Source organism: Pithys albifrons, chromosome 1 (genome assembly GCF_047495875.1).
Source record: "Pithys albifrons albifrons isolate INPA30051 chromosome 1, PitAlb_v1, whole genome shotgun sequence".
Taxonomy (NCBI): domain Eukaryota; kingdom Metazoa; phylum Chordata; class Aves; order Passeriformes; family Thamnophilidae; genus Pithys; species Pithys albifrons.
In genome coordinates this window covers 39,783,239-39,855,327 of record NC_092458.1, presented here as the reverse complement: position 1 = coordinate 39,855,327, position 72,089 = coordinate 39,783,239, and the positions used below count along the sequence as shown (strand labels likewise).

The 72,089-nt window shown below is 34.7% G+C and overlaps 1 long non-coding RNA gene across 1 annotated transcript; it reads left to right on the top strand.

Annotated features, from left to right (window-relative positions):
- Window positions 1–33,242: 33,242 nt before the first annotated feature.
- Window positions 33,243–46,907, top strand: LOC139679100 (uncharacterized). The gene is made up of 5 exons (XR_011699135.1): window positions 33,243–33,309; window positions 39,512–39,652; window positions 41,358–41,435; window positions 43,866–43,939; window positions 46,744–46,907. It is a non-coding gene; the product is annotated as an uncharacterized lncRNA (long non-coding RNA).
- Window positions 46,908–72,089: the final 25,182 nt, after the last annotated feature.

The following is a 72,089-nucleotide window of genomic DNA, read 5'->3' as shown; positions in this document are numbered from 1 at the left end:
TGTTAATGCTCATTATAGTTTATATCTGTTACAATTTATTTAAAATACTGAAAACAAGGGTCATTAATACTGCAGGTAACATAGATAAACACAGATAGGTTTGGGACTAAAGCAAATAATGCCCAGCTAATTAGGGCTTTTGGAAACATCAGAAACTTTTATACATTGAAGCACTAAGACTAGGCCTCTGGAAGATAAAAATGGAATGTTGCAAAGTATTAACAAAAAGTAAATTAATACGAGTTGAATAGTCTATTTACTGAGCTCATTTTATTTGAAATAATGAAACTATATATATATATATATTGCACAAATACAGATCTAATTTTAATATTTTTGATGCACTAAGTGAACGTAATTTTTTTTTCATTTTTCAAATATGTGTTGTAAGTAATATTAGTAAAACATCTAATGGACTTGATTTTGACTCTTATTTCAGAGGTAGTAGTCGAGGAGTTTGCCCATTCAGAGAAAGGTGAGAAGAGAGTAGTACTATGTTGAGTTGCACTGAGAGTTTGCATACCCCTGTGGCCTTATTAAAGTTTTGGGAATTATAAAATGAAATACAGGTGTATAGAATAAAAAGAGAACAAAAGCCCAGTGGTTTTGGAACGATAGGTTTTTCTTTCTGCAGCTTACAAGAGCATGACATTATTTGCAATAGAATGAACAGACTCTATGGCTCAGGAAAACAGAAACTTTTTGTTACAGCTGACCTAAATTTCACTACAGATACTCTGACGGAGAGAGAAAGGATATGTTAGAGTCACATTGATATGTCAATTGGACAAAAGACACATAAGGTGCTCCAAGTGCTAAACTGAATTTTGGATAGCCTAATAATAAAAGTTGAATAAAATATTTATTTACTCAACTTTTCAACAGAAAAAAAATAGCTAAGCAAATTATTAGAAAATAAATTATTTTGGGGTAGGCATTTGGAAAGATTACTACAAGAATCCTAATATATTACAAATTTATTTGACTTGGAATTCTGGCATTTCTGAGATATCTAAGAGAATAGTATCTGGGGGTGGTGGCTCGAAAATAAAACTGAAGACTGGTATGGTAGTGAGAACAAGTAAATAAATTTCTCTTGATTTCTATTCATTTATCTGAGATTATTATGAAAAATATACTTCCACTTGGAATGAACGCTTCAGATGAAAAGGGCTTATCATTTTTATTCAAAGCTATGACAGAATAGTCACAAAATATTTTGGTGTCATACCGCTGACTTACCTTAATCCTCTTTTTATTTTTTTTTTCATCCCAGAGATTTTGGTGAATTTTCATGTGTTCAGCTCATATGCTGTCTTTGATAAATTTTCAAGGCATTTTGCATCTCAGATGGACAGTACAGATAAGCTAGGAGAGTCTTCTCATTGCTTTCAGTGTGAGGTTCTCTGAAGAAAAAATGATATGAAAGCAGGAGCAAGTTAGTAGATAAATTACATGTTCCTAATGTTCCTATTCTCAACTCAAAGCTTAAAGAATGATTTTACTTGCCTGAAAACAACTCCTTCTGAAAGCTGCCACAGGCAGGTTCTGCATCTTCCATAACTCTGGATGTACTTAAATAGAGCTATTTACCCTTCAGTATTTTCACAGAATTTTCATGCCCTTTGGGTTTCGTGTCAGTTTCTTATATCATGTTGCTTCATATCTTCAAGATTAATTCTATTGTTAAAGTATAGCTCTATGGGTTTGGGGGCTTTTTGTTTGTTTGTAGGTTTTGGGGAGGGTGGGTAGAAAGTGGGGAAGGTAGCGGTTGTTTTTGTGGATTGGTTTTTTTTTTGTTGTTTTAAATTTACAAGCTTAAACTGCTTTGGGTTTCAATTTTCACTTAGGAAAAGTAATAGTTTAGTGAAGGAAATACACAGGTATCTAAACTTTCTATGCCATAGAATTTTATGATTAACTTACTAAATGTGTTTTCACTAGCAGCTTTCAACTAAAGTTACCTTAGTCCCTGTAATATTTGGTAAGGCGTTCTTTCAACTACACAAGGAATTGGAAACCTATGCTGGCCTAGATTATTTTTCTCTTGCTACTCCTATTATGCTGATCTAAACCTATATTGTATCAATCAAGTCCAACACTGATACAACAGTTAGAATAATACAACCATACCAGTTTCTTGCCTTACAATATTTAATTTTTGTCATTTAAGTAATATATTTTAGAAAATAATTCTAGATGACTGATTTTCCTTGTTCTACACACAATAAATTTTATAACATTAGATTTCATTTAAATATGATAACTCTTTAATATTTTATTGAATTAATCAATATTGTCATCTTACATATAGAGAAGCAATTAAATTATCAGGTATAATAAATTATGAAATATATTTCATAGAATCCTAACCATTAAAAAAACATTATTGTAATCATGACATATTTTGCTGTTTTTCAAAGCAAGAAAACAATACCAACTAAAGAATTAAAAACTGCATATGAAGATTTAAAAAATATCAATTAACTACACATTAGAAATAGCGCAAAATCTGAAATTCCTTGAAGTCAATGGAAACACATTAAAAATGAAACATTTCAGATACAACAGCAAAGCAAAAACAAAGGAACTATCTTATTTTATTTATTTATTTATTTTCCCACATCCAGGAAATCCGAGCTGTGCATTCTGTACCTCTGAATAAAGTGCAAATTATTGTGATGACACTGCAGAGATACAGCTAGCCTTTATTTTCTTTCTCTCACATCCTATACTGGGCAACTGTGAAAGCAGCTTCCACTCTGAAGTTATGGTGAAAAAGAAAGGAGCAGGTGCAGAGCACTCATGTCTGATCACATAGCCTTTTTTTTCTCCCTCCGAGGTAGGACTGTGAGCAAGTGCAGTCAGCTTGCCATATGGCACTCTTGTCCCAGGAGAGCAGGAGAGAATTTAGGTCCTAATTCACTGGCCTCTGAAATTACTGGTAGTCATTTCACTGATCTTGATAGGTGCATAACCGAATCTTTTAATTATGGTGCATCAGTAAGAGAGGAAATTTAAACAGCCATGATTTTTGTCTTGGCTAATGGCTAAAACAGAATGTCAGTTATATAAAAATCTAGACATCTACTCTCTGACAATTTTTAATATACTGTGCCATGCCTCAAATGGCCTCTGCAGACATACAATCGAAAGCCTCAATTAAAAGGGTAAGAGATCTTATTTTGGATTGCAGTATAACACTTTGATCATAAAATTACAGTGGTATAAACTCCATAGCTGAGAATGCAGGGCTGAAATACAGCTATGGGTAAAAGCAGTGGAGAGCAGGAACACATTCATAGTAAGCTGCAAATCTTTAAAATTGAGAACAGCTCAGGTTTCATTTTCCAATGAATCTATGCTTCTGCATATAATTCATATAATAAACATTATTTATTTAAATTATTTGTCATAATTTTATAGTTATACAAAATTTATTGTAATAGTATATATCATTATAATAATTATAAAGATATAATGATTATTTTGATCAATTTTCTTAATTCACATGCCTGAATTATGATCTCCAGCTATGCTTGTGCTTAATGTATGGTTAAGTGTAGGTTTAGGGAGACTGATCTTTCCAAACCTATTTAATTCCTAACCTGGGTGTATCTCCTTAGAATTGCATACCTATGCTGGTGAGTACAGAAAGCAGGCAAGCATAAGTGCTTCAGTAATCTACTTTAATAACTTCATCTCTAATGATGTTTCATGTATTTTAAAAACAAATTATTTAGAAATGAAGCATTAGTTATCCTCAATAAAAATATATTTCTTCTGAGTGTGTATGACATGCACCTTGCCAGACAAAAAATTCATGCTGCGGTGCCCTATTCAGCCCCACTAGAAGGAAGAGAAAAGAGCAACCCAAAACTGTGAAATTCAGCTGCGCAGGCTTTGCCCAGACTGATAACCTTCCTTTTGTATATAACATGCCAGTACTGGTAAGGCTGGGGTCTCACTACCTCCTGCCAACATTATTCTGGAAAAATAGTTCATATTGCACGTACTGTGTGTGGGTCTCTGCTTCTGGCCATCAGATCTTTTATTTTGTCAAATATTTTAATAGATTCTGTCCCTCAGGGAATCTCTATCTCATTGAAATGGTCTGCCCATTTTCTTTCTACTCAGAAAATGTGTCACATATATCTCAAACACTAAGGGGGTGGCATTTAATCTTGTTACAGTCTTTTGATGAGAATAACCTCCTCCGAAGGCTGAAATGAAGAGGAACTGCCATAGCTCTCTTCTCTTAGCACTCATTTGTATCTTTTAGTGAATTAGGCAGCCTTTTGACAAATATTTTTGTGTGTAGATGGAATTGTGAAGGGAGTATTTATGGTAGTCTATAAATAATAGCAATGCCACTAGCATATTTTTTCCTGAATTTTTGCCAATGTTTTCTCTTTGAGTTGAATGTATGCTACTTTTTCGGAATTGACCTCTTTTTAATTCTGTGTTGATTTCAGTAGCTATTGTTTCCATGAAAGCTTAGTTTCATAATGGATTTTTTCAGTGATCTGATAAATTTCATCACTTGTATTTATATGATTTTTATCTGGCATATTTTTTACTATATCTTGGAGTGTTTATGTACAAATATTTACAACTTTCAAATGACAAATTATTTTCAGATGGAACATATTTTATAAGATATAGATACACTTCAATTATATTAACTTTAAAAAAAAAACCAACAAAACAAAACAAAACACAAAACCAAACATTAAATGTTAAAAAAATGTGCCGTGATAATAAGGGTTACAGATTCATGGCCTTTGTAAAATCAGCCTTTTCTTCTCAGGTGTGTTGGTTTCTCTGCAGTGCTGCCATAGAACTCATGCATCACAACAAAAGGAACAAGGAGCAGCACAATGCCAGTGAGTAGCTCTTCCTGCTGATACTACTTTTTGGTGTCATATAGACAGTCATGAGTGATTCCATTACAACAGCAAGAAGCCTGTAAAGGCCAGGTACCTTTTATGACTCACATGTTAAATTAGGTAATAGTCAAGTTAACCACAGCAGCCTCCTGTTCAGAAAAACACATCAGCTCTTCAGTGTTTGCTGGTTTTGGAGTTCTGCCTGTGCATTCATATGTGATGCCTGCTGCTTTGTTCCTTCTGAAACTTGCTGCAGAGTAGTATGGATAATCTGTATTCAGTTTTTCTGTTTAACCTCAATATCATAGTAACAGCTATGTTTTTGTATCACAGATTCAAACCCACCAATTTGAAACATTTGGCATTCAACATGTTTATGGACAATATACAAACCTGACAATTTCCTTTTCCTTAATTTTGCAAAAGCAAACCAGAGAAAATAAGCACTTGAGATAAGCTCCATGAAAATTTTGCACTGAGGAAATAGGCTGAGTTCTTTGGAAACATAAGCATTCATGAGAAACTCTTTCCTGGGTATACAAACTCTGTTTGTTTTGTTTGTTTGTTTGGTTTTTTTTCTGATATCAGGTACATTTAGAGAAACTGAAGAAGTTTTATTGTATTAGTAGCCTTTTCATATTGAATGACAAAATCATCCTTGCAGAATGACTTGCTGTACAGTCAAATAATGTCATGATTGCCTTTTTCTGAGTCTACACCAGTTTACAAAATTTACAAAGAAACCCCAAGAATTTTTGCCAAAGGTAGCCAAGAATTTGTCTGGTAAGCCTGCTTTGCATGTATTAATTTTAAATATTTGGTAAATCCTATAAAAGTCTTGAAACACTCAGTTCAAGGCTTTTTAACTGTTCAGTTACCTCTGGGGGAAAGTATCTACCCATATTCACAGGGGGAAAAATAAAAAACCAAAACACCATAATTAAAGAATAAGAACACAGAAACATCTCATAATTTTTGCATAGGGCAATTAGCTATTTTTCTAGATCTGAAGCTCATCAGTGTATGTTTCTGACAATGTAAACATCCTTCTAGATGTATCATGATTAACTTGAAATATGGGCTAATTATAGTTGAAAAGAAAATTATTCTGTAATTGTATTAGTAATCTGGTTACAAAATGCCTACATAGAGCCTAATCAACCTAAATAATAATTAGAGACATTTTAAATGCTGTGTATGAACATCTGTGTTTATATTTGTAAGTAGGTAATGCAGCATATATATAAAAATACATATGTTTGCTACTAGATATAGAAACAGTGTAGAAGCACCATAAAACATGAATTGAAACTGTCAGCTGTTTATGTAGTAACACTGTTATGTGTTTGCCAGTTAGGAAAGCAAAAGCTTTCAACAAAATGAAAATTCAGATCACTGTGCTCCTTTCACTATTTCCACTAGATGATTTTATATCATTCAGTGAAATTTTTCTCTGTACACAACTCAAGACAACAAATGCAAATCTTTCCTTCAACAGTATCAGAAATCCTTACACAGGATTTAATATTTTTTAATATATAGTTCAATTTCAAATGGTATAGAAAAAAAATTGTCCTGCAATTGGTCTCATGGCCAAGGTGCAAGATATCAAAATACATAATTTTTAACATTGTTATTGAATATAAAAAGTTGTATAGAAATTATAATGTACAATTCAATACTTCCTGGTAAGCCCAAGAGGTATTATTATTGCTAAATTCTTTATTGAGTTGGAAAGAAGAGAGGAGTGACTGTAAAGCACACAATTATATATTGATATCCATTTGAGCATTTAAATTCTGTTAAGGCACTGAAGCAGATCTTCTGCTTTGCTATACTTTCTGTGCATTAGGCCATTCTGCTGCAGTCTCAGGAAGCATCAGCTGGACCCCTCTTGATCACCCTGAATTAGAAGATATCTTGTAAGAGGGACACTGCTGTGTTTCAGCTGCAGAACTTTTCAGTTCCTGGGATAAGATCATACCAGTTGTGCAGTACTACTCCTGAACCACACAGAGAACACTTGTCATGTCAATAACACCAAGTATCTGCCAAGCCCAATCATGTTTCTTATAATATGCAGTGCCTGTACTGGCAGCAGCACTGAGCCCTCCAGTAATACAAACAGTGAAATCTAGAGAGATAATCAAACAACAGTTTTTATAATAAGATGGGTGGAGCGGGTTTTACGTATTGTACACATTTAGGTTCCTGAAATTTGCTTAATTTCAAGTAGTACTGCTAGTTTACTTTTTAAAATTGTAATTGTAAGCACTTTTTATTTTCTCCTTTTAGTTCCCCACCATATTTGCTACTCAAAATCCATATTCTTCAAACAGTGGGGCAGGGACCATACTTAAAAATAATTCCCTCCCTATGAAATTGTGATTTGTTTTTAGAACGCTATCTTGTTCTGTGAAGAAATCAGTATGTGGGGGCTGTATGTGGTGGAGGAAGGGGGAGGTATAAAAAAAAAAGTTTTATCTTATAAGCTTTAGTCATGTGAGAATTGAATATCTACTTCAGTCTAATTGTCTAAAGAGAGGTAAACATCTCAGAAAGGCAAAACATTCCATCTGTATACCTTTATGGAGACAACCTACACATTTAGCTTAGACTAGAAACCTAAGCATTATATGACTGAATTTATGAGAATATTTTTCAGTCTATGTAATCCTGCTATTAAAAATTGGTTGGAAACACACAAAGTAAAGAATGAATTTTTCATCATGAGCCCTGATTTAAATGTTTCAAATTACTTAATATTTGATTGTGTTGCATTCATATATTCTTAACTATGAAAAGACAGTACTGAAAAAATACATAGTGCACTAATGTAAACATTTAGATGTTCAAATATATATGTCAGTTCTTTGTTAACTCCAAATTTTATGAAATGTGTCAAAAATATCTGCTTGCCTTGGGAAGGATCTCACTTCCTCCTCTCCCTCCACTCCCGCCTGTAGTCTATTCATGTGAAATATTTAGTTCAACAAAAAGTTAAGATTTCATCAACAATGACAAGATTTTTATGTCCTCACAAACAACTTAGAAACAGACTTAAAAACTGTTAAGTAATTTTGATTTATACATCTGAAAGTTCTACTGTCAATATATAATAGCTGCTTTATAAGAAATGTCAAAATAATAGGCAACAAACTTAATCAAAGTACTTTCTACCTCTGCAGTCTCCTTCCCAGCTCCTGGAACCTGCTTAAAAAAAATAAAAAAATTTGAAGTGTTCTGATCTATTTTGTCAGATAGGTTGTCCCACATTTCAAAACCAGAAAAATCCTGTTAACATAGACTGCGTTTCCAGCTGTGCCAAAAGGCACTTTGATGACATATCACTAAATGGACAAGCCAATATGAAAGAGGCACCCTGGTTTAGCTTCTTTCAATCACTTTGAAAAAAAAAGAAAAAAATCCATCTTCAAAAGGAAATATTCTAACATTGCGGCAAGTCTGATGCTCAATAGGAATGGTCATCAGCATGCATAATGTCAGAAGGTGAAATTAATGTATACATTACCAAGTTAATCATGGATTCAGACTAGCTAAAAAGAAATGTGGTCCTGTAGTTCTCTTCCTTGGGACTTTAAATATAGACTGTATTTTAATAATACGTATAAATATGATTTGTTACATACTGTAGCTATACACTGTAGATACACACTGTAACTATATAAACTATATAAACTTTTTCTTAGAACAACTGCTCCTGTTTATACAAGTGTAGGGATTGGATGGTGGAAATCTTTCATGGAAAAGTGTATATTAAATATATAAACTGAAGGCTAACACATACAGATGTATGTTCCCTGTAAACACCTGCGTATGGGAGGCCCAAGCTTCTTTGGAGAATGGCATTTCCAATAAATCGGAGCAGCTTGTTTACTTCTTGTATGAATATTACATGGTTTTGACTTGAGATTTATTTTGTATCTTTAAAAGCAGGAAGAATAGTATAGTACACAGCCATGCTGAATTGGCAGTGGGATAATATGCCAAGTAATTTGTCCACATCAGTCCATAGGGACTGAAAGTTAAAAATAGAACAGTCATTCATTGACTGTTTATATGGGAAAAAACAAACAAATAAAGAAAACAACAGCAACAAAACCCAAAAGCAATTCTATAAGAAATAAATCACTGCAAATCTAGGAACAAATTAGTATGCTCAGTCAGAAATTCCCTTCGGGCATTTAGCTAGCATGGCTAACCATGTGCAAACTCAAGGTTTTCCAGCTTACCAATACCCTTTAATCAAAGTTGATCTATTAATTGATTATTAGAAAACATTTATTATCTTTGGTCCTTAGATTTTCTACCTATTGACTACTCTCCACAGTGGAATTCTCCACTGTGAATTTCTTCCATTTTAAAACAATGTACTTTACTTAAAAACAATGTCTTTTTTCTGATACTGTAGGATACAACAGATCATCTGATTCAATACTGTACTAATTTTATCTAAAAAAAATATTTCTGCCTTTCCCCTCAGAAAATCCTCTTGGAATATAAAATAAATTTTATTTACTCAATCTTTTTAGAAAAATCAGTTTCTGTGGAATAGACCTTGACAATGATCTCAGGACCTGTTCACTGTTTGAAAAAAGATTCAACTAAATTGGAGACAGTAACAATAAAACATTTTGAATGATCACTTGAATTTTATTTCTATTGCCACATCTATACTAGTACACTAAATGCCTAGCACTGACACCAGCTGCTAGCAGTGCCTAGGTTAGCAATTTATTCTGCTTTAAAGTGCTATGCTTACATCCCCACTGCACACTACAAGGCACAATATGAATCCTACTGCTGTTTCTACTCATACAGGTATATGACTCAGCAGCATATTATGCAATGCAGCCCTCCTCTTTGTCTCACATGGCACATATGGCACATGTAGGGGATTTAAAGGGGCCTTATACACATATTTTCAGGTAAGGAGTTTTTTGAATGGTCTCTCCAACCTGCTTGTGTCACACATGGACACCAGACACTAGATTATGGGTGTTTTCTTCCTTCTCATCTCCCTCCCATAGTCCCAAAGTCTACACCTTTTGACAGCAAACACCAAAAACAAGCTTAATGCCCACCAGAGCTCTCCCAGGGACTCACGTCTTTATTCAATCTGATTGCAGTGGAATCGTGCAGAAGTGCTTTTGTGGCTAAGAGCCATCTGGCCTACATAAGGAAAAGCATTTTCAGCAGGTTGAGATGATTGTTTGCATTTTGGGAGGGAAGGAGGCAGGTGATCCTTCACTTGGTGAGATCACATTTAGGTCAAGGCTCTCCAACACAAGAGACATTCTAGACGTGGACATTCTAGAGCTGGTTGATTGAGGAGTCAGAACAATAGTCAGGTGAGGGGAGACTAAGAGAGCTGAAAGTGGTCAATCTGGAGAGAAGGAGAGTCAGGTGCATCCTATCAGTCTGCATAATCACTTGATGAGAGGCAGCAAAGAAGTTAAAGCTATGCTCTTCTGACAGGCAACAGGATGAGAGGCAAGAGAAACCAACTGAAATAGGTGAAATTGTATTTAAATATAAGAAAATTTTTACCATGAGGTTGGTGAAACACTGAATGAATTGCCTCAAGATATTGTGGAGTCTCAGTCCACTGAAACCTAACAGGACAGGGCCTTGAGCAACCTGCAGTGTTTGACACTGCTCTGAATAGAGGGGATTGGAGTAGAAGACTCATAGAAGTCCTTTCCCACCTACAGTACTTCTGTGATTCTGTAATTATGCAGGGCACTCCCTGGTGTCTCACTCTGCAGCCAGATCTCCAAAAAGATTTTTCTGAGGTTTGGCAATTCTGTGATGGTTCCAAGGGTGAAATCTGAAGCCCCCAAACCCAGATGTTAAGTAATGAGGGGATAGACAGTACAGCTAGACATAAAAGCAAATATGCTAATCTGTGCCAGAATGTTGACAGTGATCTCTAAGATGTCATTTTTATTTGAAAAAAAAAATCTTTCTCTGCAGTAATTTTTGAGTGTTCTTTTTCCTGCTTGTCATTTAGCTGTTGGTAATGTGATAAACCTAGCCAAAGCACACTTGGCCAATAACCCTGCAGGCTAAAGTGAAGATGACCACCAAACATGAACACAGCAAACAGAAGTAGCTCCCAAATGCAGTAGTTTACACAGCAGTTTGTGCAGGGAAGCATGTGGAAGGGAGTCAGCAGAAATAAGGACAGCATAGGACTGCTCAACATGTAATGATTTGCCACAGGATACAAAATGCAAGCCCCAACCACAGCAACCATCCCAGCACATTGGAGACTTCTCAGAGCTGCAGGGAGACCAGAGGTCTCCCACTGAAACAAGTGAAGACAATGCCCATGACTGCTGGCTGTTTGTTACCCAGTAAAAAACAAGCTTCTGGAGGAGATGAACAGATTGTGCAGCATCAGGGCAAATGAAAACAAGATTGATAGAATCCTTGAAGATACCCTGCAGAGACATGAGCCCAAGTTCCCAGCCTCACAGAAAGAGGAACAGCCAGACTGCTCATTCAGGTGGCAAATGGAGACTCTTGGCATGGTGACAGCTGGGAGCACATGAATTCTGGCATCAAGTGGAAAGAGTTCCTTCTCCACCCAAGTACGCAACTGCAGAGTGGGTTTAGTGCCTTGGTGTCACATGTGGAGGATAATCTTCTTCCTAGGGAGACACAATGATGGGCCAAGTCTGAACTATGCACCTGTGTCAGGAGATAAAAATGGGTGGTAGTTATGGGAGATTCTTGACCATAGGAAATGGAAGTCCCTGTTTGCAACCTGATTCTCTGCCTGGAGAAGCATTTCTGCTTGAGAGGGTCTTGGATCAGAAATGCTGTGGAGAGACCACTGATACTGGTCCAACTCTTGAACTAAGCCTTTCTGCTGGTTGTCTGTGTGGGGAACAATGACACATCTGCGGTGACCTCAGCTGACTGGAGTCCGGTTGGAGTTCTTTGAGGACTGATGACTGTTACGAAGAGATGGACTCTGCCTGACTAAATTTAGCAAAAGCATTTCTACTTATGAAACTGGTGAGGAGAGCTTTAACTGGGAATAATAATGGGCGAGAGAGATAAAAATTAAGTGAAGAAATGGTTAATGAGTGTGAAAAGTAAAGGGTGCATAAAGACAATTACCAGGGACCTCAGGAATAGCAAACTGGGGCAAAAGGACAGCAGTCTCAAATTACATACACACACACACTGCTTGAGAAACAAACAGGAGTATCTAGAGCAACTCATAAGGTCCCACACTATAATGCTGTGGGAATACCTGACACATGATGGAACAGCTCATATAACTGGGACGTTACACTGGATAAATACTGAACCTTTAAGAAAGACAGGCAAGGACGATGAGGGTCAAGAAGTTGCCCTCTCTTTGAAGAAGCAAGTCAAATGTACAGAGTTGTTGTACACGATGTATAACAGGTGGGTTGAAAGCTTTTTGGTCAGGATCAGACAAGAGGCCAATAAGGGTGTTAGGGTGGTGGGAATTTGTTACTCTTGAATGATGAAGCCAAGGTGAGGAGTTATCTTCTACAGTAGCAAGAGCAATTAAAGTTCCTTTCACTTGGGCTAGTTTTTTTAACCTACGACCTCTTTCAGCCATGAATTGAAACAAGGAAATAACAGGTACTTCCCATGTTAGATATCTCAGCTGCATCCTAAACTGGAAGGAATGTATTCTTTTTGCCTCCCAGACATGAGTTCCAGGGTTTTTTCAGAAAGGAAAGCCTCCCATGAGTGTTTAAATTCCCAGTCTGCTGGAGTATTTGGTTTCAGGTTTTTTATTGTTTGTTTGTTTTTCAGTAGAAATCAGAGATTATTCAATTGGTGTGTATCTGGAGCCATGAAGTGTTTAGGTCCCATTCAGCTTTGGTGAAACATTTCCACTCATCACTCAATTCTGAATGTGGTAAAGATCAAGACATTTATACTTAGGCATCTACATAGAGTTGCTGATATGCAAGGCAGGAATCTTACTTCCCATAATCGCACACACACACGCCCCCCCCTTCCATTGTCCTTTCTCGTTGCAGTGGGGTTGGATTAGATAACCTTTCAAAGGTGCCCTCCAACTCAACCTATTCTATGGATCTTATGATTACCACAGTGATCTAGTTACAGTGAGCAAAACGCAAACGTCTTTAGTACCTCATCATCCACTGAGGAGTTCTCACATTCAGAGGAGTGAGACTCAGTTACTTATCCCAGAACTCAAAAGGTTTCCACATCTGGGCTATACTGTCAGTTTCTGCTTCAGAAGACCATGCATGTTCAAGATCTGTGGCATATGTGCCAACTCAGTGTATTTATGTCTGGTACTTTAAGCTCTGACAATTGACACTAGAGGCATACAACTGGCAACTGAATTGAAGCTTAGATTTGCTCTAATTATGATGAGAGATTTAATACCCCTGTATAGCCACACAGCATTAGGGCTCTTAATTTGGAGTTGACTCTTATCCCATCTATCATGCTTCAATTTTTTCCACTCATAAGCTGCATTTTTTGAATGGCCTACAGTATTCAGTATCAACTCCAGGTAGGTCTCTAGAATGGGACAGGTTTCTCTGACTTGTTATTCACATATGCATATAGACACACACACACACACACACACACACACACACACACACACACACACAAACACATATATGTATACCTCTCTTAAAAGAGGAATAATTCAATCTGGATGTGATTATCTCTCTCTATTAGTAGCAGAGAAATTATAAGTAGCTAGCATAGACAGCTTGCCACAGAGGAATCTGATTGCAAATGTACTTATTAAAAAATATTACTTTTTAAAATAAAGAGTATTTTGAAAAGCAAAATATTTTCTATTTTTATATCAGAGTTGAATGTCATTTCAAAGTTTCCCTTTGTAACATTGTTCAAATGTAATTTGATATGCTATTGGCACTTATGTTTACTCTTTTTAGAAAATAAGAAACTATTTATACATTTTCCATTTGTATTGCAAGCCTCAGGAATTTGTCAATGTGTGAAACAGGAAGATAAGTGACAGCACTTGAGATGCAAGAACCTAATGTACCACAGAACTGAAAGCAAGCAATATTGATAAATACAGGGGAAAACAAATAGCTACAGTGAAGACAAAAATGAAAGCGGACAATATAATTTCTGCTCTAAATATTACATTACTTCTACTTAATTAAAAATAAATTGTTATTTTACTGTTAGAACTATATGAAAATTTAGTGGTGAAAGTTAAAGGATTTATCTGTTTTAAAGTGTAGGCATGTGTAATAATAAAATTGGTAACAAATAAAGGGTTTTCCAGAATATCAAATATTTCTAAATGAGGCTGCTCAAAAATTTGGGTGAGCTTGCATAAATAAGTAAGCTCCATTTAAAGTGGAGAGGTTGTGATACACCTCAAAGCAGTATACATTTTTTGCTTTGTTTTAACTGTAAGGTTTTGAACTGGTAATTGCCTGAATAGTAAACGCATACTTGTGAAAATTCATGAAGTGAAAAGATAAAAAGAGGGAATCAGCTCCAGTAACATATTAAGTGATACCGTTGGATATTCTCTGGCACCTTATAACTATGACATGTTAAAAGTGCTTCTTTGCAAACAGTGAGTAAGGTGACCCATGCTGCTCTTAAGTATCTACTGCATTGGCTAAGTGGTATAGAAAAAAAACTGATATATGGATTTCTTTCTAAATTATTGTGTTCTTAGTGCTGTACATATCTACAAACACTTTCAACTTTATTGTTGTCTAAGGTACCAAGAACAGTTAGAATTTCTTTTACTCAGGCTATTTTGTATCTCAGTGCCAGACCCATTAATATTATCAGGTATATCACTAGAAGCCCTATAGAATTTTCCAGTCTTTCAACTGCTCCAGGATTTCCATCTGCCCAATGGACTTCTCTATTTACATTCTTGGATAAATAAAGGAGTCCAGTCTGTTTTCTTTAACAAAGGCCACGAATCATCTGCTGTGCAATTGTTAGGATCAACTGAAGTGTAACTAAACCTTCTCCTCAAAGATCTATAAGCACATGTTGTCCACCTATCATTCCCTGTATTATTTACTATTTTGTAGGTTTAACAGAGTCATTTCTTACACACAGATGGCTTGTTATCCTGGTATTAAGTGCCTTGTAAGAGAATAAATGTGAGTTTTCACTGATGAGGAGATGTATTAAATACTTATCTGCTTGCTTTGGCATACATGTATTTTGTGTTGATATTTCAAAACATCTCTCATCATATCTAGCAATTTCTCAAACAAAGGTGGGTTTTCATGTATATGAGTGGCAACATAAACCTGGCATCTTCTGAAAGAAATTATAAAGTCTTCTGAATAAAATATACAAAATATATGTATATTTGAATAAAATTTCCTATTCTTTGAGTTTCAAGAAAAGTAAATATGTAACTGGATGGTTTGCTTTATATTGATTTACTTTATTTGCTACACTTCTAGCAATACCATAACATAAAACAAGGGTACTAGAGCTTGCTATTTATCTGTCAGTGTTTTCTCACAAAATAATTATCATTTGAAACCTATTGCACATTCAGAATAAATAAAATTGTACACAGAAGAGAAGATCCATTCATCCTATGAGAAGGTATCACATTTTGGCAAGCACTGAAAAACCCCAAAATAATTATAGTTCACAATTTCCCAGTAGTCTTCTCAATAGTCTTTCCCCCTATATTTTCAATTCAGCCATGGAATTAATAAATAGAAAGAGAATGATAGATAAAATAAGAAAAAGATGTTATAAAACACCCTTTCTTAAAAGGTTATAAAAAAGAGGATCATAAAACATATATTTAACTTTTAGACTCTTTGGTGCAATTAGAAAAGGGACAGAAGATTCTGTTACAGACTTTGCTTTCTCAAGAAATGGTAACACTTCTAAAGGAGAAGATATGTATTAAGAAAGTGTACTAAAGGTCATTTTTCAATGATCACAGCTTTAACAAATGGGGGGAAAGTAATGTCCTTCATTATTGTACTGGATCTGGCTCTCATGGAGTTAATTTTCTTCACAGCAGACCATCACTGTTTTAGACTTATGACTAAAATGCTGTTGATGGCATACCAAAGTTTTAACTATTGCTGAACAGCGCATGCACAGGGTTAAGGCCTCACTCTGCCTGTCAAAAAGTAGGCTAGAGGTGGGCAAAAAGCTGGGGAGGAACACAGCTGGGACAGCTGACTTCAACTGACCAAAGAGATATCTCACAGCACTTAATGTCATTCCCAGCTAAACCAGGGGGAAAAAGGAAAATTTTACCAATACTCATAGACAGACAGATAGATGGATGGATGGATGGATAGATAGATAGATAGATAGATAGATAGATAGATAGATAGATAGATAGATAGATAGATATAGAGGTAGGTAGAGAGATATAGATATATAGATATAGATATACACACTCTTTTAATAGAAAGATGTGAGACTCATTTATGCTAACACAAGATTCTGTCTGCATCTCTGGTCTGGAGTACTCGTATTTGACCTGAACTGAATTGCTCTATTCTCTGAAGAGTTCATGATTTTACATGTGTCATATTGAAATATACTCACCTTTCTGCATTACCTTTTATATAACTGTGTTGCCTAGGGGCCCTTGTCACAGTTTTAGTCTCCCTTGAGCAGTACAAATATTGAACAAAAAGGTGAACTTATCCCACAGACGTTTCACAAGGTAAGTATGAAAGAAACTACTACAGACTGATGCAAGAAGTGTCATTTGGAATACAAAGTAGCAATGAAAGGGTATTAGTCATAATGTTAGGCATTTTCTTTGGTGAACAACCTCAGTTTTTCAACATTTAACAACATAAATGATAAGAACAAAACCACAAGATCATGGTACTGCTTTTCAGGAATTTATGGAAGCGGAGAGAACAAGAAAGATAAAAGAGGTAAACACGACTCAGTTATTTAGTGCAGGTTATAAAGGCCCTACTGCTGTACATTTAAGTGCAGAAAAACAAACAAAAAAAATGAATGGCTGACTGTCTTACTGATCTGGAGCTTTTGAAACAAGTAATTTTGCAGAGAGGGAGTAGGATGAAAAGGTCAATAGCCACACCCCCCTCCCCAAAATTTTTGAAACTAAAATTTGTTTTGAAATAATGAAGTTCAAAAGAAATGAGATAAATTTTATCTCAAAAAATGGCTAAAATATTTATATAATATATTAAATTTATTAAGATTATGCCTAGAAATATTAGGCAGGTCAGGTACTCTATGAACAAAAAACTAAACACAATTGTATGTGTGTGCACCAAGAAGAATGCAGTTTATTTGATTTGTATTTTAACTCCATGATAGCTCTAGTATTTTATATATATGGACTTTAAAAAATGTGCTTTACTGATACATATTTTTTTAACTGATACATATAATATTTTTTCACTCTTATGAGCCAAACATTAGAAATGCTCAATTGCAGGTGTCCAAAGGTAAATGCAGGTGAAATATCTAAACTGTGAAATATGGAATATGTTATTAACTAAACAGGTAACTCTGCCATAGTGTTCACAATTGACAGACAATTTCACAATTTAAAATATAAATAAAATTATTGCAATTGAAAGGGGACCTTTATTACCTAACTCTTCTACCAGGATATGTCATATCAAAAGCATTGCCATTACACTCTCCAAGTGTATTCTGAAAGGACAAAAAAAAATAAGAGACAACAGATTTCAGCTTCAGTCTTATTGGTGTTTTTGACTCCTATGTAAGTATTTTTTACAAAGTATGAACAAGTTGAATGTCACTAGGAATTACATCTTTCTTTGCTTTTAAAGCTAATAACACTTTATATTTCTACCAAAAAAATGCAAAAGGCTTATGAAGCTTCAATGAAAAATTCATATAGATTTTCTTTAAATCAGAATCTCATTAGTGTATTCAAAAAACCCTATCATTTTAAAAAAAATAAAAATAATAAAAGGAAAACAATTTTATAATGTGAAGAGAAAATTCAAAGAAAGAGATGAAATCCAAGTAACTGGCTGTCTGCCAGTTATTAAAAAATTAGAAATTAAAAATTAAAGATCTTCAATTTGTGAATTGACTATTTCCTCTTACATCAAAATTGTACTCCTCTTGTTAGGTGAACCGGCCTGTACGCCCCAGAAGGTGAAAGTTAAGAACACAAACGCACATATAGCAATTGCTCAATGTGTTTATGCACTTAGTGCTTGTAAGTGTTCTGTATGATTTTCCAATTAAACAGAATGACATAAGGTAAATTATTTTTAATCTATAAATTGAATTATCATCTATTATTTTTGGTCTTCAATATAACAATAATGCTAAGTTCAAATTACAAAAAAATCCTGTGTTATCTACTACCAAATTGCTACCCAAGGAAAAAAATATTTTACAGTCACTACAGCTATATATGTACTTTCACGGACACACAAACACACACAAACTCCAACACAGTGTTGTGTGTATTGTACTTACACTTGAATAAAGAATAATGGGATTTACTACTTCAAACTGGTTTTTTGTAGGCTCTTCTCCTAAAAGGTACACTGAAAAGTTTTAGACAATCTCAATGAAATAAACCTTTGCCGAGAACAAACACTTTGGAAGCAATTATAAATCATGAAAAATCAGAAGAGCAATAAAACTCATGTTCACATACACACATACACACACATAAAAAAAAAAAAAAAGAAAAAAAAAGAAAAATTCTATTTCTTTTTCCAGGTAATTTTAAGCTCTGAAAGTAAAGTTAGACAAAATAGATGATGCTGCATTTTTAAGGTAGTGAATGTATCTAGATAGGTAATGCACTCCACCTTTTTCTTTTTTTCCCCAGCATCACATTGACTGATAAAATGTTGGAAGCTAATATAATGTGTTACATCCCTCTCATCTAGGACTGACAACATAAGCTTGTGGCAGATGGATGGATTACAGCATATACCCATTGTGAATGCTCCCAATGTTCTCCGTTCTTGCATGCAGCTGAGGCATGAGATAGAATTGATCTGTTTCCTATTATTGTTAATAAATGAGGCAGATTACTAGAGATTCAAATCAGGCAATATTATAGAAAAAATTGATGCCTCTCCTGATTTTACATATTTTAAAAGATAAAACATGATATAATGTTTTGAAAATTATTAACACTAGCAATGGGAGCATAATGTTATGAGAAGAAGATATTATAGCTGCTGACAAACTGATTTGTCATTTTAAAACATTAAAGACAAAATGGGTTTTTTGACTGCAAGGAAAAAATGCTTTTGCTATATTACAAAACAAATGGTTGGGATAGCAAAACCCATTACAGCGCAGCCACAATATTCTCAATTTTTTTTTTCACATCTTTCTGTTTACTCAGCTGTAAATGAATTTCTTACATTGGTGTGTTTTTTGATTAATTGTTTCTGCAGTTTGAGCAGTTGGGAAAAAAAGTATGAATTTCATTATTATCATTTTTTTTTCATGAAGGTAGGTTTTCAGTGCTTAAAATCAGAATTTTGGAACACCAATGTGAATGAGTTTTACAGAAAAATTCAGTTCATACTAGGTTCAAAAATAGAGGCACAGTCCAAAATTCACAGCTTCTAGGTGTTTCTACTGTGACATGATCCGGAAGACTGAAAAATAAAAATAAGAAACCTTGCAAATCTCTGCATTAATCCTGTTGAATTATTGATGGAGTATGGTTGTTCTACTCATTAAATACTCACTGCAAAAATCCAATTAGGAAAAAGACACTGAAAGTGCTCTTGAAGTACATGCAAAATGTTATTTAGACAGTGTAGCAGCCATTATTTAGAGAAAGGATGGATGTATGACTTGAATTTAGTAGTGAAGTTGAATAACAAAAATTAGACTATTCATCCTATGGATAGAAAAGAAAAACCTGCATTTCCATTAACTTCTTTACATTTGCATTGTTTGTGCTTTCCTCTTGAGTATAAGTTCTCATCACCCTCAAATACAGCATTAATTTACCAAATACTTCACCATTTTGCCAAAATTATACTTACTAAATGGTTGTTTTGATATATTTCAGTTTACTTTCCTTGGTGTTTTAATCTTTTGACTCAACTTTACACATATCCAAAGTTGGATAACCATAATTTGGAACTCATGGTTTTTGGTTTTGTTTGGTTTGTCTATTTGCACAAAAGACACATCTCTTCTGCTGCTTAGGACGCTGACAATCCATTTTTCAAATGCAAAGGTGTTAAGGAATCTGGGATTTGTAGCTAGAACATTTAATCTATTTCAAATACAATTTTCTGAAGCACAGGGGATATTTCTGTTCAGTCTATGTTTTAGACAAGTTCCAACTCTTGAGCATTGCTTAAGGTTACTTCACTACTCCTATTTTTTTCAGAAAAGGAAAATCAAGTCATTTCAGTTTTATTAAAAAAAACCAACATGAGTTCAAGAATAAGAGTAAACCTGTACTACTGAAATAATTTTCTTTTCACTTTTACTGTGCTTCACAATGTGTTTGCACATGACTTTTCCAATGTACTCCATGAATACTGATATTCACACAGAACAGGAAGTATTCATCTCAAATAACTAAAAAAATAGCTTTTAAATTTGAAGACCTTATCTTCACAATCAAGTAGAGAAAGATGCTTTAAAAGTGTGGTCTGTGCCAAAAATAAAGATTCTTGAGTCAAATATACTTTTAATTTAGCCATCTTAGTTAAACCACAACACACAGCTCTTCATAAACACCTTAGATTAGCATATTTTAAAATTCATCTTTCTAAATCAATAAATCAAATACATTACTTTTTCAGTGTTTCTTTCACTTTTCTAGAAAACTGAAGGACTAATAAGATGACTAATAGTTTTTGAAAAGTTTTTCTCTAACTGATTTATGGAAACCTTCCTTCCAGAAAGGTTTACAGGTGTAAATAAAATAGTTATATCTTACTTACTGTAAGAAAAATCATGTTGTTGGGCATATAGTGATATTTTTTCACTTTATGTCTTCTAATAAATATTTATATTATATGAACATTGATGAGGTGTTAGATAAAGAGGATAAGTATGTATTGTATTGGATATTCTGATTTATGGGCTACTAACTGTTATGTAAAAATATTAGAATACATGAATGATAGTAATTAAAAAGCCCATTTCAGACATCTAGCAGTGAAGCATGCAAACTCAAGCCTTACTTTGGTGCTCTAAGATTTCTATAATGGAGTTGATGCTCTATATTACATGACTGGTATTCTTTTAAAATCAATTTAATACATGTGAGAGCTCCTAGAATCATAATACTGGAAAATTAATCTTTCCAACAAGAGAACAGATATAGCAGGGACAAGGATAGAATAGTCTTCAACATGTAGTCCAAGTCACTTTATATCCTCCTTACAAGCTCAAGGGCAGCAGTTATAAGCTGCTGATGAAGTTAAATGAAAGACATCTGATAGAGGAGTAAAACTGCTAAAGTAATACCATTTTCTCGCATTAATGAGCTCTGATTTTCTGTATTTCTAAAATTCTTCCTAAAGTATGAAACATAAACACACAAATCAACATTGTCATGTCTTTGTGCAATGTAAAAATAAACAAGCAAGTAAAAAAAGAAAAAAAAAAAGAAAAAACAAACAAAGAAACAAAACCCTTTGGCTACAAAAACATAATGCTTCCATATACCAAGGAAGTGGTTTTATACCAAAAAATGCTACATCTTAATAAAAGTGTTAAATTCAAAAACAAAAAAGAAGACTTTAACAAAAGTTTAGAAACTTGTTACACCTTTATATTTATGATGACATTCTCTTGCACCCAGCAGATTAGAAAAGAATAAGAAATATGAGAAGATAAATCATGTCCCCTTGTACTCTAACATCTTGTTATTGTAAAAAGTACAACGCAGAAATCTAGAATATCCAGCATTTTCTTTTTTTTTTTTTCCAACATATTGAGAGATTATACCTTTTCTGGAGAAAAAATTTAATTCAGATCAAGGACACCTTTAAAAGTGAAGAAAAAATCAGGAGATAAATTAATAACTAAGAGGCTGCACTTTCAGACAACCTTGAGGAGGACGTGAAAGTCTTTGGTGTATTTTCTGAAAGAAATGAAGGAATGGATTTACTAACAATCACAGTCACATCACTTAAGAATCACTCTATAAACACAAACATCCATCAAAGAATCTACAACATTATCCCTGAAATGGGTTTGATCATTTGGGGGCTTGTTCTGTAAACATTTCTGTAAATATTTCACCATTTCAGACACTGAATGTCTGATAATTGGTCCTGATTCTCTCTTTAATTAAATTACAAACTTAAATTATTCAGCCACATGCATAAACTCTACTGGCTAGTTCTTCACACCTGCAAGCCAAAGGGCAGCATCTTCTGGAAGTCACATTCGTGTTGCACATCATTTGACACCAGTCCAGTCCAAGATCCCACATGGAGTGCTATAGCTCTAAGATGTAATTATAATGTTTTATAACTTTCTTTCACTACAGAATGTCTGAAATAATAGTACTGAGCAAATACAAGTGTTGTTTTTATACCAGAAAAAGAAGAACATACCTCATATGACAAAGAGTGTTGTATAAGAGTACTGGGATTACTAGAATAGCACTGGAGGATTGTGTAGATTTAAAAAGTATAAGCATGGTAGAGTTACAGTCATAAGAATAATACTGAAGGGTACTTTTTCATTTGGGTTGGGTTTTTTTGGAGGGTGGGGGTGTTCGTTTGGTTGATTGGTTTTTTTTTTTTTATTTTGTTTTGTTTTTTTTTCCCAATTCCCAATTAGAAACCTGTTCTTTAGCTCAAAACTTTAGTCTGGGAATAAACTAGCACTCATAGAGTATGAATAATAAAGTGATCTGGGAATGCAGATCTAAGTTCTTTAGCTGCCCATGTGGATCTTTGGATTTGAGTTCTTTGCCATAAGCATGTATTTGTTTAAGTAGTTAGGGACTAACCATTTGAATGAATAGTTTCTAAACGTTTAAAAGCATCAGGCAATGTATAATCTCCTTCAATCAATCACAGACACCATTGCATACAAAAACGTCTAAGTTTGTCTACTTTGAATATAGGCCAAAGAAGAACCACTCTTATTTGATTCTCAATTTGTAATGAATCAAGGCATTCTATAAACCAGTAAAATGTCCTTTTAAGTTTGCAGTGTAAAAAACCTGGTGCTGTGGCCTTGGATATGCTCCAGTTATTTAATTAAATTTTCAGTTCAGTGAAAAGAGTCTAGGAAAAACACCATTTCTGTAGCATTTTGTTACAGCTCTCAGTCGTTTTCTGGGAAGCAGGTTCATGTCTTCATCCAGCTGGTACTCAGCCGGTCATAAACTATAGAACAAGAGGACAGAGAAAGAAAGACTTGTCTTAGAAAACAGATGAGTCTCTTCCTGTACTATATTCTTGTACAGCATGTAGAAAGATGGTTCTGTTTCATGTTCACATTTTAAACAGGACATATATAGGGCTAATACAGGGATAGACCTGACAGTGCCCTTGCCACTCACTTATTAAAAAATAAACAGATTCCTTAGATGTCTTTTGTTTTGCTTTGTTTTTATTTCCATTAAAAATACCTTAAAGTTGGTGAAAATAGATGAGAAATTAGCAAAGAAAGAGATTTTACTCAAAAGATATGTCTTTTCCAGTCAACTGTTTGATGCTCAGTAAGTATTCTTTGAAGTTGGGTCAATGTGTGTAGGGATTGTGTCTTCTTAAGTCCAATCCCTTTCCTCAGATAATATTGGGTCCTTCTTTCATTATGGTCTGTGTCACAAAATTAGTGTAGCAGAGATTTTCTTATAAAAAATATATTATTGACTTGCACAAGGGAAAGCAGCCTATGTGTTCTGTCAACATTAATTGCCTAAACAACAAAATTATTTATACTCCTTTTCATTGTAGAAATCTTACTGTCTTTCAACTTCCTGCAGAGTTTCTTTTCTTTCAAAATAATTAGATATCTCTCCAATTTTTTTTCATCTAAGTTTGACTTCACTATTAATAAATAAAGACATTAGATGCAAATTCAGTAAAAAGCTGAAAATATCAGCAAAAATGGGCATCTTCACATTAAAATTAGATAGGTGACTGCCCAGACATATGAGGAAGTAAACAACCTTGCAAGGACTGGTATAAAAATAGGCCCACATAGATCTTGTTATATAGAGGTAAATATGTTTGCCATTCCTAGTCAAAAAAAATGAGTTTTGTATTGACCTGACAGCACAAGCATTCAAGGCCACCCCAGGCTTGCCTTGACCTGATCTGGCAATTGATATTAACATTTATAATAATATAATTAATGTGAATTTTCCATATTAATTAAGACTGTGAATGATAGTGCTATTGTAACATGGTGTAAAATAATTGCTTCAGTTTGATTATTCTGTTCAAATATTTCTTTGACTGTCAATAAATTCTTAACTCCATATAAACAGTGTGTTCTTTTCCATACACAAATAGATTTTGAGGATTTTGCAATAAATATTCATAAGCTCTTTTAAAAAATTTCTTTTAATGGACTTTCATTAAGGTGGACATTCAAAGAGCTCTTAATTTCAGCCATGATATTGTGATGGAAGGGTTTCTTCACAATGTATTGCATCCTCTCATCTAGAATTAACATAACATTTCATTCTACATCATTCATTGGTGTCAGAAGCTCTACTGCATTCCTTCCAAAAAAAAAAAAAAGAAAAAGAAAATTGCCACCAGTCCTTCAGCAATCATAATTCTTGAAAGGTTCTTAGATTTCAAATATATCATATAGTCCATCTAAATTCCTAATTTTGCTGCATTCTCTATGAGAAAAGCATGTTACCAGCCATTTTAATATGAATATACTCTTACACTAGAAAGCTAAACATGTGCTATTATTCCTCTTTTACAGATAGGAAATTAATGCACAAAAATGCTAGGTGGGCTGACAGGGTCAAGTGTGTGAAATGAGATGAACCTCTTATCAAGTCTGCGTTCCATTACCCTTTCAATGGGTCATCAAATATATATGTGGAAATCAGAAATACATAATTGTTAAAATTGCATCCAACTGCTATCAGGCATGGTAATACTTGTTCAAATAAATATTTGATTAAAAATGTTCATATTTGTTAATTTTAAATGCTTCCAGATCTCTTGCATTCAGGGAGCTTCCATGAGTGCCTGTATTTCACTTTAGATCAGAGTAAACATGGTTGAAAAACAAAGTTTTCCAAAATACGCACCTTAGTATTGGGCTATTAAGATAATACAAAGAAATTTATCAGAGATTAAACTTGAATTTTGGACATGGGGGTGAAAGGTCATAGAGCAAAATGAATCTTCTGAAATTCTTTGAACAATTAGTAAGGGCTATTTCTTTTGAGCAAAGATCTGTATACTTTTTTTTTCTGCTAAAGATTTTCTAGATATGGAAAGAGTCTAATAAAAAAGAAACATTTGATCAAGAAATGTACTGTACATTTATGATTTACATTCAAGTAGCAAAACCATGTTATTAAATTCTACTAAATTATTTGACTTTATCTTATTTCATAGACCACTGTGTTAATGACCTTTGTAATATTACACTGAGAAATACTTTAAAATTTGTAGCAGACATACAAAAGATTTTTTATAGATTTGCTCTTCTGTTGACATAGATAGCCACACAATACTGTCAAGCTATCCTATACTGTGATATAAAGTTATTTTTTGGTTTTAGACACCAGTAATGCTGAAATGTTACTTTCTATTTTGTATGTGCATATATTTGTTTCAAGCAAATAATTCACCCCTAGAATTTATTCATATGGAAATACAGAATCACAGAATGGCTAGGTTTGAAAGAGACCCTAAAGACCATCTGTTTGCAATCCTCCTGCCATGGGCAGGGATGGCACTCACTAGATCGGTTTGCTCAAGGCCCCATACAACTTGGTCTTGAACACTTCCAGCGATGGGGTATCCACAACTTTTCTGGACAACATTTTCCAGTGTTTCACCACCCTCTGAGTAAAGAATTCCCCCCTAATATCTAATCTAAACCTGATGTCTTTCAGTTTGAAACCATTGCCACTAGTCCTGTCCCTATGTATACCACACTTATTATAAAGCAGCAAAACATTCTAAATGGGCAATATGGCAGACAGATTGGTTCACAGACTGGACCACATTTGGGTGGGTATCACCAGCAGATCATGCAAGATTACCAGAGGCCTTGAATACCTGACACATGAAACAGTCTTGAGAGAGTTGGACCATTGCCATCTGTTAAACTGAAGGATCAGGATAATCTAATAGTTTCCTACCAATGTTTGAAAAAACTGCAAAAGCCATGTCAGCAAACTCTTTTTTGGTAGTAGCAGATGATATAACAATGGATAATATCTACAGATTCCAGCTTGGGAGGTTTGGACAGAGGAAAGAGACTTTTGCACTAGGAGATCAGATGAAATCAGAACATGTTGCCCAAGACAATGCAGAACATCGATCCTTGAAGCTTTTGAGGAGTCAACTAGACAACGCTGGTCCTGATCCTGTGATGACAGTAGTCCCAATGAGTGGCAGATTGGACTATATTACCAACATATCTATGATTCCTTATGATTAAAAAACCCAAAAAACCAAAAAACAAAACAAAACAAAAAAAGAAACCAAAAAGAGACAGATGTCTACAAGTTTTCTTTATTTCATTGACAGAATCACAAATAATTAACAGATGCTTGAAAACTGTCTGAAGTTAACAAAATCTTAGCATGACTTTCAACAGAAGTTTCTTAGTCTGGACTTCATTATGGGGACAGATTTATTGTTTCATTTTTCAGAGAAGAACAATAACAGCTATTGAATCATTACACAGAGAGACATGAACAGAACTGGGCATCAGAACTGTTCCATTTCTTTTAGCAAAAATTTTCCGGTTGAACACATCTAAGCATTTCATGAGACTTATAAAGGAAGAACAGTTCTACATTTCTTAAAGGATTACTGACTTTACTAACCAAAAATGTACATTAAACCACTCATTCATTCCCTAAATCTAGAACTAAGAGATGCAATTCTTTTTTTTTTCTTGAAAAAGAGCAGCAAATCTCAAAAACCAGTGGAGTTAACACTGAAATATCAGCTTACACATCCAGATCTTTTCAAAATTATCAATGTGAATAATGAGATTTTATTAAAAGCCTTGATGAAGATAATGCATTTGAGGAGCTAGTGATCTTGAGTGACCCATGTCTGCTCTATTTGGGCTTGTATTTAGAGCTTCAAAAGCCTGCATGACTGTGAGAGACCACAGTGCAACTCCCTATTTATAAAAAAGTAAGGGAATGTGTTGAAACATCGTGGATAACTGTTCCTGAGCACATTTCATAGGTTTCTGAGCCTATGACTAGATATGTTCTGATGGGCATTATAAAAGTAGGCAGATTCCTTCCTGTGAAGACAAGATACATAATTTTTTTGTTGTTGCTGTTACATCAGATGTAAGGAGCCATAGTACAGTGGTGAGGGTGAAACTCTTAATGGATGGGATACGCATAGTGTGGTATGGGAGGATTCATCTAGGGTCCCTCTGATGCTACACAAAAGCAAGTTCCCAGTATCTGAAGGGATGTAAAATTTACTTGCTATCTATATTTTCCTTCCTACTTCTGTGTTACTATTAAAGCTTGTTATTTACTGTGATGTTTGTTCTTGTGCTTTCCTGATTGAGATCCAGGAAGGATCTGCTCTTTCTCCATTGCATAACAGATGTGAGCTAATATATTAAGTCCTGAAACATATTTAGAGGCCTGTATCTCTGAAAAAAGAGGCCTACATCCATTAGGCGTCCACAAATATTGTATCTGTATATATCAGTCAAACCATCCTAGTTTTCATATAAATACAGAGTTAGAAAATCTATTATTTTCTTTGCTTTTCACAGACTACTTTTTCTGTTTCAGACAGTTTTCAGAATAACAACAGACATACACCATCTAGAGGTCTAGATGTTTTACTTACATGGAGAAATGATCCCTGGTCTCTTATTACTGTAGCCAGTAGCAGGAGGAGGAAGAGTGCATATAGTAATTACCATTAGAATTACAGCTTAAATCTTGAAAATAACAAATCATTTAACTCCTTTAATTAGTATATTTTATTTAATTTTTTTACTGGTAAATCTTTTGTTTTGTTTTTTTATGTCTTGGAATTTCTTTTAAGTTTGTCAATCATAATTTGTTAAATTTCCTATGGAGAAAGATTGAATTTTATAACTATTTAAACTGGAAAACAAATATTGTTATAAATTATTATAAGTTATTCCTAATTCCACGGTTTATTACATTCCTCTGTAAAGGGGTTGATCAAGTTGAAGATATTCAAACACATTTACCTATAGCCTAAGGTACATATATTTTACTTTTCATAATCACTGACCAGGAATGAAAACTTTCTCCTTTTTTCCAATGTGATATGTGTCTCTGAAAACTATTGGAAATAGATAAATCAATAAACAAAGTGATTGTGCTATGTGAGGAGGATGTGACATAATACCAGCCTTAGTAGAGAGGTGATGACCAGCATCATGAAAAAGAGTTATCAGAATAATAAAAACAAGGCCTAGAGTTTGCATTAATCAATGGATGACAGACACCTTGAGAAAGATACACTGCATTTTTTTTCCTCACGGATGACCACTTCTATTACTTGCCACTGCAAGACATAGTCCTCTGTGTATGAGGCTTTATCAAAGCAAAGTTGTACACTTCACGACCATCTTACTCCCAGAAATCACATTTCTTGTAATACTCATATGCAAATATCATCACTAAGGGGTAATGATGGTGGTTGTTGTAATGAGCTTTAAATCCAGTTTCATTCATTTCAGGAAAAAGGCATAGTGAATTTTTCATCCATACAAGTAGATACTCTGTTTTCTGTATTTTATTGTGAGAAAGGGAAATAATTTTCTATTTCTTTTCTAAAATCAAGAACTTTCTGAAGGTATATGTTACTGCTTTAATGCCTGAAAAAAGCTTTTTTGGTTTTCCAGACATCATTCATCTTTCAGAATTTTATCTCTTTGGTTGGCCTTATAGAATAATTTGTACAGTGTTAGCTTTCCTCTTCTCAAGTTGTCCTTTTCTCTTTCTTAAAAAAAAAATAGCCTTTTTTTTCTTGTGACAGTCTCTCTTTGAATCACATCAGTAATACAGTCTTAACACACAACTTTCAGTACAAAACAAAGCTACTTTACAGTAAAATAATGCAATCCTGTGCTTTTGTCTCAGTTGTATCATAACAAAAAAGATATGAAGGTGTTTTATAATTAGAGCTTTATTTGATGCATCTGGGAATTTGTAATATTTACTATGAAATCAAATTTATACCAAAAATTACATACCCAGAAAAAGTAGTTCTTTGTAACTACCATCACATTTCCACAATATCCTAGCTAGACGCGTAAATTAATTAGGACCCCACAGGCATATTGCATAAGGCACAGGGTAATACATTGTTTGCTTGCCACAGCAAAGGACTGCATTCCATTCCTTAGTATCTTTAGAACATGCATTCTGCTAATGCTGCTTTTAGCTTCATCTCTTTGGAGAACAATTTCACATGGTGTGAAGACTATCCTGGAAATCGTCACATGTCAAGATACTATCCAGTTTGTGTGGTTGCCTCTTCTCCAACAGCTGGCATTTCCTGTCATTAACAGCACCATTTATAATGCATTTCTTGACAATCACCTCATAGAACATTTACAGTATCTTCAGGGTTGCCATCTGTCACCCAAAAATCTGGCCCTGCTAAAAAAAAAATAAAAGAATAAAAAAAAAAGTCAGCAATACAGCTTTTTGCTGTTTAATGCACTTCAGTATTTCAGAATATTCAAGTGATCTAAAATCCTGCTATCCCTTGCTGTTTAAATCACCCTCCTTGATAAACCTTCTCTAATGTTCAGTGAGATGTACCAGAACCACCTTGGCTGTCTTCTTCCCAGTCTTCCTTTTTCTTTTTCTACATTACACTTGTCTCCTCACTGGACCTCAGTCATTATTTAAAAATGATCATTAGATTGACTGGAAATCCAAATCACAGGGTTTGGGATTCATTCACTAAATAATCTATTCTTCTTCTTTGATTGATTTCTACAAGTTTTGAGTCAAAAGTATATGTCCTAAATTTAAGTTCCTGCATACATTACACCACGATGTAAGAAACTAGACATTAATAAGAAAACTTTGCATTAATATCTAGAACCTAATAGAAGATTCCAGGAGGCTTTACAAAGCCATCAATGTACCAAATACAACATCTACATTTTTAATCAATTCCAAATATTTAACCATGTGATCTTGAAGGAATGGGCAACTGATGGTGTTTGACACATTGAAAAAGTTAATCAATTATCATAACAGAACATTTCTAAATGACAAGATTATATAACTGTCATTATCTACACGCAAAGTTCATATGATTCCTTTCTAAAGGTGATTTCATATAATCAGCATACTATTCATCAATAGATCTTCCTCATGTACTCTTTGAAATAATTACCATTCATTTTTCCTGCAAAGATAAAATGCTCTTGTATTAACAGCAGCTAGCAATAGATTTAACTTTACTAATTTGATGGAGCAAATTCTATCATCTCTACATTTTTACACTAAGATGATTCAATTCTATACAATTTTTTCAGACTCAGGATGGTATGATATCTGGTCCAAAAATTTTCTTTACCTAAGCAAAATTTGTCAGTAGTTCTGATAGGAGCTATCATTTTAAAAAATGGTTTAGTAGTTTAAAATCTCTGAGAAGTTTTCTCTCTTTAGGATAAGTGTAGATATAGGGAACAATATAATTGCGAGGTATTTTATTCTGTTTCACATTGATGGAAAATCAAACAAACAAACACTAAAGTCCAGCTGTGTTCAAATATATTTATCAATGGATCTCAACATCAGCTGTCACAATCTGCTATTTTATATCTTGAAGGAATGTCAACTACTTCTATGGAAAATTATAAAACCACTACAACTCCTTCTGATTTCAGACATGAAAGCAGTCACTGTTGTATTCAGATAAAAAAAGAGTTTGTTGCCTCATTTATTCAACAAATATTTATTTTCAATAGAAATTCACTTGCAAATATCTTTAGCTTCCTGAATTGAGAGTCACTTCTTAAAATATTATCTTCAAAAAGTCTAAGAGTACAGAGGATTTGGGGGTGAAGGTTACTTGTTTTTTGGGGGGAGGCTACACTTTTAGTGTTGGGCTAATTCAGTCTAATTTTTCATTTGACTTATTTTCTTTGACAAAGTGGATGAGAAAAAAAAATCTATTATTCACTCTGTTTTAGCATTGCCACAAGAACATAAAGAAATCCTGAGATTAACTCAGTTTGTTAGAGCATAGGGCTAATAATGCCAAGGTTGTGGGTTCAATCCTTGTATGGGCCATTTACTTAAGGGTTGGACTCAATGGGCCTTGTGGGTCCCTCCCAACTCAGAAGATTCTGTGATTCTGTGAACTGCAAAACTCCTATAGATAGATATGTATACCTACAAGGTCCTCCAGTGAATACTCTTTAGAAAACTCAGTGTTTCCAGAACACATGTAATTTAATAATTGGGTTGTAATTTGACCTCTATTACTTCTTTCATTCTAGTATTTATAGGCTCTATAAGAGGTAACTGACTTAGAGAACAGAAAGTCCTCTTAATATTTATCAGTTAATAAGTTAGATCTTCTAAGTTTAAAGATTCACTTGATTATGAAGCTTTAAAATAAATTCCTAAGTACTTCAGTTCTGATATGAAAATAAAAGGTGTTTGAGTTGGCAATTCATCAACATGCTTGAGGCTTTTCTGCTCCTAATGATAATTTTATTATACAATTCAATGGTTGTGTTTTCCTGACAGTGAATAGATGCTGAATTTTCGGTAGAAAGTACATACTCAAAGTGAGATATTCAGAACTGCAAATAGGATTGCTAGCTGTACTGCTCAGCATCTTCTTTCTCATTCCTCCTCAAAAACATACCAAACAAACAAATGAAAGAATGAAGATTCATATAATGTCTTTATTTAGGAGTCATCTGATTTAAATGTCTGAGTGTCCACATTGCTTATGCACAGGCCCTGTTTAAATATCTAGCTTACATTCTAGCTCTGATGCGGTCAGGTGTCTAAATATTACTATCACTGGCTGCAAAATCAGCAATTCTAACTCAAGCCAGACCACTCAAGCCCAAAGAAAGGTTCCCATGGAATCACTGACACAGGAAAACTGGAACTATGGCAATATGATGTAAAATTTCTATTACCAAACAAACAAGGTACAGCATATTTATATTTATTTATCATTGCAGTGTTGGCCAAAAGACAGGACATTCATTTCCCACAGTTGAAATGTTATTTTCTCCTGCAATTGTAACTTGCTAAGGGGTATACAGCTTGAAAAATTTGACACCACAAATCCGTCTGTCTTACAGAACAAAAAATTTTACACGTGATTAGGAACAGTTCTGAGGAGTTCTGTTAGAATTTCTGGCTTTATTTTATGCAAGCAAGAATAGTAGCCATTTATTTAGAAAGTAATTTTTTGATATCTGCATTACAGTCTAAAAGCCATAATTTTTCATGGTAATCATGACTGCTGATCTAACTTGTCTTTATTAGCAATAAGGTTGTGATTAGCATCTAAGTCATTCTGGGTTTACATCTTTGCATGCTTTAGATTTCTTATTTGAGACTAAGTTTAAGCACTTTAATTCCTTAAAAGAAAACTCACTTCAAGTGCCCTTTTCATCATTATTGGGCAGTCTCAAGTCATTACACTGCATTTCAACATTGCAACAAAGCCCTTCTACAAGCTTTGATCTTGCTCCATAAAAGAAGGAACTAAGGGGTGAGAACTGTGTTTTGGTAAGAAACACTTCACTGTTGCCTTCCAGTTATTTGCATTTATGTAGTATTCATTTTCTCATCTGTTTTCTGTCTTCTGTCTATAGAATAAAATGTCTGCTTGCTATATACGCATGTAGCCCCTATCCATTACTGAAATACAGATAGTAACTTTACATATATATATATATATGTACATGTATATGTATATGTATATAAATGCCACTCTGATGCCCGATCCCGTCAGATCTTGAAAGCTAAGCAGGGTCAGCTGCAGTTAGTTCTTGGGTGGGAGACCTCCTGTGAATGCTGAGTGCTGTAGGTTCTAGTCCTGAGAACTTGCTTGGCCATGGCATATGAACCTTAGGAGTTAAAGGGAGGGGCCAGTTCTGCGCACACTGTGCCTCACCTAAAAAATCCACTGTGCAGGCTTGAAGGACACACCCACGTGGACAGAGCCCTTCCCAAAACTTCATTCGCGAGGCCTAGACATGATGACGATGTGTATGTATCTATATCCATATCTAATCTATATCTATATCTAATCTATATCTCTATATCCATATCTATATCTATATCATCTATATATCTATATCATCTATATATCTCTATATCTATATCTATATATCAGTCTATATCTATCTATATCTAGCTAATCTATATCTATATCATCTATATCTATATCATCTATATCTATATATTAGTTTTCACTACCAAAAGTACAAATACTTATGTGTTATAAAAAATATTTACTTAATTTCCTCAGCTTCTTGAATGACTACATATTGAATTACCGGCAGAAGTTAGATCACACCAGTAGCCATCACAACAGATAATGTTTGAAAACACTGTACAACTGAGGAAATTTACAGTAAGCATATGAGTCACCTAAAGAGGTTTTTAGTGGAATTCATTCAGCTGCAATCCTAACCAGGTTCAATATACAACCTGTTTGTTATTTCAGTGGTTCCCTGGAACTATACAAAGTGGGTTGCACAATGTGGGTGTGGTAATGAAAGTATTTATTTTACCTTTAAGACTTTCAGGACATAGAAAAACAAGTTTGCCTGGCTATGTATTTGCTAGTATTGGCTATAGAAGTGAGAAGTAGTATAAAAACGTAGTCATACAACACAAGGATAGAAAGATCAGGAATTTATTCTGTAGGCATATGTATTTTTTCTCATGCCCAAAGCAGGAAATAAGGAGTTCTGAAATCTGAGAGAACAAATATAAGCACTTCCTGAAATTTGCTGTGGCAAAACAGACCAGACTGAGTCTAGAGAACACATTATTTACTCTGTTCCTAATTTTTACAATTTCTGACACCTTTTTCATATTAATTGACAATATTGCACTCTACTATCTTCTGACAAAACCCTAGTCAGCAATTGTAACCTGATTATATCAGATATAAATATTTCCATTACAACTACTAATATTATCAATGTCAATCATAAACTCTTTTTCTGTCTTTTTTTTTCCCCTTCATGATTATAGTTTTTGTCAGCTTCTTTATATTCAATGACCACAAAGCAGTAAAGATGGGCCCTTCAGTCACAATCTCACAGTTTTCTAAGGCAAACAGGTTTAATTAAAAGTAAATTATACTGTGTAAGAAAGTAATTTGAATTGTACTGCAAAGAATGCAGCTCAAGAAAGCTGTCAGTGGAACTGATAACATTTTAAGTTATTTCAATTCAATGAATTCAGATGTTTGGGTTTTTTTAAATTTAATTATCAGTAATTATTTGATCACAATGATAACCCTTGGATAAGTCTCTCTAGCCCACTTGCTACATTTATGATTAATTCAGCCATTACCTGTAGAGAAATAATGGAACTGCTTATAGTTTTAGTGAGAGTTAAGTTTAATTCAGGTTATCTTTTTATTTGAACTTGATATAATTTGGGTTTGTGACATTGGAAAGGATATGTAAATATTTAATTGGCTTTATTGTTGTGTAGATTAAGCCTTCACCCACAAGGTAGGATAAAGTTCTGGAATTTTGGAAATGGGTTTATAAATTTATATCCTCTCTAATATTTCTTATTGTAATGTGCTGAATCAAATGTTCAAGTTCAGAGCCTTAACCTCGACCTACTTCTTATTTCAGGAATTGAACTTTTTCTCAACTAAGTCTTTTTTATTTTTGCAAAACTATTTTGGGTTGGTTTGGATTCTCACACCCCCATCTGCCTTTCTTTTTTTCTTTTATGTCTTTTTGGTTTGTTTTTTTTTTCTTTACAAATATTTTAAGAGGAGATGAATTTTTCCTTTAAGTAGAAAACCCCAAAACTTTGCGTGTTTGTTTCTTGGGCAACGACTGTGTTGGTCATGACCACATAAGAGGCTTATAAACATTATGTTCTCAGTCTGGATTATGTCTAAAGTGAAATATAAAACCAGAATAATTATCTTTGATAATTTAAGTAGTATAAAAAACATTCCCTACTCCAATTTATTCCAGAAAGTGGAATAGGTATGGAGATAGGATGGGAGTCTCCTAGCCATGTGGGAACCTTAGAATCATAATTCAAGATATGCAACATGTATTAGGAATCTGTGACAGGAACTGTGACAAGAAGTGACTGCTGAGCAGTCAGCATATCCCTGTTTGTTCATATCACTGTAGTACAAGGCTTCAAGAAGAGTGACAATGTCATCTGTAGTGCTTTGGGACACTGAGTTGAATAAAGCTAGGGAGGAAAAAATTGTTTCAACTTTTTAAAAGTTATGTTGGAAAACTTGCCAGATAGAGAATGACATGACCGAAGTGTTGACTCAAATCTTAGTCCTGGGGAGAAATGAAGACATTTTAAAGGCCCGCATAAGGAAGTGAAGCTGATAATTCAAATTTTCACATTCATAGTAACTTCATGGGAAAACAGATCAATAAAAACAAGTAGCACCACATGCTGTAGAAGAACATTCTTTGATAATATAATCCTGGATTACTTTGGAGATGATGGCAGATTTTTAGAGAGATCAACATATTTTATAGTTTTGTTCAATTCAGTGTATGTTTTATATTCAGTTAAGAGCGCTGTGTTTAGTAATCTGTCAAAAGATTTGTTGCAAGTGCTAGCAATAGTTCATGATCCTGAAAAAAATATATCTGACAGATGAGATCCTAAACATTGTTTAAATTCTGAAAAAGAGTGGTTGAAAAAGAATTTTCTGAGGTCCAGTATTTTAGATAGTAGAGTGCTAGCTGCCTTGGAGAAATGATAGCCATAATATCTTTACCACTTATGTTTAGGCAATTCCACCATCTGAAAGAATTCTTTCCAATACTACTAGATGGCAACACTATCTGCTAAAGGATGAGGGACAGATTTATTGTGTTGACAAAAAATTTCTTAGAGAATACAGTTCAGGAGAACATCTGTGAGGTGTAGACTTGTGTCCTGTATGACAACATGTGTGATTACAGCTCTACCTTGAAAACCCTGACAGAACCCTGTCAAGAAAATACAGGATGACAGACTCACAGCAAATTTGATGCCAGCTTTGTTTTCAACCACAGAATGCTCTCTCATGGTTTTCATGGGTCTGCAGATGTGCACTTCTGCCTGGACAGATGTGCCTGATGTGTCTGCTTCTCTCACATTTCTCTGGGGATATGTTACATTATGCATCACCTCCTTTTCAGTAGTTCTACCCTAACATGACCTTGTCTGTCATAAGGATTTAGTTGACTGTGGAGCCATATCTTAAAGTTCCTCAAAATTAAAAATAAATATTTCAGGCTGTTGGGGAGGGGGGGGGGGGGGGAGTTGTTTGTTTTTGTTGTTGTTTGTTTTGTTTTGTTTTCTGCTATAATATCCCTATAACTGCCAGTGCAACTAACAGGATAATGCAATGAGCCAAGTCTGCATAGATCAGCACTGTTTTCAGAACTGTTTGTCACATTATATGTTATCTAATGTGTTTAATCACTAACCTCCCTTTACTCTATACCTGCTTTGATACATAGCAAATGTAAGGCACCAGCAACACTTAAATGATCCTTTCTCCACAAAAGGAGGATAACTTAGCATTTTTAGCTTCATATTTAATCTATCAGCCTTTTATGGCATCTCACAGTAGAGAAAATCCAGATATTAGTAAACCATAAGTACAAGCCTATGCTGAGATTTATATCTGGAGAACTCTGTGACAATTCAGAATTATTTAATGTTTCTTCAAAATACCTTATGGCAAACCAGAAAATATTAAATAAGAAATCACATGAAAAAAGAATAAATTTTGAGAAAAGTAAGGTCCAGTAGTATCTCTATCATTTCAATTAGAACTTGCAAACGTTCTTGCAAATCAATGGAAATGGTGGTGAGATTTGTCTTCCCATAAAGAAGATGACTGTAATAAATTTGATAAAGCATATCATAATATGGTCATTTTTCTTTATGGATTTTAAGGAGACCTAAGATTACCTGCTCAGATGTAATTTCTACATTGTAAATATCTGGAATCAGCCAGTAGAGACAGATCACATATCAGATCCTTCCTCTTTAATGACAGTACTATTTGACTCAAATAATTATGCAGCTACCAAAAAGCAGTTGTGGAGGTTTAACATTGTTTAAAGGCCAAAATTCCAGTCAGCCACTTGCTCAGTCCCTTTCTTCGGTGAGACAGGAGGACAAAATAGGATGAGAAAACTCATGGGTTGAGGTAAAGGTAATGAGGCATCTCAACACTCTAAACTTGGCAATTTTAGTTCAATTTTTGCCAGTTATTATAGATTAGGGTAGTGAGAAACAAAGACAAACATTAAAAAACACCTTTTCTCCCCCAATCCAGGCTCAACTTTCTTAGCTTTCTCATTGCCAAATCCTCTCCACACCTTGAGCAGCACAGGAAGGGATGGGAACCAATACAGTCAGCACTCAGCAGCTTCTCTCTGCTACTCTCTAGTGCTGGTGTGGGCACCTCCTATAGGGCGCAGCTTCTTCAGGAGAAAAATCTGCTCCCCTGTGGGAGCTCCACAGGTATCATCTCCTTCAGGAAATGTCCAGCTGCTCCTGTGTGCAGTCCTCCACAGGCTGCAGTGATTGTCTTCTCTAACGTGGGCTTTCCATGAGAATATCTACTCTACTAGTCCTCTTTACAGGGTACAGGGAAATATCCCTGGACTTCTCCATAGACTGCAGGAAAATACTAGATCTATGGGCTGCAGGGGAAGCTCTACTCTGGTACCTAGAGCACCTCCTCTCCCTCCTTATTTTCAGACCTTGGTGTTCACAAAAGAGTTTCTTATGCTTATTTTCCCTTCTTATCTGTCTGTGTGGCATTTTCTGTCCTTTCTTAAATGTGCTTTCTCTGAGGTGCCACCACCTTGGCTGAAGGGCTCAGCCATGCCCTGTGGTGGGTTGGTTGGGGCCAGCTGGAGCTGGGTCTGTCTTTCACAGACAAGAGGCCATCCTCTTACCCCTGACCTTGACACATGAGTAAAGCCAACACAGTAGTGTTTATAATACAGCTCATAATTAACTTCACATTAAATGTAAATATGGATCACCATTTCTGATAACTTATGCTCTCTGGAAGTTCCAATCTGTGGGTAATATAATAATAAATACTACACTTACAGAGTAGTGTGTTCCATATTTTATGAAACACAATAAAAACTAAGGCTATAATGTGATAAGTATCTACTTCAGGCTGTGACTGATTTTAAAATACAGATACTTCTGGAAGTATCTGTTTGAAGTCAACTATATCAGCAGTCTAAGACTTCACATTCAGAGAAGCAATTAGGCATCAAATTGTTTGGTGGCTTTCAAATAAATGACAAGTAAAATTGACATTGGTATGATGGAAAGTCTTTAAGAAATTTCATTGGCTACCTCTGGTAATGGTCCAAGGTAAGATGAGATGAACAGATCAGTGGGATTGAAGAAAAAACAGAACACCCAATGGGGAATTAATATTAAAATCTCAGAGTATGGCATATTGCCAGTTTTTCCAAGAGATTTAGCTAATCTAGTTAGGAGACAGAAGTGAGAGGACAGAAGTGAGAGCACTGAAAAAAGATAGAACACTGAGTAGTGAAATGGCTGAAAACAAACACACTCAAGTCAACACCAAAAATGATAATCAAATATCACATAGAGTTTACTACCCTACCAGTACTGAGGTTGGCATTCTTTTTCTTATAAGAATTCACCATAACTCAGTCAATAATCCTGATATTTTGGAATCAATTTAATAAAAATTTTACACAAAACATGCAAAGTAAAAATGAGACAGGATAGGCAGATGAGAAAAATAGCTGTTTATAAATGCCTCTAAATAACCTCAGTGATGTTATTTTTAACTATTTGCTTCAAAAATGTTTTTGTTTTTTTTTGCTTCTGATATGAAACAATGTCAGGACTACCTATAAATTCACCATGCCTTTTGAAACAGAAACAGCTGTATTAAAAAACTTCAGATAATTGCGTGAATTAAAAAACTTCAGATAATTGCGTGAATAAGGTAGTAGAAAAAGTCAGAATACAGTCTTAATGAAAATACGATTTTCTTGATTCATGCTTTAGAGGACGAGGCTAACGTTTGATTGTTTTATGACTACTAGCATATAATGAAATCTCAATATCTTTGTGCATATATGCATCAAGTTACAAAATATGATAAATATTATTTTAATTATATTAATATGTTTATTTTCAACTTATGCCAAAAAATCATGCTACATAGAAAAAGAACTTTTCCACCAAAGGCTGTGAAAAAGCTGTGAGTTTTAACATCTCAACACTTCAGAAACAATCAGCTTCTACAGTTCATTATTTCTGCTTCTGATATATACAAAGTGGACAACAGTTGTGGTGGCAGAACCAGGTAAGTGACACCTCTGATTTAATGTGGAAAGCTTAACTAATATATTTCCTTGTAGTTGGTGCACATCTGTGCTCATTAAAATCAATGGCAAAATTTGAATTTTCTTCAGTGATATAAGATCAAGTAAAAGCATTTAATGACCGAAATATTCCCACCATGAAAACTACATTTCTTTGTGATTGCTGGGTGTTATGGAGGTGGAAAGAATCCAAGCTGAATGTCTGTCTTCTGTCACTTATCTGCAAAGTCAACTTTTGTCAGAAATAGTAATAACATTTCCGTATGGATTTTTTTACGTACACATTTAGTATTTTCTTAGCGTACATCCTGGCAGTACAATTCTTTTGGTTAATGTTGTGTTACACATACCTAAAGATGCAATACATTATTAATTCAGATCCATCCTAAGAAGAAAAATAAAAAATTATGATGTTCACTGGCTGTCAGATGGCACCAAATATCTTTGCAATAATAAAACTTAATTCCCTAAGAAATCTTAGATTTCCACAAAAGTATCAAGTTAAAAATGAAAATGAAAAAAAATAAAGTACTTTAAACAGGAGTGGTATCAAAGGTGAGATAGAGAGAGTGAAAAAGCCCTCTTGGGCTGTTGATGTGCTGACCACAATTTTCTTGATGCAGTCCAGAATACAACCGGCTTTCTTGGCTGCAAGTGCAAACTGATGACTTATGTCCAGCTTCTCATCCACCAGCACTCCCAGGTCCTTCTTTCCAGGGAAACTCTGGATCTGTTCATCCACCAGGCTACATGATAGTTGGGATTGTCCCAGCCCAGGTGCAACACCTTGCATTTGGTCTTTTGAAAACACATGAGATCCCACAGGCACTCTTCTCAAGCTTGTCAAAGTCCCTCTGGATGACATCCTGTCCTCCAGGTGTTTCAATCCCTCTGTCTATGCCATTAATGAAGATATTAAATAGCACTGGTCACAATATGAAGCCCTGAGGGACACCACTTGCCACTGATGTCCTTTGGGACTGGTGGTAGGAGACTGTTGTGGTCCAGGAGAGGTCAAGGAGTCTCACTTAGGACCACTGCTTATGGGATAGCAAATAAGTTGGCTTTCCTCATAGTAGTTTTTCATCCTAGCTCCAATTCGGGCCAGTAACTGGCTGTGAAAGTTCCATTAAAAAGTAAGTTCAGCCTGGGTTGTTAGACAGGCAATGAAATTAAATTTCCAAGGCTTTTTGTCAAAAAAAAAGGATCTCATTAGACAGCACTTGTTCCTGACAGCAGACAGGGTTTCTGATAAGATCAAGGGAAGCATAGCCCAGGTGCTGTTTGTCAAGGCCAAGGCCCAATGAGCATTTCTGGGATCATAAAGCAGTTCAAGTAGGGGAGAGGGGTTGTACCATCACAGCAGGGTGTAAACTTGGCATTTCTTCTTAAATATGTAAACTGTAAGAAAAAATAATTGCAGCTTATGACCATATATTACAAAGACAACCTTCAAAAAACCCTTTATTGTCTAGGGTAGACAGCAAAATTTTGCATAATTCCAACAACTCTTGGGAAATTCAAACCATATTTAATGTCTTTAAGATCTTTACTCATATCTCTAAGGTGGTTGAAATTTATTTTTTTGTGAGGGGACTGATCACTAAGACAAATGGGAAAGTCATAAATCATTTTTCTGTAGCAAATCAGATTAATAAAAAAAGACTCCTAACTTCTGCTCTACAGACACTACTTGAATGGAGAAGAACTGCGATTTTGGCAGCCTGTCATCTCCAAAGAATGAATTTGCCACATCTGCTGGAAGTAAACAGTAAACAAAATATCACAAACAACTCAGAGGAAGAAAACTCTTGAAGTCTCTTTACAGAAAGAATGACTAATCTTTACTCCAGACAGTTTACATTTTTTAGTTTAATATTTTAGTCCTTAGTGGGAGAGAAAATATTTGTAGAACTATCTATTTCTATTGCCTTCTCACAATTAAAGTAATTTTTCTATTTATAATTTTATACAGGTGAAAATTTAACACACTTTGTACATGGACAAAATTTATTGAGAACTGAGCTAAAATTTTAAAATCCTAGTACAATTCAAACAGTTACCAGGAGTCCAGTTACAATATTGCTAATACTTAAAGTACAACTTACTACAGAAAATTAATATTCTAGAATAATGTGTTATTCTGGAACAGGTAAAACTAGCATTTACCCTTTTCTTTGGTACTGCACTCACTCCTCTCATTTTTCCAGGGGTCTTAAGTGTGATGACAGCCATGTTTCTCATTTAGAGTGGTGGTCTGTTGCCACAAAACATCAATAAAGTTTCCAGTTCTTACCTGCAGGGCATAGGGTATTTGTGGTGGTGATCCCTTTTTCACTGTCTTTGGATTAGTTTGGGGCTATCTTTCTACTTCTTATTACAGTCTAATTCTTTGTTATATATTTCCAGACACAGATTAAAAGTTGTGCAACCATTTCTTCCAATCTCAGTGGACACAAAGTCAAATTGTGGGGGTTTTTTTATGCAACTTATATTGATCATATATATATATATATATATATATACCACACATGGCATTCAAATTGCTGATAGTGCAACAGGTCAGACAATGATCATACAATCACTAACAAGTTGGAGAAAACTCAGTAGCATTCTCATGTAAATGCATCTCTAAACCTTGCTCTGAGGTTAATGGTTTGTCCATGAGATCACACAGTGCCTTGCCAGGTGAGCATGCTGATCAGCCAAATGTTTATACATGACCAACCCTTTTTACTACCTTATCCCTCAGTTTTAGTATCTCCCTCCTGAAATCATCTGTGGCCTTCACTTTCTTCATCTTTCATTCCTCCCCTAAGCGTCTCATAGTAAGAAGTCTTGGTCAAGCCCAATATTCTCTTCCCCGACAACTCTTAATGTGTTCCATAGCCCTAAGTAGTGAATTCCCTTGGTCTCAAATGTTCTCTGGAGAGCTGCTTATCTTATCAATGGGTTTCAAGCTTGGACAGGGAGGTAGAATGTATTCTGGGAGAGGTAATTTGGGTTCCTTCCTGCCTTTATGCCCCTGTGCTCTGTTGGCATTGTGAGATGGGTTTTTGGTGGGAAAATGGCTCCTGTGATGGGCTTGGAAGTACCCCAGAAGGTTAATACTTGGGGTCCTCCATCTGTTGTTTTCTCTCTCATACTTTGGTGTGTGCAAAGGAAGTCTTTCTCATATAACAATCTTCAGATAGGGAAAAAATTCTTCAGCTACATGTACTATGCCCTTCAAACTAATTACGTATAGCTGACTAATGAACCAGGAGGCATTTATTTATTTCTCAGGGTTTGTTCAGAAAGAACAGAAGAGGACTGAGTGCTTCAATATAAACAATCAATTTTAAGGTTACTAGATAACATTATAAGTAGACAAATGATTATCCAGATCCAAACTTCACAATTTGTCATAGGCTTTGTGCAAAGGAAGAGATATTTATGCTGTTTATGCCTTGTTGAATAAGATGACACTTTTTAATCAAGTCTGTCACGCTTTTTGCATTGTTGTAGCCTGAATTTTTATGGTGGAGACAGGATTTTCATCAAAGACAGTAGGTATATTTATGTCAAGAAATGAGGAGGCTTTTTATGCTAGCATCAAAAATCAGTTTCTTAGAAATCATAACAAAAAGTTGTTTTTAGATCAGTTTAAGTGTTGGTTTAGTATTTAAAAATGTATTTGATGGCAATAACTCTTTTTAGATAAGAGTAGGTTGCTTTTTTAAAAATACCTCTGTCTTTTATTTTTTTGATTTTAAATTCCTCCTTGATACATTTAAAGCATATAACTTACATCAAACAATTATTTTAAGTTTTCTTTCAGCAAAACTTCTAGTAATTCATTGAGGGGATTTTCTGTCACCGAATATATTTGGAAGCCTTTCATTCCATGAGCCACTGGTAGAGTAATTGAATTTCTTGTGGAAAGTCCTGTGTCAAACAGCAAAAAAAACAGTATCAGTTAAGGTGTCATGCTCATTTTCCTCTTCATTATCATAACTTGATGTGGTGGGTTTACTTTGGCTGGACTTCAGTTGCCTGCCAAGTCGCTCTATCACTCCCTTAGTGGAACAGAGAGACAAGAAAATAAGATGGAACAAAATTCATGGATCTAGTTAAAGGCAGCTACTTAAAGCAAAGTGTTGTGCACACAAACCAACAACAAATCATAAGATTTTATTCTCTACTTTCTATTAGCAAGCCAGGTCCAGCCACTTCCTGGGAAGCAAGGCGTCAGTACGGGTAGCACTTGCTCCAGAAAGCAAACATTGGTAATACCTTCCTCCTCCTTTCCCTCTGCTTTTATTGCTTAGCAGATGCCATGTGGTATGGAATATTCCTGTGGTCATTTGGGTCAGCTGTCCTGGCTATGTTCTTGTCCAAGACTGTGCCCACCCCCAGCACACTGGACAGGAGGGAATGTTGCAGGGACAGTCTTGATGTTGTGCTAGCAGTGTGTAGTGGCAGCCAAAACACTGCTGCGTTAACACCTTTCTGGCTACTTATACAAAGAACAGCTTGATGAGGGCTGCTATAAAGGAAAGTAACTCCATATCAGCCAGACCAAATATACTGGAAATACACATACTTCTCTGAATGCTGCAATTGACAATTAAGCCTTTTATTTAAATTTCTGTCTAGATTTTTTTTCAATTATTGCATTATTGGGCTGTAATTAAAGAAACTTGCTTTTAATTTCTAACTATGAAGAGCTTTATTCACCAAGGACTTTTAAGATTAAAGAATATACCGATTCCAATGTCTTTGCAAGACAGTTAAAGTGCTGTACAGCTGCAACTGCACAAGTCAGTAAAATCACTGTAGTGTCATCAGTGATACTGATATTAGTCTACAAAATTTATTGCTAGTTTTCTGTCAAGCATTATAATCTTGTAAGGTTTTTTTACCACAGGCCAAATGCAAGTGTAGAGAATTAAAAGAAGACACTGCCCTGGAATCAGAGAGTTCATACAGTTACTTTTGTTAAGTGATGATGGCTTTACTACAGGGATTCTAAATATTTTGCCATATGATGAGAGAACAAATACATTTGTCATCAAACATTGTTTCTCTCTACGGTGATATTGTGTGACATTTCATTTCAAAAGTCAGTCTCTTCTGAACTTTATTTTAAGAAAAATTCCTACAAAACAGATTCATATTGAGAGGGCTAAACCTAAGGTTTCTGATTGTTCCCTTATTTGCTGACACGCGGTTATGTTTTAGAAAATAGTATATAAGGAAACTGCAGCATTTTATTTTATTTAAGAAAGATTTTATTTCCTCTTTTAGAAAATAGAATTAAATATTTCAAAAATTATATCTGTATTACATATTCCCATTATTCCTATTGTGATTGTTCTTAATATTTTTCTGGATATAAATACATTTTCGTGATTGAAGATTAAATAAATAATGCAAACAGACATGGCCATCATGTTACGTAGAATTTAACACAAATGAAACTTTATGAGTTGCAGTTCAATACACAGTCTGTGAAGTAAAATTCAGAGGTAGCAGATATGACATAGTTCAAAACGTATATTTTGTGGTTCAGAATAAATGTTTTAGAACCTTACAGCTGTAACATACACAGAAAAATGTCACTTATTTCCTACTGACAAAGATATAAATGATTGTGTTTTTACAATATTCCTTTATATGTTCATGTCTCCCATATATGTGAAGGTGCAAGGACCAATAAAAGAACAATAATATTCTGCACAACAGTTAAGAGAAACTTTTAGCTGCATAGTCTATTAATGACCTCCTTATGAATCACTAAATGTTTTTTTCTAACTGTTGCAAGTTTTAATTTCAGAAACATGTTTAATCATATAGTAAAGCAATGCAGCAAATATTTCAAGAGGAAGATATGTAATCGGCTGTTTGAGGACAAATACATATTTTCTTATGAAGTAAAGTTAGTGCAATATCAAATTGTCTGTCTGGAGGAAATCTTAAAAAACTAAATAAAGGTTCAGAATATATTTAAATTTTGATATAAGATTTTATGATGTGAGGAATATTAGAATTAAATACTCATACCTTGACTAAAATAGAAATTAATGGATATATGATATGAGGGAACAACCATAAACACTTCAAAAGTGTAAGACTATACAGGAAATATTTTGCATTGGACAGATTATTTTGATAACAATTGTCAGGAATAAGGTTATAAAAGTTTTAAGAGGAATGTAGAAAAATTAATTCAGCAAGGAACAGTGATGGCTTCAGAGGTTTTTCTTGCATACTGATCTGGGTCATTGACCTTTATTTCAATACATTAATGGAAAAGGTATAAGAGCTGGGCATTATTCTTGTCATTGCTTTAGTGCTGTATTAGTTATTCTAAAATCCTGAGTACGTGACCTATTTCCTACCAACCTGAGGAGAAAAATCAATCTGTCATGTCAAATTTGTCAATTTAAGAGATTTTTTTCTAGAGATATCTATGAAGATTTCTTATCAGTACAATATTTCATCGTTTAATATATTCCCTAGGTACTCAAACTACATGGTAACATGTACTTTGGATTTCCTAGATCCACTGAAAATAAAATAAATTAATTTTAAAAATGAGCCTATTTGGTTAAGACAGAAACAAGAAACAAGATGCTTTTTAAGATGAGAGAATAAACTTTTATCTTTGTTGATTAGTCACTTTTTTCTTTTCTGATGAGCTGCACATCTGAAAGAAAACAAAAATACACTAATTATACTCCCACCTTTTGCCAATAATGACCTGTATTTTACATTACATTGAAGTTTGTACAGAAACCTTAATGTAAGTTAGAGAGAACAAATAACAGTCAAATGACCATGTTTTGCTTCTTTTGACAGATTTTCTTACAAACATTACCAAACACAATGCTTTACAGAATGAAAAATCATTGTCTATTTTTTGAAATCTTTACAGCTAAAAGGTTAATGAATGGAATTGTGAAATTAGGTTAGTTAGTAGGTCAGAGACATGATTTCATAGTTCACTGTTAACTTGTCATTGAATGACATCAGTGACAGCAATACATAGATCTACAAAATTTCTTGTTATCCTTCTCTTACTCCTTAGGACTACAATTTGGACTGAAATCTTTCTGATGCTCTTGAAAATGATACTGATGGAGTACAGCAGTGCAGAACCATCTTGGGAATGTTGAAGATATCTGGTTTTATTTCAAAGAGGCTTTAAGTCTCACTGTGCTGGTTTTGGCTGGAATAAAGTTAATTTTCTTAGTATCTGGTATGGTGTGACATTTTTGATTTGTGCTGAGAACAGTGTTGATAACACAGAATGTTTTAGTTATTTCTGAGCAATGCTTGCACAGAGTCAAGGACTTTTCTGCCTCTCATACTACCAGCAAGGAGGCTGGGGTGCACAAGAAGCTGAGAGGGCACACAGCTGGAACAGCTGACCTCAGGTGATGAAAGCAATAAAAGGTGAGGGAAAGAAAGATGAGAGGAGGATGTTCAGAGTGATAATGTTTGTTTCTCCAAGTCACTGTTACACAGGATGGAGCCCCACTTTCCTGAAAATGGAGGAACACCTGCCTGCCCATGGGAAGCAGTGAATGAATTCCTTGTTTTTCTTTTCCAGCATCTTCAGCTTTTGCTTTATCTGTTAAACTGTCTTTATGTTAGCCCATGAGTTTTCACATTTTTGCTATTCTGTTTGATAAATAATATATTTTTTATATAAATATATCTATATCTTTGTAAGCTGAAATATTTTCTTTCTTGTGTTTTTCCTGAGTAATACAGCTAGTGTAATTCTGCAAACTGTAGATGAACTACAAAGGACTTATCTGAACTGAATATATGCTATGTAGTGGAGGTCCTTTAACCTTAGCATTGCACACTTAAATAATGCAGCATTAGTTATGAGAAGAAAATAGAAGAGTGAAAACAAAAATAAATTGAACACAGACATTAAGGAGAGTAAAATGGATGATGATAAGTACATTTTTCAAGAATAAGACTTTTCATATTGGCTAGTAGCCAGTAACTATAAAATACAAAATAGAATGGTAGATCTTGTAAGAGATGATTTTCCACTGAATTGCTTTTTACTTCAGATGGGCCTTGTCTAGTTTCTTCTTCAAAACTAATTCACCCTTAAATCATCTTATTTCTCTCTGCCTTTGTAACTCAACTAAGATTTTTCTACATACCTAGTCATAAATCTAGTCACAGCTTAATAATGTTGTCAACAGCTGCTAAAAGCTTTGTTCAGGATGCTCAATTTAAATGCACTTATTAATAGCACTTGAAAATGCAGGTTGGCGCTTTTTTCCTGCCTTTATTGATGTCTGTGTATACACAGATTGTGAGTATTTATGTAGTGGAGAGAGATATAAAACAGATACAATAGCCATGTCTCTTTTTTTATGTAAACAGTATCAGGCAATCTCACATTCCCAGTTTATATGTTTTCATTAGCACTTCCACTTGTGACAAGAGAACTGCTTTATATTTTAAAAATTTAGACTAAAAGTGTTCATACTTGTCATCTAGTTGAAATGAAATGTGAAATCTCTTAAAAGATGTTATTTTGGATTTACTGGACAGCTATGAAAGCCCAGTGCTTTCTTTGTGTGTGAACTGTTGCTTCTGGAAGGGAGAAACACATTGAGTATTTCTTTTCTTTGTGTGCTGGTGAAGAGAACATTCTCTGTATCTACAGGTTGGGAGTATTCATAACTACTGAAATCTCAATTCTCACTGCTACTGAGGAGAGGTATTTTTATTTCCACAGAAGCCTTCATGGAATTGTCATGAATCAGTATGTATGTGTAGCAGTGAAACTCCATCTTCCTCTCTGATACCCACTGCTGAGAGTTTTAAGAGACTTACTAGTTGTAGTGTACTGTCTTGAGATGATGATAGGAAGTGACTGATTATTAAAATCTATCTACAATTACTATGCCTTGCAGAATACCTACAGAAATCAAAGTTTCTTTACATAATTTTGCATACTATGGGGAACAAAATAGGGAATGAAAACAACCTAAGGCAGAGGAAAAGATAGAGACATTCTGGATAGAGGGTAAGAAAAACAAAATAAGACTAGAGACTTGAAATTTTGTAGTGTTCAAACAGCAAGACTGTTATATAGTCTATTGACTAAGGTGGATGTCTAGGAGTCACTCCTTCACTGTCTATGCCCAAATGCCTCACTACTTCTGATCTAGAAATAAGTCTTTCATACAACACCTTTCTTCTCTGTATACCTGAAAGACTGTGAAATAACAAATCACTTGATCTACATCTGCAGTAGAAAATAAAGAATAGCAAGGAAATAAGCTGAAGCACTAGTTGGCTGATCATCTTCACTGCTTAGCTCATTACACACGTATTACCTATGTTCCAGTCTTCTCTGACTACCTTTTTTACAAGTCAGATATGTCTACAAAACACTACCTAGGCTTTGTCTAAGGAATATAAGAGTTGAAGTGTGAGATAGTGGTGTCATTTGACCACAGATTGTTTCCCTCCAGTTTTTTAGGTTGTAGACTAGAAGTATGCTAAGTTTTGTACAGATTAAAGAATTATTTTTTCAAATAGTTGAGGCCCATGTGAAAGCCAGGAAACACATTTTTTTCAATGTGGGGATTTTTATAGATGTAAATAAGTATTCTTATGTTTATTCTATATGTCATGCCCTTAAAATTTATAGTGATCTGTATTAATTGCAATTCTCATACACACTTTTATTTCAAAAAGTGCAGGATTTTAAATAATTGTTCCAATTAGGATCTGACTACTAATGTGTGTTGCCATGATCATGACTCAGGATCACAGGATTTGGGCATATATGTACCTTGTAGGGAAAAGGAGAACCTACATGACAATATGCTTTCCTGAAACTATGATTAAAAGCTTTTAATTTAGTAATTCAATTATGGACTTGATTAGTCATCTTTAAAGGAAGTGCAATAAGAACAGGTGAACACAAGAAATTACTATGGTTGACCTAAATCAGTTGTCCATCCAGCTCAGCATTGTGGTTCATATTACTCCCATACAAGCTATGGAAAGGAGCATCACTTCTGCAGTCCTTTTCTCTTCCATGCTCTCGTAGTCTTGGACTGAAGAACTAAAAGCATACACTGTGGCCTGTTCCCTTTAGCATTTATTTAAGACTGATGTTATCCACTCTATAACAAAGATTTAAATACCATGCAAAAAGCAGCAAATTTGAAGTCAGGAGGGACTGTTCGTGGTGTCATTTGATACAGTTACAACTACAAGGATTGCCTTCTCTCACATTTGCTACATCTTCTGAAAGTCACACACACACATATAAAACACACGGTATACTACATACATAGACTATGTACATAGTATATTCATGTATATATGTATGCATGTACATATATTATATACACATACTATGTACATATACTATGTATATAAAACATATGTTATACTATAGTACATATGCATAATAGCAGAGTAAATATAGTAAATATAACATGCATGCAGTGTATATATAGTGCAGCATAACATAGTATAGAATACTCAGTTCGAAGGAACCGACAACGATCATGCTGTCCAATTGCCTGAACACTTCAGGGCTGACCAAAAGTTAAAGCATGTTACTAAGGGCATTGTCCAGATGTTTCTTAAACACTGACAAGCTTGGGGCATGGATGACCTCTCTAGGAAGCCTGTTCCAGTGTTGGACCCCCATCTTTATGGTGAAAAAAATTCTTCTTAATGTCTGTTCTGAACCACCTATGACATAGCTTTAAACCATTCTCACATATCCTGATACCAGATCCCAGGGAGAAGAGATTAGCATGTCCTTCTCCACCCCATCTTCAGGAAGCTGCAGAGAGCAAGGAAGTCACCCCTGAGTCTGCTTTTCTCCAAACTGTACTTTAAGTTTCTCAAGTTGTGAGGCTCAGAACTGCACACAGCGCTCAAGGTGAGGTTGCAGTAACAACAGGATACAGCAGGATAATCACATTTTGACTGACTGGTGATACTGTGTTTGATGTACCACAGTATATAGATATGTGCTACATATAGGGATAGAAATTATAAGATATTTATAATATATATATACGTGACATAGCTATCATATATACTATAAGCTATACTATACATGCTGTGTCTATACTAGTTACACATTGCTCTGTGTACTGTTCTACATGATGCACTGGGTGAAGGACTGGCTTATGGTCAGAGATCAAAATGCAAGGAATGGGGCTACTTCTGGCTGGCGACAGGTCACCAGCCACATTTCTCAGGATTAAGTTCTAGGGCCAGCTCTATTCAATATTTTTATCAATGATCTGGATGCAGGAGTTGAATGCACCATTAACGGGCTTGTTGTTGATGCCAAATTGAGCATTGTCTCTGCCCATGGCAAGGATGTTAGAACTGGATGATATTTGGGGTTCCTTTCAACCCAAACCATCCTATGGTTCTGTGGGAGGTGCTGTTGACTCTTATGGGACAAAATGCCTTGCAGAGGCATTTTTTACATATATTGGAGAATTGGGCAATTAATAAGGGAATGAAATTTAACAAATAAAAATGCTAGATACTTTACCTTGTACGGACTTATGCCAGGCACAAAGATAAACTGGAAGAGGTATTGCTGGAAAGCAGTCCTGCTGAAAGGGATCTGGGGTTGCTGGTCAGCAGCAGACTCAGTGTGAGTAAGCTGTGTGCCATGCCCCAGCAGCCAGGAACACAACCCCTATTCTGAGATGTAATAAACACGGTATAACCACACAGTCTATTTAGTGGGCCCAGAGAAGGGGCCACTACAATGGTCAGAGGTCTTGAGCACCTCTCCTGTGAAGAAAAACCAAGAGGTTTTAGGCTATTTAGTGCAGAGGAAACAGGTCTCTGGAAAGATCTGATTGCTGCCTTTCAGTACTCAAGGCAGGCTTAGAAGAAAGGCAGAGAGAGACTTTCTACGAAGGCCCGTAGTGTCAGTACAAGGGGCAATGCTGTTAAACTTTTAGAAGGTAGTTTTAGACTGTCTGTAATGAAAAAAATGTATTACAAGGAAGGTGGTGATACACTGGAACAGATTCTCCAGGGAAATTGTGGATCGTCCATCACTGGAAGTGTTTAATGTGAGATTGGATTGAGCAACCTGATTCAGTGAAAACCAGGCAGGGTAACGTGGTTAGACTGGATATTCTTTAATGGTCCCTTTCTACCTAAACCATTCTAAGGCTCTGAAATATCCTTAATACCAATGTGAAAAGGTTGATGGACATTTGTCTGAGCTTTCACCTTAGTTTCATTGATACTTAACAGAAAAAAAAAAAAAGGAAAAAAATATATTCAGAAACCTTGACAGATGTCAGGGTAATTTTACCACATGAACTGATAATTATGTTCTCTCTTTAAAATATTTAAAACAGTAATTAACTCAAAGTGAAAACAGTTAATGGAGAAATTATACATATGTAGATGCATGAATGTTTTTGTACAATTGTCATTGAAATTCTTGTGAGATAGGGACCATATTTCATACAAATCCATTGTAGTATTGTTGTGCATAAAAGACTGGGAAAAGTCTAATACTTTCAGCATTCTAAGATTTCAAATGAGTTAAAGATGAAACCTGAATTTTTCAAATTATGAAAAGACAGATGTTAACCTCTCCTGAGTCCTTTTCCAGCCACCAGCCAGTCTCAGTACAAAAACCAACACAAAATGTAACACACTTTCATATCCATAGAAACCTTTTAAAGACTAAAGCTTTGCATTATCTTTCTTTCATGAAAAAAAAAAAAACTTTTTTCCCTCAGTGAGATCTCCTTTTATAAGAGATTTCTACTGTGTGTCAGATTTCTTTTTTAATGGCAGTGATTCAGCTTATGGTTTCTTCCAAAGCTTCCCTCCCCTAAATATGAAACAAAACTTGTTAAAATTAAATAGAGGTGGCTACAAGCTGACATCTGTGTCAATGTGAAGAACAAGGACAAACTTTCCACAGCTCTCTTAAGAACAGAAGGGCCATTTTATCCCCTGGAATTCTGAAAGTGTTCTAAAGGCTTATACATGTAGCCTTTCTTTCTAAATGAAAGATGAAAGTACTGCAAGAAAAAAAATCAATGTCCTGTAAAAGAATAAATAAATAAATAAATAAATAAATAAATAAATACGTTCTTAATTGGGAAAATATTCAAGGCAAAAGCTGGAGCTATTTACATACCCACTAAGATGCAAGGTTTGATAGTATTATCCATATCATATTTGTATCTTTATACATATACTGCTTACTTTTAAGTGGCTCAGAAATTAAATACCATTGTGCATAAAGGTTGAAATCATAAATGCTGAAATCATAAAGGCTACCTATAAATAGAAGCTATTCTTATCCTTGTCATCTGAATAGAAGACTGATATACTTTAAAGGCAGGCTGACAAGTGTAACACTTCATATGGGTACCCATTACTATGATCAAATCTTTTTTTTTCAGAACACTATATGGCACTACACAGGGCATTATACAAATCCCAACAGGTGAAGTTGCAATTAAAATAAGCTATTTTCCAGTAAAAACACGTTACAGACATTTAAAAGACAGAAGATTTTGGCTGTTAGATATTAGAAAACAGCATTTTACATGAGAAATATTTTACTGAATTTTGAAGCTTAAGTTTGAAATATGGATAAGTAAATCAAATGTCAGCTAAATAGATCTATCTAATTTGAGATAGAATATATATTTTTATATATTTTTATATATATATATACACACAAATCTTAAGTGTATTGATATTTTCTTTAGTGAAAACTACATATCTGCAATGGTTTTTCTCCTATATCATCTTTCATCCAGAAGGTAAACTTTAGGAGTATGAAAATGAATCCTGAGCAAGTTTTTCACCGAGAGAGTGGCTGAGCACTGGAACAGGCTTCCCAGGGAAGTGGTCACCAAGCCTGTCCGAGTTCAAAAAGTGTTTGGACAATACTCTCAGGCACATGTTGTGACTCTTGGGGCATCCTGCACAGGGCCAGGGGTGGGACTCGATGATCTTTGTGGGTCTCTTCCAACTCAGGATATTCTATGATTCTATGATCACTCCCAACACTTAAAAGATAGTTGCTTTTTGACAGTATCAGCACATCCCCATTTCTAACAGGCATGACAGAAGAATGTTGAAAGAACTATTTTGTCAAAGAGAATTTAGGAAACAATTTTTATTTCCTTTAAATGAAAAATTCTTGAGGGAAAAAATACTTTTCTATAGAAATGCTTTTCTTTTTAATTAAAATAGGGGCTGAAAATTAATCATTAACTTCTCTCATTAGGTCATATTTGCTTGTGTTCCTTAACTCTTCTGTAGCATAAATTCCCTAAACAGGTACTTCTCTCAGTAGATACCATTTCCATGTGACAGCCATGAACCTCCTTAGGAATCACTGAAATATTTCATGGATCTACACTATAACTGTATTTGGGAGGAAAGGAAAGTTTGGACAAAATCATTGCTGCCTCATAGCAAAAGTTGAAAAGCGAAGAGTAAGAAACTTTCTTAATGAAAAAACACAAATATTTTTACTGACTTTTTTTTTTTTTAAAACGAGAACAGTAGCATTTGAAGAAATATCATGTCTTTGGGCACCTATAGACTGATTTTGCCACGCAAATAAAATCTTGTCTTTGTATACATATATTAACAGTTATTTTAAAAAGACAAAAGTACTGTATTATTGAATTCCTTTGGCCATTAGAATGAAATTATTTTTAACTCATATTTGACATATCAAAGTCTGATATTAAATCTAGCCATCTCTGTCTTTTATTACATTCATGTAAGAAGAGAGAGTGCTATCATTCTAGAATTTTTTTTTCCCCCAGGACTAGAAAAGCTACTACCCAAATATGCCTTTCTCTTTCCATTGTCTGCAAAGGAAGCCTCTGGGAATCATCTTAGAAGCATACAGTCAGATTTCAGTTTTCTAAAATTAGGGTAAATGAAACCTGCCCTAAGCACCCCTCTGAGGTCACCCTATTAGATATTGAATATACTTAGTCCTGCCTGTCTTAGAAAGTCAGATGGCATCCTCCCCTCAGGTGTTTGAATTCTTATACAGTACATCAAACGTTATTTCTGGCTCTTACTACATTCTTGCATTTTCTTTAAATACACTGTTATTTTTCATTCAGGTTTTTACTTTGTGTGCTTAATTTCAAAAAATATTTAGTCAGTGAACAGGGATATTTTCTGTTAAATTAGAAAAAAAAACCTATCTAACAAAACAAACAAAAAAACCAAACCCAAGACAAAAAAATCACTTAACCAAAAGGAATTTGTTTGATAATCTGACATTGTTTTAGACTATGTATATTGAGCGTGGCATCTTATTGCACTTTTAAATACAAATCTTGTTTAATTGAGAAGCTTTTGAGGCATGAGATGTTTCTTTTAACAATATTCCTAGACATGTCTCTCTTAGAACAGAACAACATCAAATCAGCATGTAGTATAAGCAAATTCTAAGCATATAATGCATTACGAGTCACCTTGGTAAATTGGCATCTAACATGATCCTCGGTCATCAGCAGATACATCAGACTTGACGTAAATCCTATATTAAAAATATCCAACAGATTTAAAATTTTAATGCACAAGAATATGGGCCATAATCAGTTTACAATTAGTTATTGTTTAACTCAGTCACATTAACAAACCCCTCTTATGCATTCCTGGAGGAAATAAACTGGGTACATACTTTAAAATGAGAATAGCAGAATACAAATATGTTAGGCTGAGCTGGCAAAATGCCAACTGCTTAATACAGAATCAGTCTCTCTCCCCCCACTGAGAAAAGGGAAAAAAACCCCTCTAAGACTTAAAACAGGTTTATATATTTATATAGAAAAGAGAAAATTCAACGAAAACTACAATATAACTCACATCCACAAAAGTGAGAAATAACATTAACTCTCTACTCCCCATCGAACACAAATCCCACCATTCTAGCTACAAATCACCCAAGAGAACTCCATCCCCCAAGGGACAGACCCAAGCAGAGAGAACACTAATATACATTTTGCTCTTCTATGATACCATAGTAGCAAGTGGCAGTGGAGCCTGGTACAGGAAAACAACACAATATGTCCTTCCCAGATGAGTAGCCACTAAGGAACTGAACTAAGCCCCTCCTACACCTGCTTTTATATTTGAGATGATGTCAGAATATGGTATGGAATACCATTGGCCAGTAGAAGTTAGGTGTCAGCTGGCCTGACCCAGTTTGAGTCAGCTGATAATCTAAGGCCTACTCTGAAAACTAAAGCCTAAATTTAGAACTAGATAAACCCATACCAACAAACAGAAACAGAAGCCTGTTCTAGACTTCTGAGATGAAAGACAGTCACTCAATATTTTGCACTCAAGCTTATATCTAATCTCTTTCAATAATAATGAAAGTGTTATTCAAAGTAAACAATAGTAACCACAAAACCAGAAAATATCCTATCTATATCTTCATAGATTATACAGGTTAAATACTCTCAGGCAAAAGAAGAACTTCAACAGAAGTCTTATGGCATAAAAATGCGCACTTCAAGCATTATGCTACAAAGCATTGGACAAGGAGAGCAAGAGTATCGCAGCTTCTGAGAAATTTCTTTGTGTGTGCTAAAGAGCCTTAATGTCCAGAAGATGGATCATTCACCCCAAATGGAGAGAAGCTTTTATCCAGACCAGAATAAAGTGCCTCTCTTTACGAAATGGGTTGTAAGACCTGCAGCTCTTCTCAGTACTTTCTGCTCACAAATTTATTCTACTTAGTTCAGTAGTCTGCCTTCACAAATTACCTTAGGTCTATAATGCTCCCCAAGCACTTTGAAAGGTGTTTGTGCACTGAAAACAGAGTATCTGTTCTGCCACATGGCAAAATATATGAAAGAACAAGAAATTGCCACATCAAGTGTTTTAAGACCTACCTCCAAACTCAAATGCTTTATCAGCTAATGGAAAATGAATGACTATCTGGAGTCTTGGTTCAAGTCTCTACACAGTTCTGGATAATTTGCTTGTTACCAAATTAGAGAAAGTGTAACTCTGACTGGCTGTTCTGCTTTCCATTATTTTAAATGTATAACTACATAATGGATCAAAGTAGTTTGGGGTCTTTTTTTTCCTCTTAGAAAGAAAACAGCAACTTAGCTAATATGCTTTCAAAGCTGTAAGAGTTAAAAAATACTAGCGATCTCTTTTTTTTTTTTATTGATATAGTTATTTTTTGGTTTGGCTTTTTTTTCCTTTCCTTTAATAGTGTATTCTGGAGTGATGAATCATGGAGTGGAATAAAATTGAGTTCAGCTTCTGACACTGGTAAGCCAAGCAGTTCCTGTGTTTTAAACACGCTCATTCAAAGCAGATGCTTCAGAAAGGCAGTTTTTAATCTGATATACATAATTTTAAGAACACCGTGTGATTTTATTTTTGTTTATTTTGAAATTGAAAGTGCTGAATGGATAGCCACAGAAAACAAGGTTCTTCACTCAGCTGTCATACATATAGAATTAATGTGGAGATATCAGAGGTTTATCTTCAAGAACAAGCTTGAATCTAGCACTTGTGTAACCATTGTTATATCTTCGGCTTTTTAGTATTAAGCTGTGGTCTGTGTGGTGGCTTGACCATGGAGGGTGCTAGATCTCTACCCATCCCCTCTCATATGCTCAGCTGTTCTCTTCCTTCCCCTCCTCAACAGGACAGATGGAGAAAATAGGATTGAAAAGCACATGGGTCAAGATAAAGACAGAAGTTCGAGCAGTGCAGAGGGTTGGGGAATGAGGGTTGCAGTCAGTCCTTAAGAGTTCCTCTTTGATGCTCTTTCTTCATCCTGAAATTGGGAAGTTCAGTAACTGCATAAAAGATATAACTAATTCTTTTTCATTAAACAATGTCAATATCATAGCCTTGGCACAAAACATTTTTTTTTCCTGTCTTCAGGTAGTTATGTCAAATCTACATAGTTTTATGAGAATTTTAACATCTATCAGGGAAAAATCTTAACGTGTTACAAGCGTGGATCTTCAGTCACTTTTCAGTGTCTCTGGGTATACAATAATGATTGTTACTTTTCCATGATATTACTGATTTTGTTTAAAGAACTCATGAAATTGGTCATAATAAAACAACTATTTAAAGTCTCTATAAAGCTTGCATGTATGTGGTAATGAGTACAGTATTCAAGACTTTTAAAATAGCTTTTAAAGGGTTGGGTGTCTGACACATTTAAATGGATTTAATTTAATCACCTGCATTAATGACTTCTCACTAAACCTTCTTTAGCAACACATTTAATCTCTTAAATTCAATGTAACACATAAGAGTTCTTGGAGCAAACTGGGGTCATCTTAGAAATACAAAGCAGATATGTTTCAAGATCAGATGGTAGTTTGCTGTAATTTTCCATCTTTAACTACTCAGGGCAAGACAGTCAACATTAATTGAACATTTCTAAGGTAAGGAATAGGTCTGGTTAACCTTAATGTGTTCACAATCTGATTTATTTTGTCAACTATATCACAGACGATTCAAGGAGCTGTTAGTATAGAAGAACCTAAGAAGGATTTCCACCTAACTTTAAGAAGGAACAATCAATTTTCATAATTATGTGTGAAATACTCTTTTTCTAAATGCTTCAAGTTTTCCATTGAATTTCCAAATAAAAATATTTCTTATTTTCACTTCTTGTAGTCAATGTTTTTATTATTGGTACTATGCAAATCTAAGAACAAGAAAGTTTTATGTGCATGTTGACAATAGTTTCATTTGGGGGGGGGGGGGATTTTTTTTAATATTTCACTTTTTACCTTTATTTTTTGGCTTTTTTGTGGCTACCAGAAGCAAATGTCTTCACATATGGTATTGTCTCTACAAAGGAAGAGCTGTTTTTTAAAACAGACACAGATATCACTGACACTGCACAGATCAAGACCAAATCTTAGCAGTTCAGCCAAAGCCGAAAACAGGCATAGCCTAAGTTCAGCAGGCTTTAAATCAGGCTTCAATACCCATGTTTTTCCATCTTCATTTTACTCAGGAAACCTATCTGGTTCTGTGGTGGAGGAGCTAGCTGAAAGAGGTCAAATGTGAGTATCCCAGGCCAGTGCAGAAATGTCTCCTGAGCCCCAGGAAGACCCGGGTCAGCACTGCACAGCTCCAGCAGTCTCTCATGCAAAGAATTTAAAGCAGATCAAGGCAATAGCTGAGCAGTGGTTAGAAAGCATCTTCCTTCTTTCTTATGGATCAGAAAAAGAGATGTTCACTTAAAGTATGTGCAGAGGAGAGAATATACTGGATGCTATTTTGATGTACTTATGTCAAAACAGTATTTGTACATTTTGCAGATTTATCTGAAATTCTTTATTATTATTAATGTGAACTCTCTAACACTGAAAAACCTTATCATTTTATATCATTATTAGAGAGTTTATCAGTAGCAAAGATGTGAATATAACAGCAGTCTGAGTGCAAGTATTTTTAGGGTATGATTGCACTACTAAATTATCAAAACAGAATCATACAGAATTTGATGCTTGAGACTATTGTTAACAACCCAGATTAGGTTCAAATAAATGTCTGCAAAGCTTTTAAAAGAAATTGAGAACTGGGGCAATTTCTGCGTTTTATTCATGTATTTTGAAATAATAGAAAAGAGAGAATATACCAAATCACTTAAAGATTATATAAAAATAATCACTATGACATAAATTAAAGATGTAAAAAACAAGTCAGAGACACTAATGCAGGAAAGTGTTTCAGATAATTACTGGGTAAGACAGAATTGTGTGTTTTATGAACAAAATTAATATTATTCTTATTATGGTAGCATTTAGTCCTATAGATTTGTGACCATCTGCCCCTGTAATAGATTCTATCTAAACTCATCCTAGCTGAAAGTGATGAAATGATGTCATTATCAGGAAGAGTAAGAAGAACATGGAGCAGGAACTGGCAAGTAGAAGGAGAAGAAAATGGGACACTATCTTCATTTACCAAATAATCCAAAGAGTAATATTAAGTAATCTGCTCAAGGTTACATGTGTGGGAAGATTTTTTTTTAAATCTCTTAAGTACTGGCTTCACAAACAACCTAGAACTGATATTCATATATATTAGAAACCTTTGCATTAAATTGACACTCACCTTTTTCTATTTTCATAGTAACTTTCTTCTCATTTTCTCTAAGTTGACTTTCAGGAAAATTCACAATTTTATGGGTTGAGGGAAACAACCAGGAAGAGGTCTTTTGTAATTCTCTCTCAAGCCAGTTACAAGTGCAATTCATCAAACCAGTGAGATAAAGGCTCAAAGACTGCCAAAAGTGGTGTCAGTTGCTTCAACTACTTTCATCTACCTGTCCGTGGAGCAAAGTCTTTTCCTGAGGTCCAGCTGACTTAGTATAGTTTTAAATGGTTTCAATACATGTCTATCAAAAACCTTTTAAAAAATTGCAACCTATCAAACCAAAACAAAACCAAGACTTTGTTCACTTCTCCCTGAGATAAATGGAAGTGCAAATGTAATTTTTTTTTTAATTTCTGTGAGCAGCATTTACTTCTTTGGTGAATGCTTTCTCCAAAACCAAAGCCTCATTAGTGTGAACTGGAAATACTATGTAGCCTTATAAAACCACAAATTCTCTTTAGTCTTGGTGTGAGGTCTCCCTTACTTTGGAAATGGAAGAAAAGCCAGATGACAGCAAAGATTCAAACAGGAATTACGTACCTAAATCTAATATTGTAATGCCTACTCATCTGTCACTGAGGTTAAAGGATATTACACTAAAACAGGCCTTACAGTTAGTATTACTAGATGTGTGCAAGTTTGAAATCTTGAACAGCATTGTATCTGCCCAATTGCTATTGAAAAAAAAATCATTTAAGAAACATAACACACATATAACACACAAAAATGTAGTTGTGGTGCCTGTATACTTCTAAAATGCTTTTGATGAAAGATTGTGAAATGCCTTTAAAGAAATCTGACAGGTTGAAGTATCTTTCTGCAAAATGAAAACCTGAGCTTCAGTTTCCCTACGTGCATGAAGGATTGCAAATGTACATTTCTCATCCTTGTGACAGTCACTTAAGCACTAAACTGGAGGCTGTCAGTTAGGGAGAAGAAAGGGTAGTAACACTTTTACAGAAAGCAAGAATTGCTTGGATTGGAAGAGACCTTAAAGACCAGCTAATTCCAACCCCCTGCCATGGGCAGGGAAACCTTTCATTAGACAGGTTGCTCAAAGCTCCATCAAGCCTGGCCTTGAACACCTCCAGAGATGGGGCATCTACAGCTTCTCTGGGCAAGCTGTTCCAGCACCTCACTACCCTCACAGTAAAGACTTTTTTTCTCCAAATACCTAATCTAAACCTACTCTCTTTATGTTTTAATCCTTCCCCCTTGTCCTGTCAATACAAGGTCTTGTAATAAGTCTCCATCTTTCTTGTAGGTTTCCTTAAGATATGTATGTATATGTATGTATGGCCAAACTTTGCGAACGAATATTTGAGAAGGGCTCTCCCCAGGTGGGGGTGTGCCCTTCGAGCCTCCGCAGTGGATTTTTTAGGTGAGGCACAGCGTGCGCAGAACTGGCCCCACCATTTTAGTCCCAAGGTCCATCTGCCACGGCTGAGCGAGCTTGGACGGTGACAGTGAAGTCCTCAGGACTGTCTACAGCACCCGGTACTAACCAGGGTTGACCCTGCTGAGCATCCGAGATCTGACGGGATCAGATGGCAGGGAGGCATTTACCTGCCCGGTACGGTCTCCACTGAGACTCGAACTCACGACCTTGTGATCAAAGTCCGGAGTGCTCACCATTACACCACGGGACTGCCCCCCTTAAGATATGATAAGGCTGCAATTAGGTCACCCTGAAGCCGTCTCTTTTCCACACAGAACAAACGTAATTCTCTCAGTCATTTCTTTAAATAACCTGTTGTGTTAGCAGAATATGTCAAGATCTACTGACCCAGGAAAAGGAAATGCAATGTCTTTTTATCTCTACTACACTCTGTTATAACATTTAAGTAGAGATGAAAAATCTTGATTTACCATCCCTTTTTCACTAATTTATTAGATTATTTCTGTTTTCATATGATTTTTAATATAAGCAACTGGCAACAAGACTGTTAGCAAAGAAATAACATCTAACTATCTCCTTCAGCGTCCTTACCCAAACATTCTGCTGGCTTTTGAATGTTATCTTATTAATCAGATAATTTAAAATTATTTATCCCTTAGTAGCCCATCATAAGCAGGAAGAAAATAAAATGTGTTAGAATTAAAAAAAAAAAAAAAAAAACAAAAAAGCAACCAACTTTCTAAATTTGGAGCTATGACACTTCTACAAAGATAAAAAATGTGTGTGGAAAGCAAGTAAGACAAATTTACCACTGGTTTTCTGTGACACACATAAGTCCATAGCTAACAAATTGTTTTCAAAGCATAGCAGTGCTTTTTCAAAGGGTAGCTTCATAAATCTATTTTCACTAGCTATCTGCAGTGGGGCCTCAGATATAAGACATCGGGCTGCTCAGTACTTGGCTACATCAATGTGCTCATAACTCTGGATCTCACTTCCAGGACTCTCCTCTTCTCCTGTGCTGTGTACAACCTTTGATTTCTGATGCAGGGTCATCAAGCCCCTTGCATGGACACTTCTGAGCACAGACGCACCAATGCTTCTTTTAAAATCTAATAGTTTACATGTACTGTACCCCGACATATGACTGCCACATCATATGTTCATGAGTTGGATACAGCTGAGTGGTGGACAAAAAAGGTAAAGTTCATTTTACTAGGTATAAGCCTTCAAATGTCAGGCATAATATGCAGGCGTAACTCATTCCATTGTTAAAGAATGTGCTAGAGGGCTTATCTCTCTTCGTTGACTTTGAAAAACATCCGGGAAAGTTTATAAGCTAAATAGCTAAATTATAGCCAGTTCATCCATTTCAAATTATGAGTTCATACCCACAAGGTGGTTAAGCCTTAAGTCTTAAATATGTCAGCATGCAAATAAAGTAATGCCTTGTCATGGTTTGGTCTTTTTATCATTTGAAGCTGAGACTAGATCAGAATTTTTCTGAATACATTAATTCAATTTCAAATACACAACTTCAATCCATAATTAGTCTTTTTTCTATTTTATTCAATCATCCCGTGATTGCTAAAGCAGAATGGCCTCTGGCTTTTTGAAGGCCCTTAGGCAAAGTACATCATGTAGCTATAAAATAAAAATGATCTAGTCATGACTACCACTAAAGGGATATTTGATATGTGTTATGCATTTTGTTCAAGCTCAACAGTGAAAAGTCCAATATGAAAACTTGGAAATTATTAGAGTGAGACAGCTGTAGAATTTTCTTACATGGTGCGTACAACAAAAAGATACAATATTGCAGTGAAAATTAAATGCACATAATGAACAGCCATTATACATTTTACCTTTGTTCAGGCATGTGAATGCAAAGTCAGGTTATTATACAGATTCAGAACTTTAGTTTAAACTTAGATGGCTTGTTATTTGAAATATGTGTTATATAAGTGTAGTCAGTATGAAAAAAATAAGGAAAAAAGGTTACTTTCTCACTTAACTTCCTTTTGCTCTATTCTCTTTTCAATTTTAACACTGATTAAAAAGGAAGTTTTTACTGGTAACTTTGCTGAGTATTCCAGAACTTCAAATATAGATACCTATGAAGAATGTAACATTTAAAAAATGCATTTATAAACATTATGGAATATATGCTAATTCAATATTTTTTTATTATATTATGTTATTATGTAAAACTGAGACTTGTAAGTTCAATGTGTTGTGGTGCAATGTCTGTAGCAATTCCTAATGTCTATAGCAAAATTATTGTGCCAGCATATGTAAAATGGTAATGAATAAATCTTTTCTGCAACTAAAGTACAGTTTTGACTTCTAAACAAGAACAACCAGTGCAGTGAATCCTGGAGGGGGAAAAAGCATTACTGTTCATCTGTTAATAAGGTGGGAGATGTGATTAATATTTTTTGCATATTCCACAGAATGAGAAAGGCATTTACTTTTAATACGAGCATCTATGTCTTAGCACAGATAACTTTGCTGAATCTGACAGTTGTTCTGTAGGCTAGAATGATTCAGAAAATCTTAAGCATGCATTTGACAGCAAATGCTTATGTAAAATGATGTAAATAAGATGACAAAACCTATTTAGCAACACTAATGTCTCTGAAATAATTGAACAACTGTTTCTAAATTATGTAATTCAAGAGACAGATTGTTTCTGTACAGGCAGAACAACAGCAACATGTAAGGCAAGTAATGAATCAGAATACATCAATACAAGCAGGTGAGATCCTAGTGTATATTCCCATATTCTGTGGGAAAGCACTTGTTCCAACTGCATTGGTATCCATATTGATAGATTATTCTGTGAAAAAGGTTATGAATATAGAAAGAATGAAGTACACAGACAGAGAGAAAACAGCAAATATAGTTTATCATTTATACCCATTTTAGTTAGTTTTAAAATTTTAATGAAAATGTAGCCTTTTTGGTAGAAGAACATATTGTCATTAAAATAAATAAATGTAATCAATGTAGATACTAAAACTCAACACATAAAAAAAATACTTCAAAGTGCATGATAGTACTAAATTTAAATTCGAGCCTTTTGTCAGAGCAGTAATTTAAAGGTGAATTGCCCACTCTTGCTTCACTTCAAGTTTTGCCTGCTTTCTCCACAACAGGCTGGAGGACATACTGATCTTCGGTACAAACAAGCCCAAGTCACTCCATCTTTCCTTCTGGACCTATTTGATAGGCTTTCTGGAATCATTCCTCACCTTTCTTTAAGAATGTTATATTAAAAAAAAACCCACAAATAAAAAAATATCATAACATAGTAAGCTTCTCCACACTTGCTGCTGAGCTTGTTCTATGAGCAAAAGAGAAAGAGGAAGTCTGTAACTAGAAACCTAACATTGAAGATATGAAGCTTGAAAGCAGTCAAAGGCTACTTTATGGTCAGGGGATAGTCAGAAAATTCAGGCAATAGAGACTAGAGGGATGTACCATGTTAAGGTGGGCACCTATATTTGATCAACAGCCTACTGTCTGTGCTTCAAGGGCTTTCTTACCTATGTCTTCAATCATCTTGAGGGATGATTACAGAGACAACTGCATTCAGACACTTAAATTTGCATCTCTCTAGTCTAACACTGCATTAATCTTCAGTGATTATTAAAAAAAAATTAAAAATATATCAACTTATGGGGAACTAGTAGAAGGAAAACAAAGTACATAAAGTAGGAAGGTCCCCCTATTTTTTTAAATAATCTGTGAACATAAAACAATTAAGAGTTCTCCATATTTCTACACTTTATATTACAGAAAATTAAAGAACAAAACATATACGTGATTATTGAAGATTCGCTATACATGTTATTGTAGGGAATTATTACAATATTTCCAATAATTACAAGAGCACCAACCCCAAGTGAATTTACCATATATATCATTCTGCATGTGTGACCCTTTGTGTATATCTAGTGTGAGTATAGTCCATACAATGGAGTATCATACATGCTTCCTTTCAAAGACCTGTAAAATAGTTTGAAATCATTTCATTGTCACTATATTCAGAATTTAGTGTACTTGGAAATTCCTCCAGGTGAAAAATACATAATTTCTTCGTCAACTGACGTACAAAGAATCAAAAAATTTCATACATCAGATTTTTTTGGTCAAATTTCTATATTGTCAGTAATAGACATATCTAGTGCATAAATAGAGAGGATTTTGTACATATATTTTATAGAATTATTATTGCATATGTGCATTTTTTCCTTATTCTGACTTTAAATCATATGATCTGCATAAAAGGATTAAATAGATACATCCTATTTGATTTATTTACTTGTATAAAAAGAAGATTTTGTCTCTATAAGGCACAAAGTCTTAATATCTGATAAAGTCTGGAGAAAGGAGCTTTGGACTTAGACAGATATGAAAGATGCAAAAACAATAAGAGATTTTAAGGCTGAATGCCTATAGATTAAATAATATTACATAATATTTTAAAATATCTCAAATTGCTTTTAAAAGATACATATGCCCTGCCCACTGAAGCAATAACAATGCTACGACAAGGGATGTGAACATCCCGGTATTTTGCCTTGCAGCCTACCTTAAGCCACTGAAGCATTAGTAACTTTGCTGTTATTGGCTCACAGACCCTAGCTTTTACTCTGTTTTTTCACCAAAAAGGAGAATTTTAGATATTTTTTATAGAAATGTATAAAATGGGATGTGTCAATTACATATGCTTTTCTGCCCATGGATCACTCACAGCTTTAAGAACATGTACCTATGTAATTCTGTGTATTCTTTTCCTTTCAGCTTTGGTTGGCTCACTTTTCCTCACCTGTTCTTAGCCAGGGAACTGCACTGAAAAGTAAGAAATGCACTCCTGCACAAAGACGAGACAAAAATCCTTTATACTCTTTTCCTCTGTGTATGGACTTACCTTTTATCTATGTGTTTTTTTTCTTTCTGATCTTGCCTTCATTAGTCATAACAGTTACAAATTTGTAAGTATAAATGCATGGTTTTCCTGTTAGGCAAATGAGATAAATTACAAATTCACTGCAAAGGTAGTCTGGATGATAATATGTGAAAATGAGAAAACAGAATATAATTTCTAATAAAGACATACATTCTAATAATTTGTTATTATGTGTCCTGGTGTGGAGAATTCATTTAAATATATGGTCATAGCCTTGCAGGCTTTTTAGTAACATTACTATCATTTATGCTGTTTCTGTCACAATTTTTTTCTTGTGATTATTTTTTTAATAGAATGTTCTGTTTTCTATTTTTCATTTTTCATAATGCCTAAACTAGAAACAAATATTATATCTTATCCAGCCACATGAAATGTAGCATGAAGAGACAGAAGATAAATTTAGGGGTAGCTATACATATATACCTATAAAAACTTGGAGACATATTTTTTGTAATATATAGATATAGATATAGATATAGATATAGATATAGATATACGTATGTATAAAGGATATATGTATTCCTTCTCTCCAAATCTGCCAACAGCTTGGGATGAAGATATTAAGACACTTAAAAACTTCAATAAAAAGTATTGGGTTTCATTACCCTTATGAGTCACATGAGTTAAGACAATTTTAATTTTTTTTTGTTGAGCTTTATAGTTTGAGCCAGCCTGAAATGTTTAACTCAGATTATAATTTTGAAGCAATATATGCTGTAGTGTATTCTCAAAAGGTATTTTGCCAGAATTTATTTTTAGAATAAATTATATTCAACATTTAAAGTTTTGATCCAGCACACAAAGTACTATAAAGAATAAAATTCCAGTAATAAATAAAGTCTGTCTTCCAAATACTTTATATTTGAAGAGGAATCTCATAAAATCATGGTGCTCATTCTTTGTTTTCTAGGTCATTGGGCCATTGGGCAAATCAGATAATAAATATTTGTTTAAAATTATTATGTATTCAGTGTATATACACAAAAATAATTACACTTGATTAAAAATCACTACAGTATTAACCTGAAGTAGCACTTGGATTTTGATAAACTACTTATTTTCCTCTATTTGCACTAAAATGAAAGGCAAGTTCAGACTTAATAGAGATATTCACAATCCACATTTCTCAAATATAGTTAGGAAACACTATAAATAGAATTTTTTTAAGCAGATGATAAATGTTTTAGATAATTAGTATAGAAAGTAAAATTTATGATGGTAAATAAAAAGAATTCTAGAAACTTTGATTCATTAATAAGACAAAAATTTCAAAATAAGTTTCAAGAGGTTATATCATGGGTATTTTTTAAGACTTGTATTATTTTACTTATTTTATTTCAAATATAAAAAAAATAATTTGATCATTTAATTGGGAAACCAGTGACTTGATGACTAATCTGAGATATAAAAAGAATTACATGAAAGAAACAAAGAAACTCAAGTGACCATAAAATCATAGAAAGCCTTTTTAACCTCCCAGCAATACAACTTTAGCAATTTCCCTCCAAACTCCATAAATGTTATATTTATAGACTATTAGTACAATTCTTTTAGTCAGGAAAGAATTTCTACAAATGAGACCTGAGGGACCTGCACTGAATTGCCTTTGCAAGACATTTCCTGTGAACTCGGAAAAGTCCTGACAGCTCTCTGTTAGGATTCCATCACATACAGGTTTAGGGAGCTATGATAAAGGTGTCTACATCACCTGGTCACCCATTATAATCACTAGAGAAAAACTTTTTTTTTTAATAAAGCAGATTCATCTGATTTGCTTTAAATATCTACATTGTGAAGACACAATGTGTCTTTCTATCAAACACACACACACAAAAAGAAAAAGAACCTGGGACAAATCAAATTTTACATCTCCTTTTGCCAATTGTAAAATGAAGAATATGGTTCTGCCTTTCTTCTCAGAAGAATAATGAGTTTTAAAGCTGAAGCACTCCAAATTGCACCAGGTATATAGATAAATATGAACCTCTGGATATAGAAATAGAATTTATAGATCCAATTATCAAAAAATAAATCTGATATAGCAAGCCACTAGTGAATGACCCATGATATAATGACTTATATAACTTATAAAAAAAGACAGATAGAAATGCCAGATTTATAGAACCATGAAAAAAAAGAAACCTGAAACTCAATCTCAAATGTAAGTGTGTCCTGAGGTCATATCTGCTTTTGCTCTTCCACAAATAAATGTAAAGTAAATACACAGAATTAAGGCTTGTGTTTTCAATGTGATAACACCATTGCAAGTGACACTTGTCAAAATGCATAAGCAACTTTAAGATTTTATATGTATATCATGGGGTGAGGAAAAAATAAGATTAGAAGCATAAATAAAAACCCTTGAACATCACTGCTGTTTCTTTTTTCCCTCTTTTTATTGCCACTTTGAATTTGTAGTGTCAGCAATATGCAATATGCACTATGTAATACAACTTTAACCTATAATTGCTGAATTTTGTTTTAGGTATTAAAAACACATCTTTGAAGCTCTTCAGATCTTAAATTAGAATTTTGTCTATTTATTTTTTTTCAAGTGATGTCAATATAGTCTTCATGTTCACTACCAAAACATTGTGTTCTTTCTTCCCTCATTTTGTATATTTCCACCAAAAGATTAAGAACACAAATAGTTTTATTTTGTAAAAGGCAGTGGAATTTAGTCTCTCTATTTGTACTACAATACAAACAGTTAATTTGAGCAGTGTATTTCTCCCCATGGCTTATGACATGGATAGATTAACCTGTGAAAGGAAATACAGTACCGTATACCCTAAGTTACAAAAAGCTTTCTAGTTTTCTTCTGAGAAATAAATCACAGTGCTCTTTCATTGAAATTTATATTCCCTCTGAACCAACAACCATCTTTAAAAGCAAAAGAAACTAATATGCTGGAATCACTAAGTTAACCTATCTGAGGAAGCATCTACAAGGAGACTTTTACTATTTGTTGTGAAAAATATTTAACAAAACTAGTAAAGCCCTCAAGAACTCAGAATTATAGATTAGTATGGGATGGAAGTGACCTTACAGAACATCTAGTCCAACCCTCCTGTAATAAGCAGGAACATTGATGATATTAGGTTGCTCAGAGTCCCATCCAACCTGACTTTGAATGTTTCTAGGGATGAGACACTGTCTTCCAGTGATTCATGACTCTCATCATAAAAATATTCATCCTTATAAATAGCCTAAATCTACCATCTTTTAATTTAAAACTATTACATCTTGTCCTATTGCAACAAGTCTTGTTAAGAGGTTTGTCCCCATCTTTCTTACAAGCTCCCCTTAAATACTGAAAGGTCACAATAAGGTCTTTCCAGAGTCTTCTCTTCTCCAGCCTGATCAGCCTGAACTTTTTTAGACTTTCCTCATAGGAGAGGCACTCCAGCTCTCTCATCACTTCTGTTGCTCTCCTCTGGACCCACTCCAACAGGCCCCTGTCTTTCCTGTGCTGAGGACTCCAGAGCTGAATGCAGTATTCCAGATCGTGTCTCACAAGAGCAGAGCAGAGAGAGAGAGAATCTCCTCTACTGACCTACTGGCCATGATTATCTTGATGCAGCTTTCTAGGCTGTTAATGCACATTGCCAGTTCATGTCCTTCTTGACAAGGCTGCTGCCAGTCCCTTCAACACCAAACCTGTCCTTCAACACCAAGGATTGTCCTGACTCAGATCCAGCACCTTGTACTTAATCTTGTTGAATCTTATGTGGTTCACATGGGCCCCTTGTCCCCTCTCAGGATGACATCCTGCCCTTCAGGGGTGTTATCTGAACTGTTCAGTTTGGTGTCATCTGCAAACTGAGGGTGCACTCAATCCCACTGTCTAAGTCAGTGATGAAGACATTAAACAGTATGATCCAAATATGGACTCCTGGGAGACACCATCTGTCACTGGTCTCCATCTGGGTATAAAGCCATTGACTACTACCCTCTGGATGTGACCATCCAACCAGCTCTTCATCCACGGAAGAGTTCACCCATCAAATCCATTTCTCTCCAATTTAGAGAAGGATGTTGTGGGGGACCATGTCAAAGACCTGTCAGAAATCGAGATAGATGAAGTCCATAACTCTTCTCTTGTCCACTGATGTAGTCATTCCATCATAGGCCACTAGGTTGATCAGACAGGACTTGCCAGTGGTGAAGCCATGCTGGTTGTCTCAAATCACCTCACTGTTCTCCACGAGTCTTAGCATAGGTTCTAGGAGGATCTGTTCCATGATCTTCCCAGGGTCCCTGTTTCCATCCCTTTTAGAAATGGATGCATTGTTTCCCTTTTTCCAGTCACCAGGAAATTCATTGAACGGCCATGACTTTTAAAGTATGACAGAGAGTGGCTTGGCAATTACATCAGCCAATTCCCTCAGCACTCCAGGGTGCTTATCATCAGGTGCCCTAGACTCATGTATGTTCAGGTTCAACTGGTGATAACAAACCTGAGCTGCTCTATTCTTTGAGTGTCTATATTGTTTTTTATTGAATGTCTAGGGTTTTTTAAGGTCATACTTGATCTTCATAGTTCTTGTCTGTGGTGTCAAGAACTGGAAAGAGTGTAGGTCTGTGAATGAATGCGTGAGCACTATTGAAGATCAATCTGGTCATGTCAGTGAGAAGATGAAGTGGCCTATTGAGAATGAGAAAGAAACAGGGAGAGGAAGAGCCTTGTTTGTCCACTGGCCTGTATGTTAAACAACTTCCTTCAAAATGTTTAAATCCACAAAAAATGGTATGCTTATTCATCACAAATAAAAGTGACAGGCTTAACATCTTTTTGAGGCATAATGGAAAATGGGCTTTCAGATGTGTTCTGAAGGACAGAGGTAGAGACTGTGTTATAGATATGTGGGGTTTTTTTAAAAAAAGACAACAGGTACAAAACAGTTTATGGAAGTATTTGGTTGTACACAAAAACACTTGTGCATATTTTACACATTTTACACACACCCACAAATTTCTTTAAATGTACTGTTCACTCATTTTCATTTGGGGGAAAGTTTTTACAATGTTTGTTTCGAAGATGAAAGATGTCCATATATTTGATACACTAGATGACTTCTAAGCTGAAGATGTGATATATGTTATTAAGAATTATCTTCTTAACAGTACTGCTATTCTGCAATCATTACAAGACCTTGTAGTGTGGAATAATAGAGAACATCTGCAAAAAAAGAAAAAAAAAAGAGATGCATTTTAAATGATTCTGTGAATACATGCCCTGTGGTTAGACATAACAGTAGAATTGTGTTTGAATGAAACCTGAGGTGACAGTTAAGGGAGCACACTAATTTAATAACAGTTGATGAATTAAGAAACTGTATTACTTTTTAAAATCATTTAGGAAGTCTCCTTTCAAACCCCTTGGTAGTCTGGTTGATCCTTCTGGACAGCATGTCAAAAAGATTTGGAAACACACAGTCTGTACATACCACCATGGCTGGTTTAGCTTTTTTTTCACTTTCTAAAGAACTTACATCAAAGCTTTATATTTCCATTCCAATAAATAAGTTCTGTACTAGAGTTTTCTTTTTGGGACAAAATAATGCTGATTATCACAAAATTTATTCAAAATGGAATACATAACCTGTAACCTCCATCACTTTTTAAATATATTTCCTTTCAATGAAAAAGAATATGTTAATGACACAAAGTCCAAGAATCCTAATAGGTGATAAACCCTTCCTTTATACGCAACAGAAACCAAATAATTTACAATAATGCAAATTTGCCAAAAACCTCTCAATATGATGGCACAAGTATCTAACCACAAACTTTATAAACTCAGTGTCAGAAAAAATAATATGGAACTATTTGAGCTTGACAGTTGTGG